The following is a 72089-nucleotide window of genomic DNA, read 5'->3' as shown; positions in this document are numbered from 1 at the left end:
TTCTAGTACCTAAACCTTTCAAAAACCGGTCGTTATGGCCGATAATTTAATCCTCATCCTTCAAGTTAGCAGGGCAAAACTTCGCCGAGAAGCTGGCGCTGTGTGTTCAACACTATAGAACTGGTTAAGGTCTTCCACGCAATAGGCCGATAAATGTGCTTAGAAGTATGGTCTATTGTTACTGCATGTTTTTCTATAATATTTATAAAGCAGTTATATTCCTTGAAAAACGTCATATGAGCACGTCAACAACTAATTACAAAGCTGTAATTTTGCAACAAGACGTTCGGATCTTCAAAAGCTATAAGCACTAATTTTTTTGCTCAAGAAATGAGAGACACATTGCAGCAGAGAACGCGTAGAGTATAGTGGGCGGCCGATATGCCAACATGGTTTTTAAAGTTGCAAATGGTGTTGCGACATATGTATGGCTTGGATGACAGTAGTATTTCTTATCTAAAACGTTGTGTTTACAAGAAAGATTGCGTATTATTTATAGTCAATACGTTTTCAAATAGTGACCCCAAAATACGTTTCACCAGCTATTGCGCAAAAAAGTGCATGCAACTTCTGATATTGCATTCAAGCTTTCATGCTACCTAAATAGAAATATTTTTCGATAAAGTGTTTTCAAATACCTGCTCCTATTTTAAAGACCATGTCTCGCGGCTTTGCTTCAGCCTAACAAGAATGTCTATATTTTAAAATGTTAATAAAGCAGCAGAACATTTCTTTGGCTAATGTGACGCCGATCTGCTCGAAAATTCGACACCCCTGAAAATTATTTCTTACCGGTCTGCCTTTCAATTTTGTTAACTACGTTGCCTAAAAGAACGTGTCTATAAACATGTAAGTTTTAAAAAAAGCTGTGGTTATTTCCTTTGGAGATTCAGAAATGCACTTTTAATACCTCGTTCAAGATAGCTCTTTAAATTACTATGCTAAAATGGTTGCTTCGAGTAGGTAAATAGTTCTGTTGACTAAAAAATACGACGGAGGATACTTGTTGCAGGCGGTTGCTCATATTTGTTCTTTCTGTATGTCCAAAATATTTTTTCGAATTGAAGTAGGAAGTATGATTGTTTACTTTTTCGAAATCAAGAACGGAAGCTTTCAGGGAATTGAAGTCTTACCGTATTTGACAAAAGAGGTGCGTGATCTGAAGACCCGATGCTGTTGTTTGAACGCGCAGAAGAGGGTTGGTCCTTTTAAATGCCACGGAAAGAATTCCGACTCATCAAGAAAACATGTTTTGATGGCAAAGAGGTTTCGCCAGAAAATTGAATTTTCGAAGTGGACAGGCTAAGCATTTGTATCACTTTTTGAGTTGATGATTAAAAGAATGCGCGTGTTTATTTTTTTCTACCCACGTGTGAGATGAGTGACGGGAAATATCAAACCCGATGAGGATAAAATAGTAGCGTGAAATGAACAGAAAAACAAAGTTAGCCTAGTTTTTCCACAGCGTGCCCATTTCTAGAAATTCCACGGTGAAATCTTTATCGCTGTTTTTTGTCAACTGTCGTAATCCACCTGCGAGGGTAATATAACTCATAGGCATGTGAATGACAACGCATCTAGTGAATATCACCCAATTACTGCGCGACACGACGTGCGACTCTGAAAGTTCACGGACAAATTTCGGGCACAACACCGTATGATATCTCACACGTCTAGCGATGTTGTAGGCCGCGGAAACAAAAAATGCTGCTGCGAACCTCACTTTGTCCTTCACATTTCAAACGAATGTGCGAAACAATGTTTTTACGGTGCCAAACTTAGTGAGATACATTACGAAAGCGCCACTTGGCATCGTGGTCTCGCCAGTGCCGTGTCATGATGTTATAGAAGATGAAGCTCTATGACAGCTAATACTCAACCAGGTCACGTATGCGCCTTCACTGAAGGGTTGGGTGTTCGTGTCCTGAATCAAAACACCTTGGAGCAGGTTAAATGACACTTTGTTGTTCAGTATGACACAGATTGAGAAGTGTAGTGTTGCCAATAACATTTTGCTCGCCTAAAACCGTGAAGGTGGCTACGTGAGGGCTAGTATGACGAATACTAGCGTCAGACCCAGGGGGGAGGAGGTTCAGTAGATTCGAAAAGTAGCCAGAGCTCATGCTAAAGTAGCCATGGTAGCCATGTCATTTCATTGCCTAATTTCTTGACAGAACGAACAGAAGTGCTATTATGTGTAAAGTATGTAGTACTGAAGAATGAATGAAAGTATTTTCACTATAGGGAAGGCCATACAAATAAAATGCTTTGCCATATTGATTGGTTTTCAAGGCACAATCTATTCGCACATGACAAAATAAATTGTGATATATTCAGTGCAGAATACATGTTGTTTCTGTAGAATACATATAAATATAACCAGACAGATAGTAATTTTAGAGAATTCCAGCAAAAATGCCCGTGCGAACGCTAAACGTTGATGCAGTTTTTTTTTTCTTGGAGTCGCACATCAAATTTGATCGGCCGAGCTTACACAGTACAAGTTTAGCTTGCTATAGTGTAATTCGAGTGAAATGAACGGTGAAGCATAGCTTTGTCGCGCATCTCTGTTTTTGTAAACTTCACAGAAGAACGCACACTGCGCAATAGATATAGAAAATGGCGTGCTATAGATACTCGTTTTTTAAGATGTATGGAACTTCCCGACTTCGTATTTGCATATAAACCATGCCTTGCGACAAACGCAGGCATTGTGCTTTTGTAGTGTCACTGTGTAGTGTCACTGTCAATTGTGCTCACTGTCGGTTGCCAGAAACGCTCGAACATATATTTTGCGACTGTCCAGCATGTGCAAACGAACGTCAGCAACTGATATATTCGATTGGCCGATATATTAGTCGACCATTAACCGATAAGGTTGTGTTAGGTCGTTGGCCTGACGCCGGCAGCACACATGCTACTGGAATGGATGCACGTCTGTAGAGTTACCCAGCCTAATAAGCACATATCATCTCTACATTCAAAGCCCTTGCATTTTGTCATCGCCGGCATGAAATTGAGGTAGCAGAAGATATCTGCGCTATGACCGTGGGCCAGACAGCGTACACAAGCTTACATACAGTGAATCATATCCCTCACTCACGGGACCCACGCATGAATCTACCGTTTACGTCACAGGAGCTCGATGCGGCGCTCGTCTTATGTATTAATTCGTCGTCAACTGGCCCGGATGACGTCTCATACAGGATGCTGTGCAACCTTGGTAAACGGGCACGAGAAGCAATCTTTAACATCTTCAACGATTCCTGGCAAGCTGTCGTCATTCCGCAAGATTGGAAAATTAGCCGCTTGGTACCGATTCTTAAGCCTGGCAAATCTCCCCTGGACATTGCCTCTTACCGACCGATCGCACTCTCAAGTTGCGTAGAAAAGGTAATGGAGAGAATGGTCTTGGCCAGGTTTGAATGGTACCTGGAATACCATGAGATTTATCCGAACGCTATGGCTGGTTTTCGCCGTCACCGATGTTCGATCGACAATGTTATAGATCTCGTCACATATGTCCAGCAACAAAAGGCAGGTAAACGACTATCTGCAGCCATCTTCCTTGACGTAAAAGGAGCAAACGACAACGTTCTACATGACGCCATCCTCGAAGCCGTTGAGTCAGTGGGCCTAGGCGGGCAACTGTATTGTTGGACACGCAGTTATTTACAAGGGCGGACCTTATTTGTGAACAGTGCAGATGGTCCAACCTCCCAACACCCAACGCATCGTGGAGTCCCGCAAGGTGGCGTCTTGAGTCCAACCCTCTTCAGCCTCGTTCTCATTGGTCTTGTAGAACGACTACCAAGTGTGGTCATGTTATTCATCTACGCTGACGACATCTGCGTCTGGACATCTGGCGTGACAAGACCTCAGGTACGCGCAAGACTTCAGAAAGCTGTGACGTCGGTATCAGTGTACCTCATGGACCAGGGTCTGAAAATCTTGCCAGCGAAATGCGCATTGATTGCTTTTAGTCGAAAGCCAATGAGACCGTGCGCTATATCAATCGATGGCCAAGTCATACCATATGTCAGGACGCACAGATTCCTAGGCGTATTCATATATAGAGACCTCTGCTGGGGCACACATGTGGCCCACTTGAAGAAGAGGCTGGCAAAAATTGCTAACCTATTCAAGTATTTCGGAGGAAAAACTTTGGGGACTTCAGTACATGCAATGATGCAATTGTACAAGACGCTTTTTCTTGGCTATTTGTGCTACAGTTTGCCTGTGTTGACCAACACCTGTAGAGCCAACATTCGGATTCTCGAAAGCATCCAGGCTATGGCTCTGCGAGTTTGTCTGGGGCTACCACGATGTTCATCAACAGCTCAGACAATCGAGATCGCTAATGACTACCCGCTAAAGACGCATATCATGATGGAAGTGCTCAGAGCACACGTGAGGCATCTTACTCGTGCCCCTGTCCATCATCTAGCTTCACTGCCAGAAGCCCGACCTCGTGCCTCATTTTGCCAGACAGTCTTGTCATATCGCACACGCATTCCTACAGATATACAACTCCATCGAGGATTTCGACTCCCCCATGGAGGAACTCATGGTTCCAGGCATAGGGTCAAAAGCCCGGCTCTCGTCTCCAGCGCTAAAGCAGCTTTCTCTTTTCTTCTTATATGAGAAATACAGTGAGCATACTTATCTATTTACTGACGCTTCAACTAAAGTTGATGGGTCTGCAGGGTCGGTGATCCTTCCTGCAACAGCGACAACGGTGAAGTTTCGTTTATCCCACCAGACATTATCGACAGCTGCGGAACTTGCTGCTCCACGTAGCGCGGTTCAAGTCATTAAACACCAAGAAGCCAAGAAATGGAGCGTGTTCACGGACTCTAAGGCCGCACTACAGTGTTTGATACTCGCCTTATGCCGGGGACCTCATGAACAACTAGTGCTGGAAATTAGAGAGCTGCTTCACCACCTCTTCGACAAAAGACACAGAATCACGTTTCAGTGGCTTCCAAGTCACTGCGGCATATTGGGCAACGAACATGCCGATGCAGCTGCCCGATCAGCACACGAAAATCTATAACATTTTCAAGGACCGATGCTGCAATGACCATCCGAAAAATCGCTAATGCAGAATTAAAATCCCTGTAGAACACCGAGTGCTTACGGCACACGCGAATGCGTAGACTGGACACGTCTCGTTGACTCCGGCCTCCGTCTGGACTCTTTCGACTCGAGACAACGGTGCTTTGCCGACTATGGCTTGGTGTCGCCTTCACCAAAGCTTTCGCCTTCCGAATCGGCATGGAAGACAGTACTGCTTGCGGTCATTGCGGCAACGATGAAACTATGGAGCAAATTCTCTGTCACTGCACTCGTTACTGCGTGCAAAGACGGCAACTAGCTGCTGCGTTAGCTCGGCTTGACGATAGACCTTTGTCTGAACAATCCGTGCTGGAAAGACGACATGATTTGTGTGCTCACAGAAAATCAGTGAAGGCCTTACTGAACTTTTTGCGTGGCAGCGGCCTATTGTATAAACTGTAGCACCCCACCTCCCCCCCCCCTTTTTTTTTTGCGCGCGTCTATTTCCCTCTTCGCTTTCTTTCCAATCTTTCTTTCCCATTCTCCCTTCCCCTAGTGCAGGGTAGCAAACCGGACGCTCTATTTTCTTGTTAACCTCCCTGCCTTTCTCTCATTTTATTCTCTCTATCTCTCTACCTTAACATCGTCATTCATCACTCTTTCACTACCCACTCACCCTTCCCCAGTGTAGAGTAGCAGGCCAGAGCAAACTATAGCTCAAGCCAACCTCTCTACCTTTCTGTAAACAAATTCTCTCTCTTGTAGTGTCGGAAAGACCGAACTTTCGACTAGCTTTATTACAATTTGCGTAGCTGTTTTCTCTCGTACGTTGTCTTAGAAGAATACTCGCAGCGACGCGTGGGCCTTTTGTAATCTGTGGCTGGCTCGAAACTACGAAGTCATTATGATGATCCCATGTTATCACGCCGGATGGCAATGTACGCTTGTGCCACGCAAAATTACTGCGCCTTTCGTCTCGTATTGGGAAGAGTGCTTACACGACGCGCGTGCGTGAAAATGAAGAGTTATTTGCACTATTTTCAAGTAAATGAAGTTATTCTAATTGAATTTCGAAGAAAGAAAAGTGGTTCTGCAGTAGAACACCTGCATGCCACGTAAACGGCGCGGGTTCGTGCCTCACTCGGGCCCGGAAATTTTCGTTAGTCGTCCTTCTCGATTGTTCAGTCGTGGTCAGAAAGATGGTTTTTCGCTCGTAACCAAAGACGCCGACAACTACAGCAACACCGACGCCAGGATTTAGGCTAAACGAGCTCTTTAACGCTATCCCGTTCATATGTTCACTTTAACCGGAGTTTCATTTACTGAGAAACGGAGGTGCTGTACAGAAGTATGGAAAGAATCTCATCAGAGCCCTTTGTTCTATTGAAGTTGCATTTTTAAAAAGAGATTTTCCTTTCCTGTGCATATGAGTATTTCATGCTGAAAAAATTTCGAACCCACTGCCAACACATAATGAAGCCAGTCGGCAATGTGTGTATTCACTGTAGGATTATGGCATTCGGATGCCTTTACTAAAATTTAGGGCGTTATACTGTAGCCTGCAGAATACTGAATAGCCTTGCAATGACATTGAAAGTCGTTATAGAAAGATGTAACTATTGGACCATGCTGTCTTATCGATTCCTTGTTGCAAAAAGTATCTGTAATCTTTAGAGCAGAAGTGTAGGTGTAGCGTAAAACGCACTCGTTCTTTTTATTTCACCACCTGCATGCTGGTCGCTACTTAAGGGTGAATGGCAACAGGGTCGTGTACCAACGAAGAGTTATGCCGGTGTACGTCCTGGCCTCAGCATATCCGCTTCTTTTTGCTTTGTTCGTTTTGCTGCTATTTCTAATGGAGATGTGTCAACACTTTGTGGAAGCTGTACTACCTACACAATGTGGCGTGCAACTTGTGATATCTTCCACCGTTGCTCCAACCAGCCACGTAACAGTGTGAACAAAAGCAAGAAGGTTTTGGTCACTTAAGACAAAGTTCGGTTCCACACTGCATCAAAAATATTTGGCTCGCATAATCACAGGACCCTTAACTACAAATTGTAGTCATTTTCTGATTGTCTGCTAAAGTGTTAAAAAGCTCCTTTAAAACTTGAAAACTGCAGCGAGATGAATTGACCATGAACATGTCAAATATTTCAAGACGCTATTGCCTTTCTCGAAATATAACTCTATTCCCCATTAACTTTTTTTTATTATTATGATATGTAAGTATATTTTGGCGCACAAGTAAGGCGTCGGCCACTCCTTAGCCTTTCAGTAAATATTGCACATAGTGGCTTTCATAAGCTTCATGTTGTAGTACCTGCGCTTTTAAAATTTGCCCAATAAAAAGCACTGCTGATATAACGAGCTTAATTGGTGCAGAAAACGACATTTCTTGGTTTTGTGTTGTGTGACTTTCAGATGTCAAGCCATCCAACATGCTTGTGAATTCTAGGGGGGGGGGGGGGAGATCTTTTTTTTTTACTTTGGTGTGAGTGGGCACATAATCGATTCCATTTCGAATACCGAATGCGGTGGCGGCATTTTCAATGGAGGCACACGTTCTGTCGGCTCATGTGCTCAGATTTGGTTGCACGTTAAAGAACTCCAGGTGGTCAACATTCTCGAAGCCCTCCACTACGGCATCTCTCATAATCATATGGCGGTTTTAGAATGTTACATACCACTTATCTAACTATTCTTTGAATCCATTGCAAACACGGTTTACTTGTCAGTGAATTTCACTCCTGCCCCATCTATAATATGCTCGCTTGAGCATAATAAAGTGGGCTAAACGGTCGGTTTGCCATTGAAACGAATGTGCGCGTGAAATTCATTAAAGTAGCTGTCATGGTAGTCTAGTTGATTAGAAGATATCCCACAGACTCGAAGGTTATCTATAGGATCATATTCCGGCCGTAGTGGCCGCATTTTCATCACAAGTAAAATTTCCTAAGGCTTGCGTACTCGGAATTATTTATTTCGCACACTCCACGTACTCAAAATTTCCGAATTGATTCATTTTGGCGTCTCTCAGAATATTGGGGTTTTGAGACGTTAAACCCCAACAATCGCTATATATTATTGTCACAACCAGTAGAGGCAGAGCTTCTTCATTCAAATTTAATGGGTGGGCTACCTGATTTCCCCGAGGGTGGCGTTACTGGCTGGCCGTTCATGTCACTCTCGAGTGCTTGCCCATTATGGCAGGTTTGTATGATTGTGTGCATCTGCTGTTGAGAAAAGTATACCGCGGTATTCTGAAGTTGCGCGTGACTATATAAAGCATTTTAATGAAAAAAAAATTGCTTGTGATGTCTTCTGTTGCAAAAAAATGGACTGATGCTGCTAAAAACCTTGCTATTGATCAACCAGTCAAAGCACTTCGAAAAACGTTTTTTTTATGTTTGAAAGTGCTCAGAATAATATAAAACACACAATTCACATATCATTGCCTTCACATTCAGTCGCTACTGATGTACTGCCCTATACTTGTGACAGCCTGAGAGACTCCAAGACACGCACTATACGGTACAATCGGGCATTCTGAGCCTGAGCCTGTCATTGGTGGAAATGGCACAGGGCCACTGCCCGATCCCACCAAATGATGGCCGAGAACTGACTGCCAACTATGGCAGCTAGTACATCGCTTACGCTGAGTGCTAACTTCTGCAGATAACTGGCCAGTTTTGCTTTTGTCTATCATGCCCTAGTTTTCTATAAGCTCTAAAAGCGCCTGGGCTGTTTGCAGAGTTCGCCTTCACAGTAATGTGGCCTAAATGCACGCTTTCTCTCATATGGTACCAACGATTTCATTCATTCTTTAAACAGCGGGAAGTTTTTTGTTTATGGTGGCCGTATTTTAGTGCATTATGAAAAGCTTACTTGATAGTATCCGATCATATTGTAGTAATAGACAAAATGCCAAGAATTCTTTTTTATTTTTCAGTAGACAAGTTATTTTCCATTTTGTAGGCCTTACTTTTTCCTCTAAAACATTAACCCTTTTTGTCTCAGAGATAGTCCACATAACCCTTTATATTTATAAAGTCGTTTGCGTACAAAAGCACTGAAACCCATTGCCATGAACTGGTGACGCCGCCCATGGCTTGTCAGGTGCCTGGCGTTCAGCTCAATGGTGCGAAGCCAGCAACGCAATTAAGCTTGACCTTCTTTGTAGTGATCAGTACCTTATATGATCAGTACCTCTCGTTCTCTGTCGTTAGCGAAGATGCAACATCTAAAATAGGCCACAGAAAACTGCTCTGTGCAGATATGAGATGTGTGCGCACATAGTACAACAGTTAGAAACATGACTAATGGTATGACGCATCCTATCTTTATAACATCTTAAAATTTTGCGACTGATGTAGTTAATTTGAATTACATAATCACAACTATTTTTGTGAGCATACTCGTTTAAAACTCTTACAACTTGAACTATCACCTATGTTCGCTTGATTGGTATGTGGGGTTTAACGTCCCCAAATCGCCATATGATTATGAGAGACGCCTTAATGGAGGGATCGGGAAATTTCGACCACCTGGGGTTCTTTAACGTGCACCCAAATCTGAGCACACGGGCCCACAGCATTTTCACCTTCATCGAAAATGCAGCCGCCACATCCGGAATTCGATCCCGCGACCTGCGGGTCAGCAACTGAGTACCTTAGCCACTAGACCACCACCGTGGGGCAAATCTATAGAGAATAAAGAGTCATTCCCTGCGCGCTCACAATATATTTATCGTCCTTCCATGACGTGTCGCTCAATAAAAAAAATGCTCACGGTCACCTTCCCTCCCCATGCTTCGTATACCGTCGATTCCCAGGTACGTGGTATCTAGTGAATTTTTCGCCACCTGTTTGCGTATATTTTGCAACGTGTAACACATGATGAGAATATGTCAGTGGAGCCGTGGTGTACCCCGGCGTAAAACACTTACGTGTTAAAAAATAACCAATTTGTTGCGGTAACGAATGTTTTTGATATATTTATTGTGTTCTACACCAGTTTGTTGCTTCGTTTAATTTGTTGAATTTTGTAAGGCTTTGCACTCTCTTGCACTGCAGGATGACCACATGGTTATACGTTGACGAACACCTTACTCCTCGGACTTTTCCTCGTTCCTTCCAAAAAAGTTTCCAAGCGCCTCTGCTGCAGCTTCGATTACGCCCGGAGGAACCGCTTCAGCGCTGTAGGGGGCAATGATCAGCGCGACTGAAAAAAATAAAAGAAAAAACAGAAAGTACACTTGGAACAAGCATATAAATACGGAGCATTTGTACCGTATCTATATCTTTATATGCAAATTCATATAAAAAAATATACTTGTACCTCGGTATGGCCAATTAACTGTACGATCTATTGATTGCACGAATACACTGAAACTAAGCTTTATTTTCATAAAGATTGTATAACTCTGTGAAAACTTTCCGAAACGCGTTTATTTTCTCAATGTTAGTGTGTGTATACTAACTACATGCATTTATGCACAGTGATCAGAATGTCACACTCCCGTTCACGTTTTGCGTAAACGTGTTCCTGTAAATGTTTTAGTGCTTCGAGCAAGAAATTCGAAACTGGAACGGAAATTGTCGGCAAGGTGCCGGACTACTAGCGTAGTAAGACACTTGTGCTATAATACCCCAGCTCTGTAGCCTTTGCTCCAGTGCCAAGATAAGTTGCCGCCAACAATAGTACCGTGAACTGGAATAAATTTTAACATTACTTCACCATCAGTGGAAGCCACTGACAGGTTGCTTTGGTACGTATTTGTTACGTAGGCTTAATCCTTGCGTACTAACATGAGCTCAGTTTGAAAGCGTTAAGCCACCATGTTCTATGAGGTGAATGTGGCATGTCCGAATGAGTAGCCAAAGCCTCGATTGGCATCCAACTGATGTATCGGTGATTTGGTACTCAGTGCGGGGGCTATTTCGCGTCTATATGCATCAGCGTTTTTATGAATTTGTGGCATATTTTCTCACGGTGCGAGAAACCTTAACGTGAGGTCTCGCTGTGGCGCTCACAAAGCACCCGCTTGCTCATATAAAGCTTCAATAGGAGATCCTTGAAGGCTGGTTAGTTGACTGTTAGAGTGACGTTAAATTGCGTAAAAAAAAACTATGGCAGACTGAAGCAACGAGCAAGTGAGATGGGCCGGTGGTGTTTAGCCGTACTTTTAGCCTCTTCTCTTTGTTCGCGCAGCTTTAACCTTACTGAAAGTATGTCAAGCGAAAAGTTTACTTAGGTAAGATCGCTTATACGTACCGAGTGCACTAGCAAGCCCCATAGCGAGGTGCTTGGCAAGGAAGCCGTCCATGTCTCACAACTGCGAAGATGAAAGATCAAACGAGTTACGCAGGGGAAAAGTACATATGCGTGCAAAATCGTGTGCGCTAGACCGCAGTGAGCCAAGAAGTTACCACTGTCTCGGTCTTTTGGCATTGGAGATGAATGAAGAAATTGAGGACTAAATACAATATTTAAGCATTCCTGCCAGCTTGCTTTTCATTTTTTTATATGTTAAGTAGATCACAGGTCCTGACAAACCGTAACCGAATACATAACATATGCGGTAATAATGCAGACACTATCGCAATAAGTAGGCTGAAGTCGTGATATGTCTGATAGATGTTGGATTATCACGTGGAATGTTCTGTGCCCAAGTAGTCGATGAAAAAATTCTAATCGCATAAAGAACTCGTGCACTTGCCCATACAAGCATTTGCAAACTATGCGTAAGGTCGCTATAAAAATCTTCAAATTTTAAACGTTTCTCCTCAACACCGTGTTTCGAGACACCGTGTTTCGAGTGACCTTTTTTTCCACAAAAGGTCGTTGAATCTCGCTGTTTCAAGCCTCTCGTGGCTTACTGCAAACTTCACCTGTTTTTAAATAGGGAAACTAGAGACGTGGCAGCGTTCGGTAATATTGAAAAATCCAATGATTTTATATGGGTCTCCTTTCAAAATGGACCGATTGATCCCTTCGAATATCTTTATAATCACGCCGACTGCAGACGTACACGAAGAACTGTTACAGGCAATCTTCAAAATTCTTCTCGGTGGCTTTTTCCGAAGTTATATTGAAATGCGTAGTAAGTAGAAATTGCGTTCATGTGAGAAATGTGCCAGAATGTGTATTCTTAATAGAGGCACTAAATTTTGAAAATAATTGGCTTACCTTTGAATTAAGCTACCAGAAAGCTGTGCAGCTTCAGAGTCCCGGTGAGGTTGTGAAGCAGGAGATTCACACTGCGGCTTTTAAAGGCCACAGAAGGAGTTTTCACGCACGAAAAAAATATTTCTATGTGAAACACAGTGGACAGAAAACTGATTTGTCAAAGTGGATGGAGTTACGACGTCACTTCGTTGTAGGGATCATCATTGCACCCCTGTACAAAAAAGTTTGCCCCGACAGCTCCGAACCGCAAGGTCACAACTGTAGATGAAACCCAGAAACAAATTGGGTCACACTAGATTCCATTTGTATCGTGTGTCCTCTACAAAGATCCTTATGATTTCAACGTGAAATTACGCTGTGACAAGCCACGGATGATAACTCATAATTCAAGCCACACAAGCCGTGGGGATGATGAACTTATCAAGAACGATCCAAATATGACTGCGACAAATCGGAAAATTGTTAAGGTTGACGTACAAATGCTCTGCACACTGTTTGACTGCAGGTTCAACGCTCAGGCGCCGTGATTGAAGCAGATATTGTAGAATATGCTTATGCTAAAATAAATTAGTCACTGGTAGTTGAAAGCTATTTATCAAAGATTGTTTTCCTTAGGGCACAAAATTGCGACGAAATACAGCAAAATAACACGAACCGATTGATGCAGTTTCTTGCCCGCTTGTAGGCTCATCTAACAGCACGATATTGGCAGAATAAAATTGAATTTCTGCTGAATATACAGTCAGCTAGGATCTCTTGGTACATAAAAGTTTTTCTTCTGAACAGCCTCCAAGCACTGGTTTAAAAGTTTATTAGTAATACATTGCTTTGGAGGGATGATAAGGACATCGGCAATACTCTGAAAATGCTTTTAAGAAGAACATCGCGAAAGCAAGAAAACCATTATTGGGCTCTTGTCGCTTCAGAAGTTGCTAATTAGGTTTTGTTCACCTAAAATTGGGGAACGGCTGTTCTACAGTGAACTTTAGGGCAACTTTGATGACCGTGATATCAAGCCATTTATTTTATTAAGCGCTGTCGCTGTTGCTTGTAGTCATGAGGGGCCGCAGTATTGGCTATCCGCTTTTGCCAACGTAAAAAAAAAAGATAACGCACTTGCCTCGATATAATTTATATAACTGTGTTGCTTCGCTCCAGCCAATATCAACAAAGGGGTATGAAAAGGGGCAAAATTTTGTTACACTAACGCATACTCCTCTCCAGCGTTCCCACGATGGTTATTAATTTCACAATAGCCTTTATTGAACTGCTTAAGTAAATCTTGCGATTTCATGCAATGCATATTCGCCATATGGTTGCAGGAATACAAGCAAATCCCCCATTGATTTCAACGTGTTTCTGAAGGTCTCCAGCAGTACCTGTTATACATGGAGGAAGAGCGTCGGCCCTGCAGGGAGCAATGATCAGCGTCACGGAGAAGCAGAAAAGCAGGCCCCGCCGTGGTGGTCTAGTGGCTAAGGTACTCGGCTGCTGACCCGCAGGTTGCGCGTTCGAATCCCGGCTGCGGCGGCTGCATTTCCGATGGAGGCGGAAATGTTGTAGGCCCGTGTGCTCAGATTTGGGTGCACGTTAAAGAACCCCAGGTGGTCGAAATTTCCGGAGCCCTCCACTACGGCGTCTCTCATAATCATATGGTGGTTTTGGGACGTTAAACCCCACAAATCAATCATCATCAAGCAGAAAAGCCGAGATTATGTTTTAATCTCACCATGCACATCTACAGAAAAGAAAAAAAAACTATATGTAGTGTGATGACTCGCAATTTAGTATTAACGCACCAGTCTAAAAAGATTATACATGAAATTCCCACCCGTTACCGGATGGGTGATTTAAATCGGGCGAGTTTATACAAAAGGAAGCACGTTGTACAGGCTAAACGAAGGAGGGCAAGGAAGGTGAGGCAATGAGGTGTGGTACAGCAGGCGCGTATGAGTCGAAGACAGACGTGGGTTGATAAAACAATCATTTCTGTTCGACTTAAATAGCTACCCTGTATAGGTGCGCAAAGAAGCGTGAGCGTATCTCACTAAATGGCGGTAGTGCTGTTCCTTGCTTGATAATTACTTTATAACCTAGCGGTGTACCACTTTCACCACCTCAATGCCATGCAACATCGCACTGACGTTTGGCTCCTTGAACTCCGTCGAACACATATATACCATTGCGACTTACAGGGCACGTAATTACAAGGACTCCGCCAATCGTGACCTTCTCACCTTATCCTGTCTGGTGGAGGGGAGGCCGATTAATTCCATATTTGCAATTTGGTGCCGCGTTACTCGACTTCCAGGGTACGTAATTACAAGAACTCCGCCAATCGTGACCTTCTCACCTTATCCTGTCTGGTGCAAGAGAGGCCGATTAATTCCATATTTGCAATTTGGTGCCGCGTTACTCGAACATGGGCTCATTGTTCAAAGTTTGATCGGTGGTGGAGTTTGAGAGACGGATTTCGTGTACCAGCGTTCGCTTCATTCCGAAGGGTAGCATAATAAATTTGAACGTCTGCAGCAACTGCCTGAGCCGGAAGTATCGTAGCCTCTCCTCGTGAAAACTTTATCAAGAATAGTTATAAACAATAGAAATTATAGTTGCCAACTTACTCCACGATGTTCCCTTGCCGACTTAAGTCAACTACACCCTAAAGTTGCCAACTGCAGTAACAATCGATATGAATAAATAATGAAGAACTATAAAGAAACGATATGAAGAACAGCAGCCTGCTTCTATTTTTGAGGAGGCACGTGGGATGTTTCGTTAATGGGCACGTTTCATTGCAGTCAATTGTGTAGTTTATCGATTCTCTCCTTCCCCGTGAGCAGCGCAGTGTTGCCACATCTGCTTATTTATCAGTAGATCTGTTGAATTTTTAGTTTTGCTGCCGATTGAATTATCAGGTGTCCGAACCTACGAACTTTCTGTGTTTTCTACGGAAACAATGGCAAAAGCAGATACTTTTTTTAGCGTCGAGTTTGATTTAACGTACGTGCGGTGACGGACAAAAGAAGATGGAACGCCATCAGCTTTCTCGAAGGACACAGCAAAATAATTGCTGGGATTGATTTGATTGATATGTGGGGTTTAGCGTCCCGAAAACCTCCATATGATTATGAGAGACGCCGTAGTGGAGGGCTCCGGAAATTTAGGCCACCTGGGGTTCTTTAACGTGCACCCAAATCTGAGCACACGGGCCTACAACATTTCCGCCTCCATCGGAAATGCAGCCGCCGCAGCCGGGATTCGAACCTGCGGCTGGCGGGTCAGCAGCCAAGTACCTTAGCCACTAAACCACCGCGGCGGGGCGATTGCTGGGAAAGTGAGAGCGAGTGTATTTTCCAAACGATGATTTATTGATTCATTGATTGATTGATTGATCGATTGATTGATTGGTTGGTTGATTGATTAATATGTGGAATTTAACGTCCCAAAACCACCATATGATCCAGAGAAACGCCGCAGTGGAGGGCTCTGAAAATTTCGACCACCTGGGGTTCTTTAAGGTGCACCCAAATCTGGGCACACGGGCTTATAGCATTTTCGCCTATTTTCCCAACAAACAGCTTGGTTCAGAATAGCAGAAAAAAACATTTTTTTTCAACACCCCATGTTCCTGGCTTTCTTTTTTGTCATTTGTCCTTTTGTATGCCTTCGCTGGAATGTGTAGTGCTGAAGGAGCCCTAAAAAAGCTTACTGCTCCAAACGAGCCTGTTAACCAGTGTTTGCCTGGGTTCTTGCAGGAAAGCCACTGGCAGATTATTGGGTTCTCATTGACATTTCACAAAAGCTTTACATGTGCTATTACTGTACACGTGCTATCCTTAAACCACAGTTAGACTATTGGAACAAATCTTTTTTTTTTCATGCTACACTGCCTTGGTTTTTTCCCTACCACTTCTCTTTTTCTGAGTATGGCTCCGACAAGTTTACCTGGAAGGTCGAGCAGTGAACGCGCGGGGGGGGGGGGGGGGGGGGGAGAAAATTATACTATGCTAACTATGCATGAAAGTTTTCAACGGAACAACATTGAAACACGATGGGGACTTACGCTACATGGTACAAACTTGCAAGGGAAATTTACCTCCGGGGTTGTTTAACGTGCATCTAAATCGAAACACCAGTAGTGTAAAACACTATTCTTGCTGCAGACCGAGAAAGTGGGTAAACATGTGCAGAACCACCTTGTCCCTGCTTAATTTGTGTTGCTTACTTCCAAGGAGATCTGTCAGGGACTCCCGATGCTCACCATGCATTTCCCGTGAGCTGAACTCTTCTTGGGAAAACTCCTGTGCCCGCGCCTACTGACAAATGACAATGCAAAGCTCTCAGTCCACCCGTCTTAATCAGAAGGTGACTCATCGAGTCTGTTTTCACGCCTGAAACGCAAAAGCTTTTATGTTCCGAGTGCCATCAGAAACTCTTGTATATTTATTCACACTTTTGAACTACGCTAGGCCGATGCCTTCGAAACTCCTGTAATATCGGAGTTACTTTCTTTGCTACTTCTTGAAGGCTGTAACACTCTACAGTAGATCACTAACATAAGCGCTGAATTTGGAATGCAAAAACTAAGCGCAAAGCTTAAAGTTTAATGTCTACTTATTTCTACAGATATTCCATGGAACCAGCTGCTACCATATTTATATGTGTCGTGGAAACAGTCGAGTGGCGTAGCAAGTCTGTGATCGAATGTTTCCAACGTTACCAATCACAGAGCCACAGTTATTAGTGATTAGTGATCCACAGACGAAGTGTTTACTTAAAGCCCAGGCTGTGCGGGTGCTTTCATAGCATATAAAATAGTGACCAGTCCGTGACAAATCATGTGTTTCAACTTCTCGTCATGTTTTCTTTAGTCTTTGTGATGATGGCACTCAAATGGCTAGATGTATCTAGACTGTAATAGAAAAAAAAATGACGCCCTATCTACGAAGTGAATGATGATGACGTAGCTTGCTCCGGAGGTTGAATCTGGTAAACCGTGAATCCTGCGTACATCCACTCAACCGTCATACAAAGACATGCCCTATCAGGGGCAGTGAAGGTGAAATCCCATCAAATGTTATTAATTTAGCGATCGTTCGATGCAGCGACTGCCCCTCCTATTCTGAGAAAGTCGGCGGATTCGACCAGAAGTCGCGATATTGAACAAATTCAATTTCAAGAGCTCTGCACGACATTACTTTTTTTTATAATATCATTATCACGATCGGTCACTTTTCGTTTACAGTTTTTCCTCAATGATAACTGCTTTTGACGATATATATATATATATATATATATATATATATATATATATATATATATATATATATATATATATATATATATATATATATATATCTTAGGCAAAGTTGCATTTGGTGTACGTCTAAAAAGTTTAAAAATTCGCACACTGAATAGACATCTTGCTCGTCATAGCAGGGTTCTAATTTGTCATTGAGGGCGTAAGGTCCCGTTCAAATATTTAGAGCTTCTTGTTCTTGGGTTCGACAAAATAAACGGTGTTATCAAGACTCATAATGATATTGGACACATAAATTAACATGTAGACTACGCCAAAGCAAATAGAACCGATAATCGAATTTTTCACATTTTCAGTGGGCAAGCATAGTAATTCGACCTCGAAAAAGTTTTTTTGGCCAAGTTGAAATCAGTTCCTCTCTATAGCACTAAAGCGAATGACACGTGGAGAAAAAAAGTAACATGTCTAGAACCGCAGGTATTAGACGTGCATGTGCACTCTGAAGGCTTGGATGACTCTCTCTTTTACTCCCCTCTCCCCCTCCCCATGTGTAGGATAGCAAACTGGACGCATAGTCTAGTTAACCTCCCTACCTTTCCTACATTCCCTCTCTCTGAAAGGCATTGCAAATTATGTCGAGAAAATTTGTTTTCAATTGTATGGACAGCTGCCTTCATACATCACGCATACAACAGAAAATAAGAAGTGGACGCCGTCATGTGCTGAAAATGACCAAAATCCGACTTTGCAATGACGTGGAAAATTGTAAGATGGATCATGCTAGACGTATGAAATATCTGCACAACTTCAACCCATAGTGGCAATCAGGGAAACTTAAATTGCAGAAGTACCTGCCAGAAAGCACTGTTAGTCGTCAAAGCTTGAAACGGTGTCAGCAAAGTATTGCTTCATGTGGCATTAATTTGCAAAAAAAAACTGAGGTTGACGGTCGTGTCTAGGCTCATCTCGCTGTATTGTGCTACAAAAAAAAAAGTATTTTTATACTTCCCGAGTGAATAATCAGCCTGCCTTGCTATCTGGTATGAAAAATGTATTGTTCTGAAGTGAAGATGTATATCACAAACCGAGCACTGTTTTGAAACTTTAACAGCAAATCTTTGTTACTTACATTTACATTTTCTTCATCAGGGTACCCAGGAGTGGCTTACTGAGGAATGGCTTACCGACAGTAAAATTTCGAACTACTTTGACGACTTGCGTCAAGCTTATAATATATGGAGCACTATAACTTATTTTATCAGTCTACAGATGCCGTAGAAATGATGATGCACTTTTTGATGCATTATAAATAATTTTGCCTACTTAACAAAAAGGAGGCTTCGGTTCAGTGAAACAAGTTTTTTTTTTTTCAATGTCAGCAAACGTTGAGAATATCCCCGTGACAAATGGTAATTGTCTCAAGAAGACGGGGATCATTAAGCACATTGTTAGACGGGTGATGGCATGGTCAGCGAGTGTTAGACCAGACAGTTTTTGTGATAATTGCAGTGGTATTTGCCACGTGACTGTTGTCAATAGTGGGGTGAGATATGGAGTCATCAAATTCTGTTTTCGTAAATGTAGCAGCTTTTGTTATCTAGATGGAAACATGGCCTCAAACTGTAGATACCAGCAGCAATTATGGTGTATAGAGGTGGTGTATTAGAGCTAGACAAATACATCGGAGCTCAAATGTAGTGAGGCAAGTCGATGTGTCGATGTAAGATGGAGAAGTATACGCCCAGCAAAAATGTCGATCTTGGTCTTGTATAACAGTTTTGGCTCTACAAAACTTACCTCCCCCTTCACAGGATGTTCGTTCTTTTGGTTTCTTGGCTCAAATGAGATATCTATCCATCTATAAATCAATCTATTCTCTATCGCTCCTATATGTATATACACACCAAGGAGTCCTGAAGATTCCTGGCTTTGTCACGTTTTTCTCAGAATTTAGGCATAAACATAGAACGTAAGGAACCTTGCTGAGTTGAGTAACTGTGAATATTTTAGATACGGTGGATTTTCCAAAACTAGTGTCAATTATGGACAAAACGTGAGATGGCAGAGGCAAAAGCAGGTTTTCTGTTTAGGGACGTTAACTGTGAATATTTTAGATACGATGGATTTTCCAAAACTAGGGTCAATTATGGACAAAACGTGAGATGGAGAGGCAAAAGCAAGTTTTCTGTTTAGGGACGTTTGCGGGTGGCATTAAGCTTCTGCTTTTCCAGGAAAAAAAGTCTACAAAGGATATCCAGGACTAAAGGTCGACAACACTGGGAGGAAAGTGTCCATTGGGTGAGGATGAACTAGTTAGCTAGTTGGTTGAACATTTTCAATTAGGATACAGCACTTAGTTCCTTGCTTCGTCTTTGGTTTTACCGTGCTGCTTCCTGACATGATAGTTATTTCATGGCCTGCTTAAAAAATGGTTCTCTCATTACAAGACATGACATTTTATTATTGATTATAAACGGCACTGTCGCCACCCAACAACCTCGAGGAATCTGGTAACGAGCTAAGCAGTCTGCATGCAATTTTTTTTTTCATGAGAGGCGAATATACCTCTCAAAAAGATAACACAGGTGTTTGGAAGCAGCTGTGAGCATGCTGCTTTTATTGGCTATAATATCGTAGAAATATGCAATCTTTCAACCAGCAGGGGCCCGATATGTTCGAGCAGGAAACAACGAGCATTCGCGCGCGTCCATAGTTTTGGCTGCCAAGTTGTAGACCCTGGGTTTCCGATTAAACCACTTTCGTTCCTATGGGCTTCACCGGAATTTTACAGACATCCATTAATCTTTCTTCTCCCCTTTCCCTTCCCCCAGTGTAGAGTAGCAGGCTAGAGCAAGCTATCGCTCAGGCCGACCTCTCTGCCTTTCTGTAAATAAACTTACCTCCTCCTCCTTACAGATAGCACCTGTACCTGTTCCTTAATTGAAAAAAAAAACTTGAACGTGGTAGACGCTGCTGAAGATTCATTTTGATCTGTCACGTGCTCTTTTTACTGCACTAAAAAAAGATGAAACTATAACGTAGGAAGGGCATCTGGGTTAGAGAGAATTACTTTGAAGATATTTTTCGTAGTCGAGCTGTCAACATACGCGAGCGAGCATGTATGCTTGTGTGTGTGTTTGGGGGGGGGGGGGGGGGCTCTTTAGCCTGCCTACAGCGGCATATACAGCTTAAAGGGGGGAGGGGGAACTGAAGGGTTGAAACTATTCGATAGTTTAAAATTTTTTAAAAACTCGCTTTTACGAAAAAACTCTGGCTGCATCTCATTCACTTCCCCCCGACCTTCAATTCGAATTCCAGCAAGAAGTGCCATTCGTACTGACGTGCGCTGCTGCATCTGTTTACTGGCGCCTTATCTCGCATTAGGTCACCCACTTGTTTATCTGTCTTCACCAAGGTTGTCTCGCGTGATATATCACACTCCACTTCTCGTCTGGAGGCCACAACAATATCAATCGCCAGACCAAACAATCCACGTCATTGCGACGCGACATGTATATATCATATATGTCTTCAGGCACACGCCGGATTTCGTCACTGCTCCATTACGAAAATATTAGACAAGGATTTTTTTTCTCATCCAAAGAGCAATATACTTTCAAAATATGCAGCAATACACTTTCAACATACGTTGGCACTCATCAATATGGCTTAAATGAACAAAAAAGAGAGACAGTAATAAAGCTGATAAATTTTTCTTTGAATACTCTCCACTCGGTAGTTTACCAGCAGAGGCTTATCATGTGCAGAGAAACTGAAGGACAAAGATTACTTCATAAACTTTAACGCTGGAATTTCTGGGCAGCAATACAAGGTGACGTCATGGATATCAACCGTTTCACTTTTGTTTTCGTATTTCGGCCACATACTCACAACAAGTTTCTCTGAACTTCAGTACGTTTTTGTTTTCTTTTTCATGTTACTGGCCATGTTACTCGGGAAGTCACTGGCCATGTCACTGGCCAAGTTACTCGATAAGGTTAAATTCTAGATTACTACAAAGTAATCGATAAAAGTTGACAGTGGCGTGTGTCAGTGAAGCTTTCGCTACATTCTATGCTATGACTCGCATGCTTTAAACTACGAGCAATTATGCGCATGAAACGCTTTCTAGCTTGCTATGTTCCCACAACGGGGTCGTAAGGGGATACGTGCAGTCAAATGAAATTGGTGCCTTGCACTAAACCACGAAGGCGTTATGATAATCGCATGTTTTGATGCCCGAGGGCAATGTAGGCTTGTACTACTCAATGTTGCTGCTACACTACATGTTCTATTGTAAATTTTAGAGCGTGAAAGTTATTTTCACTGCCTTTCCCAGTAGAGGAAGTTTTTTTTTCTTGTTTACTTAAACAGACGCGGGGCTGTGTGGTAAAACATCTGCTTGCCACGGAAACGGTGCGAGTTGTATCCCCACTCACGCGTGGAAGAGTGTAATTATTAATAAAGACGATAGTCTTTCTTGCGGACCTTCGACGCGAAAATTTCGGCCTGTCTGTGTGTACATTTGTCTGTTTGTCTGCTTTTAATGGTATTTTAAACAACATCAGCCGATACCCCAAACGGCCGACCCTATCTGCAGCGCCCACCAATATGGCTCAAGGTTCAGCGTTCATACTTGTGCGATTGTCATTTAAAAACAATTGTTGCGCATGTCTGAGGCACCATAACAACACGTCCATATTCTGTATGTGTGTCTTCTACTAGAAAAGGCATACATAAGTAATTCTAAAGACCATAGCGTTTATCGCGCTGCGCTGACCATGCTTGCACGAAAAGGCAAGTGTTTCCAACGCTTTGCTAAGACGACACGGTGGTGACACCTACCCATCACGCTGCGTTCTACACCTGATCACCTCCGAGACAAGCGGGCATGCCGCGCGCTTTGTTTTCCAAGATAACAACCAGATAGCGCTATTGACTTGATGCGCTCGTTCGCCTCCGCTGCACGCTCGAGGCACTCTAACGCAGCGCCTCCACAATACCATTCGCCGATCTTCTTGCGCAGAACATCAAATAAACGTTTTGTTCACTCTCTACAGACGCAAGACTATCGTCTTTCGACGAGAGTTGCAGTGTAACATGCAGATACGGGGCCATTTTTTTATTTGCATCTCTCACAATCTTTTGGCGATGCTCGAGATTATTTTTGCACACAACCAACAACGCCCAAGCCGACGCCAGAATTTCTGGGAAAAGAGAACTTTAACGCTCTCTGCCATATGCTTGCAGAATGTTGGATCATTTGAGGTGTTAACAACTAAAATAGAGCATCGTTTTGTTGAAATCGCTATAATTCCACATTTATAAATTCATCCTCACACTACGAGATCTGTGTGCACTGAACTCTGAGTTATGTAAAAATTATGCTCTGTTTTTGTTTTCTCTTTGATTTGCACAGATGACGACTTTGTCGCATAAAACGCTGTGCTGCAGCGCGATAACTACGCTTTTGTTACTCTGTTGCGAAATCGACCTACGTACCCTTGTTTACCTTCTGTATGGGCCTGCTTTGGTGTCACAAACGAGCGCTCAGAAAGGGAGCGCTGGTGGCGGTGACGGTGCCGGGCGCCGGATGGGTGCCTCAAGGTCAACGCTAAAGAAGAAAACAAGCATCCAAAGACTCACTGGGCGCGCCATCTTTCCCCCTCGGAAGCGTAGTTTTGCCGACCAACCTCCTCACATCGGCCACCGAGCAAGCACTGGAAAGATCTGGAAGGAAAGGGGCGGTGTGATGTAGAGTTGCGTCACGAGTCGCGGACGGTCCTCGAAACATCTCACTCTTTCCCCAGCCTTGACTGTGCATCACGCCAACAAAACGATCAGAACTTTCTGGAATCTAGCGCGAAAGGTATTTAAGCGAGCAGCGGAGAAGGCAGATCAGGAGGAGAAGGGAGTTTACACCCGTGTGCGTAGGCAGGAGATGAAGAAAGTTTTGCGCAAGTGTGCGTAGGGTAACCCGGCCGTGTCGGCGAAGGCTTTTGTCGTCAGTGACAAAGCAGGTGAAGGGGGTTTCCACCTGAAGGGTGAAGGCTGGTTCTACCAGCCGAAGAATAGTATGAGTCTACCTGAGAGCGAAGACGCGTCCTGCAATCGCAACACGTGGGAAACCGACGTGCTACCGGCGAAGAAGTTTGGTGCTCGGAGGGTGGCCAATTAAAGGCGTGAGGTTTCCTGGAAGAGAAACTTCGGGGGCAGCGGAACGACAACAGCGCTGAACTTTGAGTGAGTGGTACTTGGAAGAGTATCATTCAGACTTTGTTCCAAGGACTTTGGACTGAATAAGTTTTTCAACTCTTCTTTAGTCTTTAAGTGTCGTGGTTGTTCGGTGCATGTGATTGCATCGTAGCGAGTATTGTTGTTTGTGTCTGTGTTTTCGAGTGTGGCTGATTGTATAGTGTAGAACGTTGTTTGATTGGTGACATATTGTATTCAACTATTGTAGAGTGTGCATATTTGTGTATCGTTGCATCTGCCATATTTGAGAATATAATTTTGTTTTGTTTATCAACTCTCGGCTCTGACTCGTTCTTTGGATCACAGCCGGCGTCTGCTGGCGCGCCAAATAGGACCACTTCTAAATTGTTCGCGCTTTCGTGCTGCTGTTCGGGGGGGGGGGGGCGATACTTCGGCCCTTGGTATTAGCTCGGCGATCGCCTCGCGATTTAACGGGACCTGTAAAATTTGGCTCACAGTATTTAACAAATTAAAAGAAAACGCTCATAAGTGAAGGGCGCAGGGTAGGCCCTATACGTTCCATGCATGTTTAGTCATTTTGATGTGCCGTTTTCTCGGTGACTAAGAATGACATTCACATAATTCATACATCACTTTATTTCAAAATTTACTCTCTTTTTGCTGAAGCACGTTTATCAAAATCTAATTGGTATTACAGTTTTCGCGAATATTTAACCATGAGGACCTGAATGTTCAGTTATTTGGCATCTATGAAAATTTGTAACACAAGGCTTTAAAGCGCATAATTTCAATTTTGCTTTAGTAGCTGGAGGCATTCATACAGAATTCAAGAAAAAATAATTCACTGGTGTTTTGGAATTCATGGGAAAAATCGGTGCCTAGTATTGGAAACGTTAGTTAAAGATAATCAAGTTCAAAGTTAGGAAACGGCTGAAAAGCGAGCGCACTTTGTCGCAAGCACTTTCAATGTTAATGTTTTTTTTTTCATTTGGAACCTCTCGTGACGTTTACCTTGCTTCTTTTGCGAACTGTCATGCAGGTCCATCCGCAGTGTATCGTCGAGCGGGGTCAACGTTTTCCTGGAAATTGACTGTAGTTTGGCCAGGCTTGTGTCCGAGCTATTTCATAAGCTAGGCTCGTGTGATACTGTACCATCAATAAATGCATTAGCAATATCTAATAGCGCGATTCTTAATACTTTGAACCTAAACAAAGACAACAAAGACTCTGTGTTGCCATTCCCATTGGGTGAACAGCTGCGCCGGGCAGCTGGCCTGCGCTATTTTGGCCTAACTACATCACATTATAAAAGTTATGTCCACTAGAGCATACCCATTGTCAACCTGCACGTGATTCACCTCAAAGGACCCTGAAAATGCCGCAAAGGAATGGCTTGTTGTTTGAGCGTTCGGCGCCTCCGTACGTCACTGACATTTTTTTCCACTTACAAAAAAACTGTATGGATTGCCGCGAAATTCACACTTGCTGAAGACCATCTTTACCTTCAGCATCTAATGTTATTGACAAGCACGACAAACTTAAGATGTAATGAAGCTAAGAGCTCAAATTGTTCGAGGCGACGCGCTTCAGATTAAGTGCGAATGTAGAGGGGCCCAGTGTCTTCGGACTGTCTTATAAAAGTAACCTGACAATTTTATCCTTCCCATAGCTGACTATGGCAAATGTGGCCAATATATTGGACATTGTTGCCCAGTGCACCACCGCTTCCAAAGCGCTTTCCTGTTCCCGGGAAGTGTTTTGCGCGGCTGCTTGTGGGACTCGTGCTGGCATCTCGTGAATACGGTCAAAGTCAGTGCACTTGCCGCCTCACAGGAGCACTCTAAGTGGCGGCGCTGAGCTTGAATGACTTTCACGGCTGCCGCCGAAGAATCGAATTTATATTCATTCCTGGATGTGTGAAAGGGTACTTAAGCATGGATTCTTCTTGGTACGAGGTTGAAACACACAAGTTCACTCATATATGAGCAGAAAATGCGGTAGTTTTTTTTGCATGCGCTGCAAACAAAAACATGAACAAAAAATGGTCGCAATGATTGCAAATACACGACAGTATGCTCTTGCGCTCTTGCGGCACTCTACGAAGAGTATTACGTTTTTCGCTGCAGTTCTTTTCTTATTACATAAAAAAAAACATTACGTATTTTCTTGTGTAGGCAACAGGCCTTGTGTGCGTCATTCCACAGCTGACAAAAAATTGCGGACGCATAATCTCTGCCTTTTCGAGTTGAACGTGATAGCAATATCCTGTCCTCAGTGCATTCTCTGCAATGAGTAACGTGACTTAAACCACGAGTAGTTACGCACGTGAAATGTTTTCGAAGTTGCTATAAACCGTCTAATTGGTGTAAAGGAAATACGCGCTGTAAAGTGTGCGCCTTTTGTAGTGGGTGGCTGACTTTAAACCAGGAGGTAGTTATAATCACCCGTGCTGACGACAGGTGGCAATCTACGCTTGCACCATGCATTGTTATTGTCATTTTACTCGTAGTATTGTGAAGCTAGTGTACAGTACGTGAGTGTTTGTAAAGAATGAACGTTATTTTCACTGCATTTTCAAGTATAGAAAGTTTCTTTCACTGTATTTCTAAGCAAACGCTTCGTGTGTTGTAGAACACCTGTTTGGTACTCTTTAAAATGCTCTTTTAAAAAAGCACAAATGTGAAAAATATGCTCGAATCAGTATGAATGACGCATGAATGACGCGCGAATGTAAAAAAAAAAAGAAGCTTCTCAAATTGCAAAGAAAAAAATGATATTTTTTTCGAAGTTCACCTTTAGTATACCCTGTGTCCTTGGGGGTAGCAAAGTGGTCTTGCACACAATCCGACAATTTGAGGTCAGTCCTAAGGTTAATTGTCTTAAACCGAAAATGAAAATGAAGAGCGCGCAGACATGGCAAGACTGAGACGGTAATAAACAGGCTCCATCAGCTGAAGGACCCATACACGAAGTTTAGTATCGATCGCATCGCAAGGGCGCAACTAAACACAGCACACAGGAAGAAACAGACGAGGACAGTCCTGTTCTCCTCTGTTTCTTCCTGTGTGTAGTGTTTAGTTGAACCCTCACCAACTCACCCAACAGACTCTTTTGCAGCATCGATGCTTTGTGGACATTTCATCTCGCTTTGCACATAGCTATGCTGTACGCGTATGTAATGTTTTTCCTTTTCATTAACATACCTCGAGAGTTTGAGCACTCGAGATTACGACGTGCAGATCAAGGCCGGCGTCGGCACAATGCGTGACAGCTGTTCCGGGAGTATTTGTCAAAGTGTCGTTCGCCCGCGTGCTCACACCTAAGTACACCTGAGAAATTTCACGAGTGGCGATATTTGAGAGCGGCGATACGACATTGCGCCAAGTGCTAGAAAGATCCCTCGGGTACGCGATCATCGCTTGCTGCGGCGATAAAACTTCGCCGATCACTTCTCTGTGTTTGTTTTGAAAGAGTGATAAGCTGTTAACTTGGCGAAGTTCCGGCAGCGAGCTTTTCGATATTCAAGTCTCAGGCCATTCGACAGTTAGTGGAGCAGGAGCTATAGTCATTCAAGTAAAAAGCAACATGAACGAGTTTTTTTACAGCGAACTCGTTAATGGTATAGTGCCATGAGCACTCAGTCTGAACACGGGAAAGTGCACAGCAGGGACATATTAGCTACGCAGACCTAGACAAACAAGAATATCGCGCATGCACAATGCGTTAGAGGCGATGCTTTGCCATCGCGCGTACGGAGTCATGTGATCGCCCCTTCATCGAAGGTGCTCACTGAAGAGGTGATGCGCTCTATCGTGAGATGACCACGCCGCAAACAAACTGCGCATCATCCCAGGTTTTCTTTATACACCCCTGATATCGCCCCACCGCACAAGTACCCATGTTCACTCAATTTCGTACTCTAAAGCGTACCTTCACTAAACGCTACCCCTTGACTTGAGAAAGTCGATGGAAGCGCCACCTCTAGGCCGAGCGAGTCACTGCATGCCAGCGATAGTCGGCATCGATTCTAAAAAAACGCAGCGTCATTTTCAGTTGAGCAGTGGCGCAGCGCTCAGCTCTGTCAAGTGGAGAACTAAAATGAAGTCGAGGAGCGTTTGTGGATACGGGGGTAAACGTGCTCGTGAACGAATTTACTACATTGGTCTCAGATTTGCGAGTACTCGTTGTCGGGCGCCAACGGTGTCGCTATTTCCATGCGCAGTCGAGCACGTGCCCATAAACAGGACGAAAGACAGACCACATCAAGAAGTGTACCAGAGAACGAGAATAAATGGTGCGCAGCGTCATAACGCAAACCTGGAAGAGCATGCGAAATTTATACTTTATTTGTTCATCATCATCATCAGCCTGGCTACGTCCACTGCAGGACAAAGGCATCTCCCAAGTTCCGCCAGTTAACCCGGTCCTGCGCTTGCTGCTGCCAATTTATACCCGCAAACTTCTTAATTTCATCTGCCCACCTAACATTCTGTCTCCCCCTAACCCGCTTTCCTTCTCTGGGAATCCAGTTAATTCCTCTTAATGACCAGCGGTTATCCTGTCTACGCGCTAAATGCCCGGCCCATGTCCATTTCCTCTTCTTTATTTCAACTATGATATCCTTAACCCCCGTTTGTCCCCTAATCCACTCCGCTCTCTTCTTGTCTCTCAAGGTTACACCTACCATTTTTCTTTCCATTGCTCGCTGCGTCGTCCTCAATTTAAGCTGAACCCTCTTTGTGAGTCTCCAGGTTTCTGCTCCGTAGCTAAGTACCGGCAAGATACAGCTGTTATATACCTTCCTCTTAAGGGATAATGGCAATCTCTCTGTCATAGTTTGAGAGTGCTTGTCGAATGTGCTCCACCCCATTCTTATTCTTCTACTTACTTCAATCTCGTGGTTAGGCTCCGCGGTTATTACCTGCCCTAAGTAGACATAGTATTTTACAACTTCAAGTGCACTATTACCTATCTCGAAGCGCTGTTCCTTTCCGAGGTTGTTGTACATTACTTTCGTTTTCTGCAGATTAATTTTAAGACCCACCTTTCTGCTCTCCCTGTGAAACTCCATAATCATGAGTTGCAATTTGTCCCCTGAGTTACTCAGCAATGCATTGTCATCGGCGAAGCGCAGGTTACTAAGGTATTCTCCATTAACTCTTATCCCTAACTGTCCCCATTCTAGGCTTCTGAAAACCTCCTGTAAGCACGCGGTAAATAGCATTGGGGAGATTGTGTACCCCTGCCTTACACCCTTCTTGATTGGTATTCTGTTGCTTTCTTTATGAAGCACTATAGTAGCAGTTGATCCCCTGTAGATTTCTTCCAGAATGTTTACATATACTTCATCTACGCCCTGATTCCGCAGTGTCTGCATGACGGCGGATATTTCTACTGAATCAAACGCCTTCTCGTAATCTATGAAGGCTATGTATAGTGGATGGTTATACTCTGAGCATTTCTCTATTACCTGATTGATAGTATGAATGTGGTCAATTGTTGAGTAGCCTGTTCGAAATCCTGCTTGTTCCTTTGGTTGATTGAATTCTAATGTTTTCTTTACTCTGTTAGCAATTACCTTTGTAAGTAGCTTGTACACTACAGAGAGTAAGCTGATCGGCCTGTAATTCTTCAAGTCCTTGTCATCTCCTTTCTTATGTATTAAGATAATGTTAGCGTTCTTCCAAGACTCTGGTACCCTTCCCGTGAGACACCTCGTAAACAGGGTGGCTAGTTTTTCTAACACAATATGTCCTCCATCTTTCAGCAGATCTGATGTTACCTGATCCTCACCAGCAGCTTTGCCTCTTTGCATGCTCTCCAAAGCTTTTCTGACTTCTTCTATTATTACTGGTGGGGTGTCGTCTGGGTTACTGCTAGTTCTTATAGTATTAAAGTCGTGGTTGTCTCGGCTACTGTACAGATCTCTGTAAAACTCCTCCGCTATTTTAACTATCCTATCTCTATTGGCAGTTATTTTGCCTTCTTTGTCCCTCAGTGCATACATCCTACTTTTGCCTATCCCAAGTTTTCTCTTCACTGCTTTGAAGCTTCCTCCGTTTCTCAGAGCGTGTTCAATTCTCTCCATGTTATACCTTCTTACATCGCATACTTTACGTCTATTAATAAACTTCGAAAGCTCTGCCAGTTCTATTTCGTCTGTTGTACTTGACACTTTCATGGTTTGACGCTTCTTAATTAGGTTCTTCGTTTCCTGGGAAAGCTTGCCAGTGTCCTGTCTAACTACCCTGCCTCCAACTTCCACTGCACACTCCGTAATGATACTCGTCAGATTATCATTCATTGTATCTACGCTAAGGTTGGTTTCCTCACCAAGAGCCGAGTACCTGTTCTGCAGCGACACTCTGAATTCCTGTACTTTCTTTCTCAGTGCTAGCTCATTGATTGGCTTCTTGCGTATCAGTTTCTGTCGTTCCTTCTTCAAGTCTAGGTGAATTCGAAACCGTATCATTCTATGGTCACTGCATCGTACCTTGCCAACCACTTCCACATTCTGCACGATTCCTGGGTGTGCGGTTATTATAAAGTCTATTTCGTTCTTATTTTCGCCATTAGGGCTCCTCCATGTCCACTGGCGGTTTTCTTGTTTTCGGTAGAAGGTATTCAAAATCCGCAAATTATTGCGTTCTGCGAATTCTAGTAGTAGCTCTCCTCTGGCGTTTCTAGTGCCGATGCCATAATCTCCTACTGCCTGGTCTCCAGCCTGCTTCTTCCCTACCTTTGCATTAAAGTCGCCCATCACTATAGTATACTGTGTTTTTACCTTACTCATTGCCGATTCCACGTCTTCATAGAAGCTTTCAACTGAAGCGTCATCATGGCTGGATGTAGGCGCGTAAGCCCGAACTACCTTCATCTTGTATCTTTTATTCAGTTTATTTACAATACCTAGCACCCTTTCATTAATGCTATAATATTCCTCTATATTGCCAGCTATGTTTCTGTGAATTAGGAACCCCACTCCCAGTTCTCTTTTGTCTGCCAAGCCCCGATAGCAAAGGACGTGCCCATTCTGTAGCACCGTATAGGCCTCATATGTCCTCCTAACCTCACTGAGCCCTATTATATCCCATTTAACACCCTCTAGCTCTTCGAATAGTACAGCTTATTTGTTAACGCAGCCCCAAATACGGCGACAAGAGCAGAAGAGCGACACTGTCCTGCGTCGTGCTTCTCGCGCTGCCATTTTCTTGTCCTGCTTTTGCTATGAACGCAAACGTCTTAGCGATGACTCTTTTCTTAATTGACTGGTTCACGCATTGAGACGACGAATGGTACTCGAATGATACCTGTTTTCCGCGGTTGGCTGCAGTGGCTAGAGCGAGGGTCGGTCCACTTGGTCAACACGAGCAGCCAGCCACGCGTGGTAGATAGCATAGCGTCAAGCCTAGGACAACGCTCCGTGATAGCAGCTCTAAGTGGTCATCATCACAACCTTATTTTTGGAGTTGAGCGTTCGATGCACTTGCTCGTTCGGTTTCTGGCTGGCAAAAGGCGCAATCTCAAGCAGAAAGCTCAGTGTCAGGCTTGGACGTTCGTTTCTTGGGTGCTGACTCTCGGAATGATGCGGCTTTATTATAGGACACTAACTAGCTAGCGCGTGCCCCACCGTGGTGGTCAAGTGGCTAAGGTACTCCCAGGTCGCGGGATCGAAACCCGGAGGCGGCGGCTGCATTTCCGACGGAAGCGGAAATGTGTAGGCCCATGTTCTCAGATTTGGGTGTATGGTAAAGAACGCCAGGGGGGTCGAAATTTCCGGAGCCCTCCACTACGGCGTCTCTCATAATCATAAGGTGGTTTTGGGACGTTAAACCCCACATATCAATCAATCGCTCAATCAATCAAGCTAGCTAGCGTGCAGCACGTTTTTTTTTTAGCATCCTGCGCAAGATCGGGAAACACCGAGTTGCTTGAGCAACAGGAGTGAGGCGTCATTGGAGCAGCCAAACACGCGCCGGTTTTTACGATTTGCTTGCACGCAGCTGTAGCGGATAACAACGCTGTGTGTGCTGGTGTAATCCTTTACCGCGATTTGTCAGTGACCAGCACGACGCTCCGCTTGCGTCGAGATCAGCGGACGATAAGAACGGCACAGAACGGAGAGCAAGAAGTGACCGCAGTATCCTGGCCCAGATAGGCGAAGCGTTGTCTTACTAGTGGCAGCTTTGGAACGCACTCGGCATGCACAGTGATACTTCAGTGTGATATACATAGGCAGAACCTGGAAACACTTGCATCGGTATATCAGCGCTGGCCAGAGGGCATCGTGAAGGCACAAAGTATTCTACCAGGTATGAATAATAATGATAATAATAATTGTTACGGCTTTACGTCCCGGTGAGCATATATCACCAGGTGTTCTCTAACGTGCACCCAAATCTAAGCGCATGAACATCTAGCATATTGCCTCGTCCGAAACGTGATTAACGCGGCCGGGATTCGCTCCCACAGCCTTTGCGGTTATCAGTCGAGCATTATAACCATTAGACCACCACGGTGGGTTCGCAAGGAAGGATGCCCCCTTCCCCTAACTTGGCTATTGACCCGATGTTGCTGTCAGAAGGCTGGTGAATCCGGAGCCCATAAATTCCTCCGCTGCAGCACGTTTGTGCCGTGCATTGGTACATGTGGCACCGCTCGAAACAAGCTATCAAAGAGCGTAACATTAAAATTAGGCTAAATTCTGTGCTTTGACTCGTGAAACCCATAAGAGGGAACCTTACCTGCGCCATCCAGCGTAGCAGCGCAACACCTCAGTTGCTGTAGGCGACCTTGGTGGCTTTGTGAACTGTGGCCGTGCATTTTAAGAAGGCATTTTGAAACTGTATATTTAGAGCCCTACGAAAAGAGACGAAGCATATAAATTCATGCGAGCTGTACAACCCTATCTGTTTTGCAAGTGCTTAGGAAATTTGAAATTTATATCGCCCAGTTAACGCAGCCCAGCCGAAACAAGCAGCTTTTCTTTTCCACCCCGGGCTTGGAAAACATGACGGCTTCCTTATGTAAAAGGGCCTTGATATGTTGTCTTGTCGTGGTACGTGCACTTATCATGTGACACGTGCAATTCATATCGACAGCCTGCACAAGGGGCGTAGCCAGGGGGTGGCACGCCGGGTCCGTGCCCCCCCCCCCCCCGAATTGTTTTTGTTGTTTTTCGCTGTGACACAGAGACTGAAATATTGAATTGAATCGAATTGACTTTATTTCTTCTGTTTATAACAGAAAGGAAGCAGAGGCTAAAGGGCATGTGGCCTGATAAAGGCATCTGCTCTTACGACAGTTTGGCACGCAGGCCGTACATAGCACAAGTCAATACAAAGTATACTGTACAGACATATTCCACTGAATAGTCCCGAAATTAAAAGTACATGTGTACAAAACAGGGGAAGAGCGAGAATAAACACGTTACGTCTGCAAAGAAACAACAAAAAATGTTACATAATACACTGATAGGTCATTTTTTTTTCAAGTCAACAACTAAAATTTGCAATTAGGGCACAGAAATTGAAAATACATACAGCAGCTTTGTCAGACAAACTCAATATTTTGGGAAATGAGCAATGTTTTAAAAAATTCACTTGACGCTCCCATAACTTCGTCGTGAAATTCATGTATTCTATTGAGTACTGAAGGCGCTTGACCATATAAAGCGCACTCCGCCTCCTGAAGTCAAAAAGATACCCCCCTCCTGAAAAAAAACAAACAAATTTCTGGCTACGCCTCTGGCCTGCACGTGACGTAATGAACGCAAAACATGGCTACAGCATGGCGCCGTACATCCATGAAGACAGCATAATCAAGCGGCGATCAAATTGCTTCAGTGTGAGAGCGACGTCTCTGGAACATTACTGGGTGTCTGTGCATAAGTAGTGAAGGAAGCAGCGTGTGATATACTGATAGCGCTAATGTGACGTCACAAAGTTCGCGTGCCGACGTATTTGTGTTCTAACGTGGCTGTTTTGGTGGCGTCAGTGCAAGCCGTGTACATGTGCGCCATTCGACCGGCGTGAATTTGTACCAGTCATTCTAGCATATGCAGAAGTTTTGACCGTCTGTGCATTTAATATTCGTAGGTGTGAGCCCCTTAAGACCACACAATGCCTGTACACCACCGTCCGGCATCTACTGAAGATATAGCGCAGGTGCGTGTGAACGAACCGGAACATACGTCAACATCAAAAGGCTGCTATCCAGAACGAAATAAAAGAGCACAACACCCCAAAAACACCATAATATAACGACCCATCAATAAAGGCATGCGACAGCACAAAAGGGTAAGAACAAAAAAAAAGAGGCTCTTAATCAGAACGAAATAAAAAGTCACGATTCATGATTAGATGCACGCTGCTTCGCCCCATCATCACAGCATTTACTTCTTTAATATGGGAGGGGGGGGGATCTCTTTTACTTTAAATGATTTGGAATGCTTTTAACTTTATTCAACATGAAAGCAATGGCAATTAATTAAAGTTTTCAAGCGACCCCAATCCTTGATGCATGTGTCTTGTAGTGGTTCACGCGTGTTGGCGTTCAAATGCATTGGTTTGTTTCATGGAGAACATTGTGTTTGGTCGCGCTAAAGAAGCGGATGTCGGGGGGCTCGTAAGAAGAAGCTCATGGTTTAGATCTGTTGTGACAGGTGCCGCCACGATCCCGGCTATTCCCAATTTTCAGTAAGCTCAATCGGCTAATTTTCATTACGTATCGTTCCAGTTGTTAGAACATTATCTTAATATAAATTCGTTTTCCTACAACATATGCATCCAATATAACTCTTAATACGAACCACAACCATTGATGTCTATTGTTGGCTTATTCTAGATATTCAGACGGTACGCCACGGTGGAGCAGTGCTAAAAGTAAGGTGCTCGGCTGCTGGTCCGAAGGTTTGAGCCCGGCCGTGGCGGTCGCATTTCGATGGAAACGAAGTGGTAGAGGCTGGTGAGGTGTCGGCGTACGTTGAAGAACACCACATGGTTGAAATTCGCGAGTCGCTCACTACAGCGTCTCTCAAATTCATAACGTGATTTCGGGGAATAAAACTGCAGATATTATTCAATTATTTGGATATTCAGACAACTGGATGTGAGCATTCGACCGAAAGTGATGGGCGTAGAAACGATAGTGTCGCATGGTGTTCGTTCTACTAGATATAGCACCAGTCTTTCGGCTGGTAAAATTAGTGCTTGTGGTACTACATCCCTGAACCCGAGTGCGGTAATTGAGGTCCCCATGATGCGGGAGCGGCATTGCGTCTCATTATCGAGTCGTGGTTTGGGGCTTGGAACACAACAATTTATGCATTGAATTACCCACCACTGTGGCCTAGTCACGGGGCTCGACTACTGAAGTGAAGCTCGTGGGTTCGAATCCCTGGTAGTTGTGGCCAGATCTCGATGGACGCAAAATGCCAGAGACTGTGGCGTGCTTAAATTGAGGCGCAGATTAAAGGGGTCGTGAAACGGTCGCTTTATAACGACAATGCGGCACCATCGGCAGCCACATGCGCTAACTGTATCAATAGCCCGAGTGAACCTACATAGAAGCTTTGCCTATCGAGGGACGTGGAACTCTGTGACATATCGAGCACGCGCAAGAGGCGCTCATCGGCGTCTGCCATACGCGATCCGCGTTCCACAAGGACGCTGCTTAATATGACGTCAGAGTTCAAGTTAGCGCTGATTGCGTATGACAACGACGCTGACGAGTGTCCCAGTTGCACGAACGCAAGCACCGAAAAGTTCCGCGTTCCTCAATAGGCGAAGAATTACTTATGATGACGTCACCTAGTTAGTGCGTGTGGACGCCGGTGGCTTCGCATTGTCGCTTTAGAGCGAGCGTTTCACGACCCCTTTAAAGAGCCCCGGCTGGTCGAAATTTCCAAAGCTCTTCTATACGGTGTCTCTAGTAATCATATCGTGGTTTCGGAACGTAAGCCCCCACAAAATATTTTTATTTACTTTAGTTTTTCATAATTGAACTGTGCTGCTCGACCTGCTGCTACTACATAATTGAGCAACCAGGTACGATGTCCCATGACCTAATTTTGCCATGGCTACGTATTAACTAAAGTACTTCCGAAGACCGATAGATAAGGACCGTACGATCCTGGAGGGCGTGTCGTGAGAGCCCTGCTCTCTTCGAGCGTGTCGTACGAAGAGCGAGTTGCCAAGTGGGCATCCACATCGACTGCTTGGTAACAAGGGCAGGACGGGATAACGTGCCACGCGCCGACGACACCGTATCTCGAAGCGCCAGAGCCTCGCTCCATCTCTGTCAACGGGAATACTTGTCGCCTCTAGTAATCTCCAAAGGCTGCCGCCTCCGATTTTGCCGGCAACTACGGCTTCGTTGACCTTTGCGGATGAAAACTAGGGCGGCAAACAAACAAAGATGCATAAAAATGAGCTCACAATATCTGCGCCTCACTTGAAGACGTGAGAAAGGAAAAAAGTGAAAAACACCTGAGCGATTTCACCTGTATCCTCATGGAATAGATGTACACGGCTTCGATGCTTCGACGTAAAGTGACGAATCGCTGATTTTCTGGGCGAGCTATCAGAAAAATTGCGCACAGCTGAGCAGCCATCCGTCACGTGAGCATAACTTGGGTCACAATGTGTGAGGATCGCTACGTGTTTCGTTTTTTGTAATGAGAATATAAATAACAAAAAGCACAACAGAAATGCACGTGGGAAAGGAACGCACCAAATACGGGTTCTTAGGGAAAGAACAACCTACCTAGCTTTCACTTCTGATGTGTGAAGAGCCATTTAAGCTGAAACCAGACACTCTTGTGCAAATATTGCTTCAAGTAAATGAAGTTACCGGAGTATCATTTGTTACAGGTAGTTTCTTGCCATCAGTGTAATTACCAAAGACAACTACGCGAGAGTCTCGACCATTGATTTATGAACGTTGATCAAGCTTCATGTCAGTGTCCTGTGCTTTAGTAAAACAGAGAAGTAGAGGGCTGGCTGGTCGTCTGTAAGATTAGAGAACCGGCAATGATTGTCCATAAATGGCTTGCAATAACGTCACTGTAACAGCCGTGTTACAGTTCAGAAGCAGCCCAGGACTGCTTCTGGACACTATCACCTGGGCTGCTTATTCACGCGAAACTGCCCACACGCTCGGATTCTGGCCTCTCAAGAGAACCAATGGCGTTTATACTATCGACGACACCAAGACGTGCACGTTTCGCCCGGCCCTTTGGCACTGCTGTGGTCTCAGAGCAGTCAAGTTGGCAAAACTGCTTTCTCGATACACAGGTCCGTACCGATTCTCTCACGTGGTTACTTCTGTAACTTAAGAAATCAATCCTGTCGTCTTGTCGCCTTCATCTGCCCTGCAGGTCAGTGATATATAACGCGTGGCACGCTTGAAGCCCTACCCCTCTTCCGGTGACATTGAAACCTGGATGCGCCCAGACGCTGCTTCTGCCACCTGGGATCATGCTACATGCATGTTGCAAATCTCTAGGATCATGCTGGTGTGTGCCGGCGAGGAGGATGAAGAGCTCAACTTATCAGCGCTGCAACCACTGCTTTAAATACGCATTATCTACAACCTCGTGGAACAGGCATCTCTTCTTTCACGTAGCAATATAAATAACAAAGCAATGACTGAAGCCTGATACGGGAAGAAAACTGGATGCTTAGTGTTACAAGCGTGTACTTCAAACAATCATATCACGACTTACGCTGTTACTTACGTTGTCTCTCGAAGAAGATACTATAGAAATGGCGTGTACAGTACGTCACTCCAGTGATAACACCCGTCCAGCTGTTGCTTGATAGGACCAATGCGCAGCGCTAGAACACGGACACTGCTGACAGTGTCCATGTTCGATCAAAATACGCTTGAAGCATTCGTTTTTTAGGGGCAAAGCTTCTTACGCCCTGGGTCGTATGTCCCGCGTCGTCGTAGTCGTCGTAGTAGCCAGTTGCATTACATTGCATGTCAATAAAAAGGCGCCACAGCATATCTACGGAGTGAATGATGATGAGTGGGGCAAAGCGTCCATCAGTCCGTCCCTGCGTCCATCCGCCCAGCGGCCGTCCATGCGTCCCTCCGTGTGTCCATCCGTCCGTCCGTATATGCGCCCGTCCGTGTGTCCGTCCGCCAGTGCGTCTGTCCAACCGTCCGTCAATGTGTCCATTCGCCCATCCGCTTCGACCCACTCATCATAATTCACCTTGTGGATATGCTGGGATTTTTTTTATGTTTAGTTTGAAACTGTGTCGTTCTACCATTATAATTTTTTTATTAGGAGGCACACCTCCCAAATAGAGCAGTTGCTAAAAATGTAGACGAGACGATGATGCGTGTATGTATAGGTGTATGAATATTAGGGAAACTAAAGGAACGAAGGAAATTTGCTGGAACCATATATATATATATATATATATATATATATATATATATATATATATATATATATATATATATATATATATAGGGCATGCCACGAGAAATTCGGCGTGAAATCTGACATGCTATCCACTGAGGCGTACCTGTAGCTCAGGACTGGAAGACATTTGCGAATTTCCCCATCGAATTGTGGCCGCTAGAGAAGATGTGTTTTCCTTTAAAACAGAGAGAGACAACTATATACCACCTGATTCGGATATGCACCGGGCTTGCAATCGGAACGTTCCCGTCTCGAGCGTACTTCCGCTACATTACTACGACCGGATATGACGTAGAATTGTAACGGTTTGGGCTATGGGTACTGCCTGATCTTTGGCGCTATAGCACGGGAAAACGACAAAAGGCGGATATGAGGATTTGATAAACGACAAATAATCCCTAGGAGCACTGCTTTCCTTTATACACAACATCGGTATGCAGCAATAATAATAATAATAACAATAGTAATAATAACAATATTATTTGTTGGGGTTTAACATCCGAAACCAACTATATGATTTAGAGAAGCGCTGTAGTGGAGGGCTCCGGAAGTTCCGACCTTCTGGAATTTTTTACGTGGACCTAAATGTAACTACACAGTCTGGCATTCTCACAACCAACGAAAATTCAACCGCCGCGGCCGTGATTCGAACCCGCTCTGCGGGTCAGAATAGTTAGCACTTCAACCACTAGACCACCATGACTGGTAACACTGCAGCACAAATATAAAAGACAGACAGACAAAACATTATGTTTTCAAAGCAAATTTGCATGCGAATGACAGGGAAAAAAATAATTGAATTCAGGATCTCAGCAGGGCGTCCCCTATACGCACTATATGAGAGGCTGGCAGTGTTTATGAAATAAATATATACTATACAACATGCGTTAAATTCTGATTCCTTGTTACGTTTTTTTTACAAGAAATAATTTAAAGAGTAAGCTAGATCTATATACACAGCAATGGGTATAATTGGTAGTGCTGCCCATGCGCCACAAGGAGATAAGAATCGCTCATTTAGTCAGTCAAGCAAGCAGGCGAGCAATCATTACACCATTTCACTGAAAGTACCACATCAAGGACTGCACGTACATTCGCGTGGCTGCTTCTCTCTACTGAAAATGGTCTGTCTTCGACCAAATCTGCATGCTTCTTCGTCAATGTCTACGCAGGACGCTCTTGAGCCGTCCAAAAGTTATTGCGCCATCTTGCTGCGTCTTTGGTTTGTTGATATGACGACGGCTGACGCGATGCCCATGGCGCAACGTGTTTGGTTTGAGTTCTGCCAACCCCTATGATCGCCCAATGCCGCTTATCTCTCTCCTACTTCGCCTATTCTTCGAATTCTGCTATCTAGAAATCACGCTGTGTGCTCAAGAGGCATGACTGAGGTTCAACGCGAGAGCGTGAAAGGAGAAAGGGTGGACTGGGTCGTCCTCGTTACACATTACGGCGTTGGGGCTGTTATCTTGTCGAGTAGCACGTGTGATCCCCCCCGTGAAAACCTCTGCAGTTTGGGAAGCGCTGCTTCGGCGTGGCTTTCAAAGCACCCTTTGGAAGAGACTTACAAGATATAGTTAATGACTTTATTTAAAAAATTAGCTCCGTGTCTGCGTTCTGTTAAAGCACCCTGTGGAATGCAAGAGATTTACGAGAGATTCACAAGATATAATTAATGACTAATAAAACAAGTTGGCTGCGCGTGTGCGTGCTTTGCTGCAAATGCCGTAAAAAGACGATAGTCTTCTGCAGGTCGTGCTACACGTGTACTGCTCTTATCCGCGCCCACCCGTGATGCTGTTATCTTACTATTTTAGTTCTGCCAGGTGGCAAGAGAAAGTCGTCGTCTGGGGGTTTTTTCGTTCATAGCGTTGCATTTTCAGCGCAGCGTAGGAAACACAAGGGTCTTTAGAATTGCGTATCTATGTATTTTTCAGTAACTGAACACACCACCTAATATTTACGCATTGATGCTGCGCCTCAGATATGTGTAATATTTGCTTTTTGATCAACAAAGTTCACAAGTACTAACGCAGCCACCAGTTCAAGAGGGCTGTGCGTTCAGCAAGTGGTTAGACGTTTGCCAGGTGGCTGAATCGTGTGACAGACAGTGACAGACAGATAGACCAAATTTCTGCGTTCAAGTATCCCAAAGACTATCGTTTTAAAAGAAAAACTGACACCATTCCCACCCTGATTGTGTGCCACCAGCTGAACTGCGCAGCGCACTCGCATCTCTGCTCTGGTTGCCGTTTTTCTCAAGCGCGCTGCTCCTCGGCCGTGGGGCAGCCAGCCCATGCTTGCTACGGACAACCATATGAAGACCGCCCCCTTATGCATGCCCCAGATGCGACTGGAAAGCGAAACCAATCTTATACTACTTTTGCTTTTAGGGTCGAAACTTTTTATAGCGGCACCCGTTCGTCCCTCGTAGCCGTCGTAGTGTGTAACAAGTATAACATTTTGGCCTCCAAAGTGGTGGCGGTGAGAGATTTCTTCTGTTCGTTGTTGAACAATAAAAGATAGTGCTCAATGTACATGCCAATGGCTGCTAAGGGGGAACGAGAGACAGGAGCATTCGGCTTTTAGTTAGCACACACGCTGCAATCCCCATTAGCAGCCAGCCATTGGCATGTACATTGAGCACTATCTGACAAGAAAGGGTTGCTACGTTATACTCGCTGGGTGTAACCTCCTTAGTTTTAGAAAGGTTTAGCGAGCGTTGAGCCGCAGTGCCATGAATACAAAGAACTCGAGGTGGTTAAACTTTGGGAAGTAGATACGAAGCGCAAGCCGTAAGAAAGTAAAAGCCCAATTCTCCTGTCTCCCATTTCCCATTAGCAGCCATTGGCATGTACATTGAGCACTATCTGACAGGAAAAGGTTGCTACGTTATACTCGCTGGGCGCAACCTCCTTGGTTTTAGAAAGGTTTAGCGAGCGTTGGGCCGCAGTGCTATGAATATAGTGAACAAGTATATACCATGAACTCGAGGTGGTTAAAGATGGGAACTAGACCCGAAACGCAAGCCGTAAGAAAGTGTGCGTGTGCCACCTCTCGTTTAGTCCTTGGAATGTCCGCTGGATGGCGGTTCTTCTATATGCGGAATATATGATGAATGATGCGAGATGGTGGTACTTGGAGTGTTGACTAGATGGACGAACGGACACACAGACAGATGCATGGACGGACGCACGGACGGGCGCACGGATGTACGTGTGGACGCACGAACAGACGCTCGCCCGGACGGGCGGATGGACTCATGAACGGTCACACTGACGGACGCATGGACGGACGGAAGCAAGAACGAATGGACGGACGAAAACTTCGCCCCACTCTCCATCATTCACTCCGTGGATATGCTGCCAATTTTTTATTCTTCTTCTCAGTAGATTGCATTGATTCGCCTTTTCCCCGTCATAGTGACGTCACGATGACCTTATAATTACGTCACACCTATTGTTGACAAATGACTTCACGATGACGTACCCACAGGAAGATCTTTCGCATCACTCAGCTAAATTCGTATTGGCACCGATGTCATTTGTCATGTTCGATGAAGCATCTAAGATGTTTACCTAAAAATGCGAATCTTTTTCGCGAAGTCGATATGGCATAAAGTGTTATAAAATGGAATAACTTTTCTGGCTCGTGCATCTTCAATATATTTTTCGAAAACATGTGGCAAGGCAGTGTAATGTCAAACGTCATGCGAGGTCTTTTAATGTGGCGAGCTGGGATGGGGGGCACTCGTTGTACGCCTCAGTAACAGAAGACTGTGAGCGAAATGCATGAGCACTTCCTTCAGCCTCACGTCACGCGTCTTTTGCTCGTGAGCTATTACGTCACGCTGATTACGAAACCAAACCTCACTAGCGTCAACACTCACACCCCAATGTCACTGTGTAATCTGCTGCTCCGAACTACTGGTTTTTCAATCGCGACGTCTACACGGTCCACGCCCGGCCAATGACGACGTGGGCAAGGCTGAAAACTAAGCACGCGACAGACGCCGCGGAGACGAGCGACGCCTGGGTGTCTGGCATTCGCGGAAGACCCAGATTAGATTTCCTCCAACTTTATCCTCAACTCGAGCAACGGGCCTGCACTAACACGCGCCCTTCTCCGCATTACGCGCCTCTATCGCAATAAAACGGTAAGCGCCGACACGTGACGCGAAAGAAGCCGACGTCAGCGTCACGGAGCAACCCTTTCCGTCTCACAAGGCGCGGCTCGTGCATGCGTTGTTCCCACCAGCGATAGACTCGCGTAACCGTCGTCGCCATAACCCAAAAGAAAAAACCGAGCACTAAAGCAGAGGACGTCGATGTATACTTGATACGAATTCGGCGAGTCTTGATATCAGTAAAGTGCCCGGGCGGCCGGAAAGACGCCGGAACGGCAAAGCAAAGCGTGCCGTCTTGTCTCAATTTGATTGCAGTGGACCCAGCGGCACGTGGATAGTGAGAAGACGGAAGTCCCAGGAGAGGGCAACCTCAGAGAGCGAAGGGTCCATCCACAAGGAAGTGAGAAGACCTCAGGGCTTCTAACCTCCGCTCGCTTTCTGGCGTACTCGTGATTTATCAAATCGCGTTCATGACGACAAGCCGTGGCGAACCACTAGAGTCGACGCCGGTGCTGGCCGGTTCCATTTCCCAATGTAAGAACCTCTCCTCCGCATCTTGATAAACCACTCAAAACAGTACCTCTCGGTATCAAGGCATTCACCCACCGCGTGTCTGTACACGAGCGAAAGGATCGGTTGCCGCGGCATGCAGTCTCGCCTGTTTTTCAATAAAGGTTTGTTTGTTTGTTTGTTCATTCTTTCTGGGTGTAGCCTCGTTATCTTGGGAAGCCCGTTGCTGACGTCACTGTAGGGCCGTGTCATGTGACGAGCCCCTCGCCCACCCACAACAATGTCGTCATGCGGTTCCCAACAGCAACCGCAGCTGCTGAGCGAGCCGCTTGAAAACGTCCGCTGAACCGTCGCAGTCTCAGACGAAACCACGGGTCTCACTGGAGATTTCGATACGGGTGCCGAATTGTGCAGCGTCCGAGCAGTGCGCCGAGCTATCATCAAACTTTCGGTGAGCCTTCCACGCGATCGTAACGGGAAAGTTACGTTTCTTCTGTTCCCGCGCTTAACATGAATTCAGCGTTGCTTAGTTACATCAGGAAAGCAAGGGTCGAAACGTTTCACATAGTTCTTTTACATTGATCACGTTTGTTTCAATAATCTGTTGCACTGTTAGCATTTCCGTGCCTCATACTTACCTGAAGGAGGAGCAAAAACGGGGAGCTAGCCTGCCAACCTGAATATTATGGTAATGTTCCAAAGACTAGCTCCAGAACATACACGTAAGACGAAAGAATGGGGGTACCAGTCCTGTAGTCGAATTTCATTAGTCATCGTCTTGTGTTCCATTTAATGATTGTTGGGGTTTTCCGTCCCAAAAGTACGATGTGATTTTCAGGGGCGCTGTAATGGAGGGCTTCCGTAATTTCGACCACCTCGGGTTCTTTAGGGTGCCCCTAAGCCTAAGTACATCTTTCATAAGGCCGAATTCCGCCACCACATGAATGAGATTAAGCCCCCAATGCCTGGATTCGATCCGGCGACATTCGTATCTGCAGTGGAGCACCACATCCGCTGTGCCACCGCAGTGGGTTCCCGATGAATTTCTTCCAAATATATAGCTAAGCCAGACATGCCACGAAATCATGCTGGCAATGGGCACTTGAGTGTAAAGTATTAATTACGTAATTTCTGCAAGCAGTCGACTCGACACATCATTGGTCAAATGTGGGGCTAATTAGAACACAGCACATTGACTTTGTAATCGCATTCTGTTGACGCGCATTCAAATCGACTCTCGAAAGTTATTTACTCGTCACTTGCTCACAACCGGTAGAATGCTGGTTTAGTCTGACAGAAAGCTCAGCGCATATTGGAGTACAAGTAGAATGCATCTTTATCTTCCTTACAGAATATGATTGATTATGTGGGGTTTAACATCCCGAGACCACCATATGATTATGAGAGACACCGTAGTGGAGGAATCCGGAAATTTTGACCACCTGGGGTTCTTTAACGTGCACCGAAATCTGAGCACACGGGACTACAATATTTCCGCCTCCATCGGAAATGCAGCCGCCGCAGCCGGGATTCAATCTCGCGACCTGCGAGTCAGTAGCCTTAGCCACTTGAATACCGCGGCGGCGTTCCTTACAGAATACTGTTTTCCTCGATACGCATGACCGTCAGCGCAAAAAAGGACACTACAGCGCTTGTGCCGTGTTCTTTCTTGTTATCTTTTTTGTTTTCGCGGCACTTTTAGCACTGACCATCATGAGTATGTTCCAACTAGCCCGATTTGCTATATCACTTCCTGAGTAACTCCCAATCTCTGAATGAATTAACGCCAAGAAAATTCCCTCCTTTCCAATTTCAGTCCGAAACATTTCCGTCTGAAAAACAAAAAAAAAACCAAGAAAATCATTTCTCAAAGCGTACATGGCATCAAAAAACACCGCAACAGCATGACGCCTTAATATTTCCCCCTTATGAGCATTGAAATGGGCTGTTCAAACCACCATCGTTCTGTGCATGTTGCTTTACGACATCCTTTTTTTGTCGTGATCTTTTTCAGTGCAGGTTTAAGAACGGAAGTCAAGGGCACCAAGAATGATTATCCTGGACCCTTCCGAGCTCTACCGTCCAGAGCACAAGAAAATGGAAGATTTCAGGACGTACACAACAAACAAGGTGCGTTACAGGCACAGACCCCGGTCGAGAGCGCGGGGCGTTCATCTCTGCATGGGCTGAATTGCTGAAACATTGCTCTAATGATGCATGTGGCATATTCAGCGCGTTTGAAATGCGAAGCATTTCTTTGCGAATTGTAAGGGCTTCTAGTGTCTATCTATCTATCTATCTATCTATCTATCTATCTATCTATCTATCTATCTATCTATCTATCTATCTATTCATCCCTTTATCTATTTATCTATATATCTGCCTACGTGATCTCATGCTCTCATGATCACCCCCTAAACTTGGGGTACACCAAAAATAGTACGGGAGCGTAAGATTATAGATTGTTTGTCGAATATGACTTGGTAGTCATTACATCTATAATGTCACAATCTCGTCGCGTAAGTCGTCAAACACTTTCCAAGAAACAGTGACAAATACCCGGGGGCGGGTATGTGCCACTGCCACAAAACGCAAAGCATAAGTGGTCTGTTAGGGTATTCGGGATAACTTGCCGTTTTCGGTCCGTATTCTACTAAGACGCGCCTTTTTTTTCAAGGGTCCTCACGCGTGCTTCCGATCTGACGTAACACATCTGCTTAATGTCCTCTACGACTTACGCGCTCAGTTGCGGTGTGCTCAGATCGGGGCGGTGAATTCAGCGGACTATTATCCCACATTACGAGAGCGTGTATATATATATATATATATATATATATATATATATATATATATATATATATATATATATATATATATATATATATATATATATAGTGGGAGTAATAATTCAATGGGCCAGTTAGTCTTCGTGAAGGTATGGGATATGGCACAACGGGAGCGTTGTCAACAAGGATCAATATATTTATTTCCCAACAGTTTCGGGAGGGGACCTCCCTTCATCAGGGGATGAGTTATATATATATATATATATATATATATATATATATATATATATATATATATATATATATAGGCAGGCATGGTGGTTGAGTGGCCGTACCGTTGCATATAGTCAAGTAGATCCTCCGTGAGTGGTGACAACGTGGTTTATTTCGACATTTCGGCCTAGAGTCTGGCCTTCATCAAGATCGATGAAGGTCGGACTCTAGGCCGAAACGTCGAAATAAACCACGTTGTGACCGCTCAAGGATGATCTACTTGAATATATATATATATATATATATATATATATATATATATATATATATATATATATATATATATATATATATATATATATATACAATTGCTCCCACGTTCAAATTCACATATAAACCCTATAAAGTGGCTGGAGGAATAGCCGCCGTGATATCTCGGTGGCTAGAGAATCAAACGCGTTATTCGAAGGTCGCAGGTTCGATTCCTGCTCACGGCAAGTTCTTTTCACCCACTTTACATCCTTACATTTACCTTACAATTCAGTCTAATAACCTCCCCTATACTTTCGTTAGCATTATTGTCTGTTAGATTTCATCAATATTGTGTCATAACACGGAAAAACGAGTCCTTAAGTATCCAGTTCTTTCCCTTATTCATTAACGAGGATCTTATACTGGCAGACTTGGTGCCTTAGTTTGTATATACGAGAAACTATTGGTCAGCTGCCAGCTCGTAATAAGTTCACGTGCTATGTGACGCCACACAGGCTCATATAAGAGTGTGCCACACTCGCCTCCATGGCTTCAGATGGCGCTGAATGACACTTTCACGTTTAAATTCACATATATACCCAATAAAGTGGCTGGGAAGATAGCCGCCGTGGTAGCTCAGTGGTAAAGCATCGAACGCGTTATTCGAAGGTTGCAGGCTCGGTTTCTGCTCATGGCAAGTTATCTTTTCACCCACTTTTCTTCCTTATATTTACCTTACAATTTGGTCTAATAACCTCTCCCACACTTTCCTTGGCTATATTCTCTGTTAGATTTCATTATTATTGTGTCAAAACATGGAAAAACGAGCCCTTAAGTATCCCGTTCTTTCCCTTATTCATTAACGAGAATCTCCTACTGGCAGACTTGGTGCCTTAGTTTGTATATACGAGGGACTATTGGTCAGCTGCCCGCTTGTAATAAGTTCACGTGCTACGTGACGCCACACAGGCTCATAAGAGAGTGTGCCCCACTCCCCGCCATGGCTACAGATGGCGCTGACTGACACTCCCACGTCTAAATTCACATATATACTCAATGAAGTGTCTGGGAGGATAGCCGCTGTGGTAGCTCAGTGGTAGAGCATCAAGCACGTTATTCGAAGGTTGCATGTTTGGTTCCTGCCCATGGCAAATTATCTTTTCATCCACTTTTCTTTCTTCACATTTATTTTAAAATTTGTCTGATTATCTAATAACCACGTCAAAACACGGAAAAACGAGCCCTTAAGTATCCATTTCTTTCTTATATATATATATATATATATATATATATATATATATATATATATATATATATATATATATATATATATATATATATCACAAGTGGTCCCGTCTTTACAATTCGTCCATGCAAAACAATGACCCTCAAGTTAATAAGGAAAAAGCCACATAATAAATTTTTGTTAGTTCTATATTTGAAGGTGAATTTTGAGACGCCAATGTCTCCTCCTACGTGTAGAGCTCGTTTGCGAAGGCGACGGGACCTGGATGTCATAGCATTTTTATAAAAAGAAAACTGTGTTGTCTAAGAAAACAACCTTTATAAAAACCACGTAAACGCCAAACTAGAGGTCCACAAATCCAGCCCTCATGCCGTCGAAGGTGCCAATGGTAAGAAGTGTACATCGTCGTGCATAGGAAAACAAGATAAGAATGCAGAAGGTGAATGAAAAAGTTTGCCTATCTCTTCATACCCGAAAGGATTAGATCTTTGACCAGATCGTCATTAGGGTTATACCAGCACTGCACACGTGTATCAGGACTGGGTAAGTTTGTTGCTATGCGAAATATGGGCACTTGACTTACACTACAATCAAGAAACAATGCAGATGCTTTATGAACAGGCTTCGGTATCACGCGTACTATAACGCTACTGAGATTTCCTAGGGCTAGTGTTTTTAGTGAACAACTACTTTAAGGATATATGTAGACCTCTACAGCAACGTGACACATAACTGCCGAGTGTTCGTGCGAAAGTTGAGGGACCCGAATGTTTGAGGGACGCGAATGTGGCGAGTTCACATTGCTGTGTCCTGCCAAGCAAAGACATAAAGAGGTGCCACTCACTCTCACGTGAGCACAAGAAAAGCATGCGCGTTTCGCAGCGAACACGCCGAGTGAAAATCGTTTATGGGATACGGAATACGCTAGAGGCACAATGTTTCTAACTTCCAAGCTTGGCGCCTGCTTAATTATGCATTCTTATACTCTATCGAATTCTATATGCACAATTAATTCTAAGGAAACATTCAACGAAACCCTCACGGGCAGCTATATAAAAAAAGGTAACTTTTAACGGCAAGATGTAATAATAGTCAAGTGGCCTTCAATAATTTATTATTTTGTCCTCATACAAAATGAGCTGAGAACGCCAAGCTTGCTGCAGAAAAGGAAGCATGAACGCAGGGAAGCAGCTCGAGAGCTGTATCACTGATTACACAGGTCGGCGTGATTGAACGAGTTGCCAACCGCGTCAGTGGCTGTTATGATAATTTAAGCAGGAATTAAGCTTCGAAGGCCCCGCGTTACATAAGGAACAAAGAAAAGTTGTCTTATCTGTTTGCAGATGAATCAGAGAGGGAATGCGACACGAAATAAATGTGAGGTCATACGTGAAGTCTATCGCCTGACGGGGTCACAAAGTTGTTCAACTCTGCAGCAAGACCGCATACGTGCCGAAAAAAAAAAGGGGGGGGGGGGGGTATCGGGCTAGGGAAAGAGATAACACTTTACCCGAAGGAGGCTGGCTTGACCGCTCGTGTATCCATGTTCTCAGTGTGAGTGAATGCTATCGCGCCGCGAGGGTCGTGGTATCGCTGTTAAGCCGGTGATGGCCAGATATATCAGCGAAATGGGGTTGTCCCGGTTTCCGCATCGCGATGAGCACTCGTGTGAGGTTTACACACGTGCCTTCAAGAGCGTGCACTCGTCTTCTGGGACAGTCTCTGTGCTTTCTGAATCTTCTCGTGCGAATCTCAATGTTTTTTATATTAACCGTATAACTTAACAGCCGTTATGAATTTAAGCGAAACTTTTGTAGCTCGCACATTTTGGTGGCAACGTCGTACGCGAGAAATCAGGTTCCAGCGATGGTGCAGGTATGTGGCCCTCACTGTTGCGACAATCACGTGCGCAGTTAAAGGGACACTAAAGGCAACTATTAGGCCGGCGTTGATAGTTGAAATAGCGGTCCAGAAACCACGTAGTGTTACTTTTGTGCCAAGGAAGGGCCTATTTTGAAGTAAAATAGCGCTTTGGTGGTCTGCATCCTGTTAGCACACTTCAAATTACCCGCCTCAACAAACAGACCGACCGGACCGATTCACGTCACTGTTGCCGTGCACAACGTTGCCCGGCTTTACTGCGCTAGTAGCAGCAGTACGAAAGCAGCGGGAGCCCCAGCAGCAACAATGGCCGTTGGTCAATTTCCCGCCATTGGCTTCGAGCTAACTCTATGGCTTCGAGATTGCAGACGTTTCTTGTTCCAACTGCGCCCCACTAGATGGCACTGCCTGTTCTGTGTAACCACGTGAAAATTGAATTTTTGAACCACTCGCGTCATTTCCCATAGTAACGTCCAGCGTTTCTTTTTTCCATGAATCAAACAGAAACGAACAAGCAGCATTTTATTGCATCTCCTATAGTACGGAAGGTTCTTTATTCAGTGCAGTTAGATCGATTACTAGTGAATATTTGTAGGCGGATCTTCTGATGTCATCGGGATCATTATAAAAATGCGCCACTGCGGCGCTTGTATTCTTGTGCATTCACTTTAATTTCTCGGTAAGTAGGGCACTTTTGTTGATAATATTGTCATTTTAGATGTCATACAGTGAGCTTTCACTCTGACGTAAATTGTTATTTGACTTTAGTGTCCTTTTAAACTAAATTTATGCTCTCTTGGTCATGGGCTTCACCACGTTCAGCTGTTTCTGATTTGGCAATCAAATCTTTCATCGAGGCGACTTGTCATTTCACGCATAGAGTTTCCTAAAGTTAACTAGAGGGGACTCTGGCGCTGTGATCGTTCAGCGACCATGAGAATGATGTGTAGTACACGGATTTGCCTACTATTTGTACTTGCGGGTGGCGAATTACACTAGTGACTTCGTTTAATGCTCTGTTTCGGTATTGGTTCGAATGAAAGAGCGAACCCTTTTGAACCTTGCGACCCGATTTGAAACAGTAACCCTAAACGAATGAGGAGGGAAAGCGCGGACGCTTAGCATATGCCGATTTTCGTTTTGTGAGAAAACAGCTCCAAGCCACAAGAACACACACGGAGGCAGAAGTACAAAAATTAGACAAATCCGTGTATTGCCCGTCATTCCCATGCTCGCTAAGTGCCGTCCGTTGCAGCTGTCATAGACACTGGCGCCAGAGTTCCCTCTAGTGTATATTGAGGAAACTCTATGATTTCAAGGCACTGAATTTCATTGTTCTTCACTATGAATGCCTGAGCACCATTGTTGTCGGTAGCAACGTAAGTATTGCACCATTGTTGTCGGTAGCACCGTAAGTATAGCGTTTTTGAGCACGTGGATGAAGGCCCCATTTCCGGTTTGGAAGTAGGGAAGGAAACAGTGAGGAGGGAGCACAGCGTGACTTTGTAGAAAAGAAAGAAAGAAAGAAGGAAAGAAGGAAAGAAAGAGGGACATAATAAGCGCTTTAGCACTTTCGATGTACTTTAAGGAGGCTTTACCGTATTTTGTACTATTCACGTGGAGACGATTATCAAAAGAGTGTTATACATTCCTGCAATGTCCCACTGTCAGTGCATTTACGTAATCATAACTGGCCTTTTCACGTCATCTTTCTACACCACTTCTAAGTCACACAATGGCAAATTGCGGTTTGGAAATGCAACTCCACTCTCCGAGTTGTCCCTCAGCGTTGGCTATGTGAGGAATTACCGAAGTCCTGATTCTATGCCCCTATCTAAATAGTGCATGAATACTGAATCAGACCTGGTCAAGTCAGCGTTCTTCAAAACAAGGTGTGGCCTTTCACATTCCGCTATTGGGAATAAATGTTTGTTTTATAAGGTTTTATAAGAACCCCAGGTGGTCTGAATTTCCGGAGCCCTCCACTACAGCGTCTCTCATAATCATATAGTGGTTTTGGGACGTTAAACCCCACATATGAATCAACGGAGTAGCTCTCATAGTAAAGCTAGTTATCGTTACATTTGTTCGTACTTCAAACACTTGAGCGATTGAACAACGACACGTGGTGGTACAAAGCGTGCAAACAGAAAATATGGCTTTCGGAATGATTCCAGTCGTGTATGTAACGTTTATCAACGGCTACAGGCGCAGCAGAAAGAGAGGATTATCGCAACTTGCGCACGAGGAAGAATGTATAGATTTGTTCACACCACAAATATTTCACTCTCCGGGACGTTTTTTTTTTTTTGGATTTTCTGGGGTTTAACATCTCAAAACCACTATTTGATTGTGAGAGACGCCGTAGTGGAGGGCTCCGGAAATTTTGACCACCTGGGGTTCTTTAACGTGCACCCAAATCTGAGTACACGGGCCTACAACATGTCCGCCTCCATCGGAAATGCAGCCGCCACAGCCGGGATTTGATCCCGCGACCTGCGGGTCAGCAGCCGAGTACCTTAGCCACTAGACCACCGTGGTGGGGCACTCTGCGGGACCTCTCCGAACTGCAGACTTGATCTTATCTGTTTGCAGATTTATCATCGAGAGGCGCTGCCCCTGAATGCGGGTTTGTTTTGATGAGCGAAGTGTGCCTTTCCCAAGGTTCCATGCTCGAGGCATCGATATTGTGCAATGAGAGTTAGTTTTGCAGGGGCAACTGATAACACTGTAAGGTATAGCTTCTTCCTGAGTAATAGAAACAGCCAAACTTTCGCATAAATGCTCATCCGAACTTTTTCGCTAAAAACGACGGCGTTTTTCAAGACACCTCGCTACCATTAGTGTGTATACTGCCGTTGCCCAAGTGCAAACACCAGCAGGTGACTTGGACGTATTTTGAAGCCATAGAATTATGGCATGAGTCTTTTCTCTTGGTGCATATAGGACCAAACTCCCGTCTTCACCTAGCATTTGTACGGGTGTACGTGAGGAAAGAACCCCTACTTCTCTTCAGAATTCTATAACAGCCCATTGTGAATCATTACTATATTGCATTAAGTCATCTAATGGTCAACGTCGCAGTATACTTATAGGCAATGAGAAAGCAGGTCTGGCACTCCCACCCTTTAACATTCTTACTAACATGAGAAGGGCTAAGATGAAAAGCATGGGAACTGGTTTCGACATACCGGATAGCGCTGCCGTGAATAGTTGTCAACGTCGTTATGAACGGCACCGCTATCAAGCTCCAATCTACTCACGCAAAGACGTCGTTATCAGCAGAACTCGAACAGCTTCGCCTTACATTGCATTACATTGAAAATTGGACGATATCTTCTGCACTGAATTGCTAACCGCGCAGAACACTAATCACTCATGTTTTAAGTTGCCATCTTCCTGCCATCTAAGTGTATGGGTTCACTGAAACACATGCAGTTTGATGAAAGGGGCATTTCGAAACATATCTGACTTCACTTTAACTCTGAAGCAGCATGAAAAATTGCTCACATCAAGTTCAGGGCTAGTCCGGAAGTTGCTGGTCCTGTCAGCCTGTGAATATGGTTCCCATCGAAATGCGTACTGCCACTATCACTTCGGGCAGACAAACTAAACTCGCTGCCACAGACGAGTTGTGGTGACACTTGCTCCGTTAAAGCATCGCACGTTTTCGTCGTCGCAACAGTGTACACTTCACCAGGCACCTTGCGAACTGACATCAAGAACTTGTTGCTGCACAACTTCCGTACGGTGTGTATACAGGACGCGATTGTGGTAGTCACTGGAGAGTTCAACGTTAATGTGCTTCGACATAAAAACCAGTGGCTTGTCGCGTTTCTCGATGCCGAACTTGGACTTCGCCTCCTGTCGAACGTCACGCAGTCATCTGATCTCAACACCTGTTTAAGTATTGTGGTCACCGCAATACGCTCAGTGCAACCACAATTGGCCGTGTTCGCTATGTTTCGTATGGTTCTTGAATCTCCTAGCCTTACTTCGTATAACAGCCCGTTGTGTTGCTATCGCATTCATTGATTCGGCCTTGTGCCGAAACTTTCACTTTTTCTCGCTCTCTCTCTTTCCCTCTTCGCATATACAAAAAACTTGACGCATAAGCTGAACTTCGGTCACGGGATCGAATTCCGTTAGCAGCGGCTGCATTTTCTATTATAAAGCTTGCTTCTTGCAACTGTTTTGCTCCATTTTTTGTCAACGCAGGATGACCCGCTGCAAGCCAGGGTAGCGAAGACTTACAAAGACATGCACACTTTCCAGACTGTGGAGTTTGTCCAGAACCGGGTGGGTGCATCCTGACTTTCTAATGTCAATGCAGAATAGATCAGAACGGGCGCTGTAAGCCAGTCCCATCAACAGCACAATTTTTTTTTCTTCCTATCCTGAATTGGTGTCCTGATCATGACCTTAAAGCTGGTATCTACAAGATTCCGCAATGTCACTTTCGGAAATTGTTCCCTAATTGGGCGTTTTGTGCAGGAACCCGCTGTGGTTGGGTATCTGCCTTCTTGAATTTTTTTTTATGCGAAGCATTTCTTAGAGAAATTCGGCGCCTTTGAGCGTATATATACCTATCTATCTAGCCGCTTTCGTTTAGGTGCTCTCGTGGTCTCCCCCTTAACTTGGCGCGCGAAATCAAATGAGCATGGTAGGGTAAGATGGTTTGACGAATATAACGCGCTGGTCAAGACGTGAATAATGTCACACTCCCGTCGCGTACGTCGTCAAACGCATCTCGCGAGACAGTGGCATATACCCAAGGGCTGCTGTGTGCCGCTGGTATGTGGGTATGGGCCACGGGTGATTGACACTTAGTATCTACGCAGGAACGATTAGAACACACATGGGCAATTTTAACGTGCGAGCGTTAAGAAATACCGGACATCGGCAGCGTCGACCTGACGAATGCAAAGAATAAATGTCATGGTCCCATCTGGAATCAAACCCAAGCATTCTGCGTGGCAATAAAGCACTTTGTCACAGAGCTACGCCAGGCCTCGGAATCACTTATCAAATAGGCGCTAACCTCGTGAAACATCAGTAGTGGTTGCAGTGCCACGTACCCAATTTTATAAACATTGCATATGTACTCCTTCAATACAGTCGACACGTCGGGTTATCTCAATTGTGGTTAGTAGCCATGCGCTGAAGTTGATTTATGTGGTAGTGTCCAGGGCCAGCATATTCGCGAGCATGAGCACTTCATGTCAGCTTCTGGTGTTGCCAATACGCATGTTCCAGCTGGCATCGTTGCGCAAGTGCAAACGACTAGTTATATAAACATCTGCAACGCTTCAACATACGTTTCTGCGTACAATCTTTGTACATATATTTAGCGGCGTTTCATGACTTGTCGCTCATTAAGAAAATTTCAACATGGTAACCTTCCCTCCGTATGCGGTGATGACTGTGCAGTTTTATAAACATTGCGTATGTACTGCTATGATAGAGCCGTCACGTCAGGTTAACGTCAATTGTAGTTAGGTGCCATGAGGTGAAGTTGATCGCTGTAGCAATATCCAGGGCTACCAGCGCAAGTGCAATGAACTGGTTATGTAATCATCTGGAACTGTTCAACATATGTCTGTGCGTGAAACATTTATACATACATTTAGAGTCATTTCATGACTCTAAATGACTCCAGGTTTCATGACTCCAGGTGCTTTCGGACTTCTAGAGGGCCGACCACATTGCAGTAGAGTCAAGATTCATCCATTTACAGCGTGATTCGTTGATATTACAAATCGCTGATTACTGTAGTAGTATCTTAGACGGATGGCATGGGTTTTTTGACGCTATGCCAACTTTGCCTCGTTCAGTGGGCCTTTCGTGGGGCCCGAATTGAAAGCTCTTACGACCACTTCAAAGGTGACAAAGGTTCCAATCGCGTGTCTGTGGCGATAAGTAAGCGTGTCCGGCTAGTTTGTATTTATAAAAAGGTGTAACTTAATCGAAGCTAGCTGATGACGTTAGCCCCACAATAAACATGAGAGGAGGGATAAGGACGAACACCAGTGTTGAGCACACTGTTGGCTTGATCTCGTAATCAGGTTGCTTTTCCCACAGACCCCGACGATTGCAATCGGCCCGATCCATGAACAAAATAAGCCGAGAGGAAAACCAGGTGGAGCGTTTCCCCTTTTGGCCTCCGTCATTTACGTAGTACACTAATTAGTCATCACCACTAGGACATGTTACAGCTACATTAAAGCGCTACATATTTTGTTAAGTTAGCTTCGTGTAATAGTCATTTATTTTTCTCTAAGGACTCTAGGCCATCACTTGGGCTGTGGTGCTTGTAGCCCTACCCCAATTAATATCGCCGGTCATACTTAGTAAAGCTTTTACTAATTAACTTCGAAACAACTAATTTTCCTTGTGCGTGCGGACATGTGCAGATGGCTGAGTGGGGCAAGTTCAACAAGGCGCGCATGCCCATCATGGAGGCCTTGGAGAAACTCAACGACCTGGTGGACGAAAGCGACCCCGACGTGGACATCCCCAACATCGTGCACGCCTTCCAGACTGCGGAGAAAATTCGTGCCGCGCACCCACAGCAGGACTGGTTCCACCTCACGGGCCTCATACACGACTTGGGGAAGGTGTGACGTTTTCTTATTCATACGATGAGGACTACTTTGCTGTTCTTATTGACCTGAATGGAATGGCTTTGCATCTCTTGCCTGAATGACTGTGCTTTTAGATGTGAAACATCTCTTGCTCGGGTCTATGTCTAGCGGGTCTATGTCACTCACACTACACATGCGCCACTTCTTTCCTCTCCTGCGCTTCCCCCTCTGGCCTCTGCTAAGATGGGAGCGTCTGCTAACCTACACTCGCTCCCTTCTCTTCTAGGCATTCCTACCCATGGCACTTACACCGCCATTGCGCATGCGCGTCCTCTCCCCCTCTTTCTACTTTCCGACCCTCCCCCTCTCGCCTCAACACCGTCGCATGCAGCGTCTGCTAGCGAGTTTCTTGATTGAAAAACCCGACTGCCTGCGCTGCACAACCGTTCACTGGCCACCCCGTATTATAGGCACTGGATCTTGACTTTTAAGGGAGTGCCGGTGGGAGATTTCTCCTGTGCATTGTTGAACGATAACACTTCGCAGCGTGCGCGTTAACAAAAAAGCGGACTGCGGGTCTCTGTGTCCAATCGGAGTCTTCTGTCGCTCACTGCTCATCAGCAGCGATTGGCATACCGTATTCTAGTAGGAAACACGGCTCCATTACGGCGTGCTTTGCGCCTCCCCGTGTTTCTCACCTGAGCAACGCCGCGATGAGCGCCAGCGCCAACGCCGCCACCAGTGTAAGCGTTAGCGTCAGCTGCTTCGCATCTACACATGGTTTCCTTTAGCAGGAGGTGGTGTCATTTTTGCTGCCCTTGTCATATCTTGTGGAACCCCATTTTTTTCATACCTTTTCACACTTTTACAGCTGGGCAAGTGATTGTTGCAGTTAAAACAAAACGCTAGCATTAACCACCACCACATAGTGCCGCAACTCATGGTGTACCTCAGCTGAAAACAATGTCATCGATAAAAACGCTCAACGGCAGTCGCATTCACATGTGAAGGAAGTGACAAAAAATAAGAGGTCCGTTTACTTGTATCAATTCTGAGTCTATTTACCACAGTTTTGCATAGCTTCATTTTGAATGTGCCATTTCTGCACATTTACTACAGTGTATTTCTCAACTCTGAAGATGAGTCCGTGTGTTAAATCCACTAATAATACATTCCATGTATTAAAAATGAATTGTGAACTGTGCGCACGTAGCAGGGGCGTAGCCAGAAACTTTTTTCGGTGGGAGTGGTCAAAGGGTTTCAACCACCCTTTTTTTATAGTTTTGTGTATGTGTTTTTATGCGACAAACAAGATACACAATGTGGAAAATTGCAAAGTTTCGAAACAGAGGGGGCTGAACCCTCCCCCAGCACCCCGACCTCTGGCTACACCAGTGCTTCATTGAAGAAGTTTGAACAGTGGATACTGTACATGATACCTGTATTGACAATGTTACCTACTAAATTGTCTGCACAGGTGATGGCGTTCTACGGTGAACCCCAGTGGGCAGTGGTGGGCGACACGTTTCCAGTTGGCTGCGCGTACCAGGACTCTATCGTGTACCGAGACACGAGCTTCGTAGACAACCCAGACCTCACAGACAACCGTTACAACAGTCGCCTGGGCATCTATGCCAAGCACTGCGGACTCGAAAAGGCATGCACATGCCTTTTTTTTAATGAAAACCCTCGGGCGTAAGCCCCATTGCATTAGGCTTCTTTTTTGCTCTTCCTTTAGGTGGCATATCTAAGCAATGTCTCCAGTACTGCAACTGTCCTCCAGGAAACAAAAAGACTGTCAGAACAGCTTCTTGATTCGCACGAGTTTCGAACTTCACTAAGGTGGTCAATATCTATTTGTCGTGGAACGCGTAAAGCTGAGTGAGATACCAGTATGAAAGCTATAGGACAGGACGCAGTGAAGAGTTTTACAGAATTCTAACTCCTTTGGACACTTACACAGACATTCTACAGCACTACAGACTATAGGCCGTCTCCGCTATCCTCCAGCTCACAAAAACCTCCCTCGACGTGATGCCGTCCTGTGGCGCAAGCTTGAGACAAGTGACTTTCCCAACCCCTGGCTTTATAGCAAGGTATACCCACACCTCGTGACACCAAACTGTAAATACTGCTCGCAATTGGCCACCCTCATACACATGGCATGGACGTGCCCACAGTACGCTGACGCTTCTCACACAGAATATACATGGGAGTCCCTTCTGCATATCACTGACTCGGCACAGCAACGCCGGGTAATCTCACGCACATTGGAGGCCGCGGTGTCCCAAGGGATCCCCGCTGACCTCCTCTAAACAGCGTAACCAACCTCTCGGCCGGTCCCCTCCCTCTTTTGGGAGTAATAAAGTTTTGATCATCATCATCATCTCTTCTGTATGGAGAGATCCCCACACGTGTGTTAATTCTTTATGCTATTGCTGCCAAGATTAGCTTCATTCCAAACTCCGATAAGGATATTGGCTCTTGAGCACAGTGAGATCATTTTGATCATAGTTAGGGACGTTACTTTTCGAAGAATAACTGCATGCTATTGTTTTCATTCCATTCATAATACAACAGAAACTTTTTGGGCCATTTGCACCGTGCAGGCTACAAAGAGGTTTGGAAAAACACAGTAGTGCACACTGACCTCTTTTTTAATTTTTCAACAATATTGCTCAGATTTGTTGTGCCTGTCTGGAAGTTCATCAAGATGATAAAACATTAAAGACATGACATATCCTGCCTGTTGCTCGAACCAGCCATGTATTGAGAACAAAGGGGGGAAAAAGAGAGGCGTGTAGACCTGTACAGGCTGCCACTTTAGAAATAAATATTTTCTTACGCAAAGACTACCCTGTCGAAACACTGAAACAACCCGTCCATCTTGTGTTTTCTCTGAACAAACAACACGGTTGGTCTACACTTTGCTCTTTCTTTCTTTTTTTTTTTTTTGCTCACTCCCTTCATGTGGTGAGCTGTCACAGAGCCTACTGAGAACGGCGGTTCGGGAACTTCTCAGAACCAGCCATTATGAATACTTCACCTAATGAAGTTTGCTTACTTCGTCGCTCACCCACATTCCGATCCACCCCTACTTCAAACCTGCCTCTGGCAGGAACGCGCTTAACTATTCGGATACTTTCATGCCTTCAGGCGACCTAATTTCACTTTGGCTGCAGGAGTTTGCCAGTACATTGGATAATAGAGGGTAAGCTCATGAAAAGGTTTGCGTAAGCGTCGAAAGTCGGGGTTTTGACGTGATTTTATCATGTATAACTGCATACTATGGCCATAATATGCAATTACCCATACCGCATGTATGGTCATTTTTTTACACTGAGTCATGATGGTCTCAAATTTTTGTCATCCATTTTTAATTATTGCTCACAAAAGTGTTTCGAGTGTACTCTAAAAATGACATCTTATTGCATTCATAATCTAAACGTAAACGTCGGTCGCAACAGTTCTCTTTTCATCGCCATGATCTTTGACTGCTTATTATAACAATAATTAGTACTATGGAAACGCCTCCGCGTGCAGGTTTTGATGTCATGGGGCCATGACGAGTACATGTACCAGGTCCTGAAGAACCACGGAGCAACGCTTCCCGATGAGGGCTTGTACATGATACGGTTCCACTCCTTCTACCCTTGGCACACTGGAGGCGACTACATGGATCTCTGCAACGACAAGGACATGCGCATGTTGCCTTGGGTCAGGGAGTTCAAGTAGGTGACCTCATGTAATCACAGTTCGGTGCTAGTCGCGACAGTTAGCTTGCCTTTACTGTCAGTGTGGAAGAGGCTGTGAGAGTGTCTGTTAACTGTAGTCACCCGACTGGGAAGCCTGGTTCGGCAGATAAGTGGTATGACCACCCAAAGATATTGTCTCGAGGTCTCGCTTACTTCAAAGGGCATTTTGGGGCGCTGTTGCTATTGTGCGTTGAAGGCGAGTTTGCGCACGTGTCGCAGAACGTGAGCAATGCTTCGAACACTGGCACTTTGTTAAACCAACATTTTAAAGGGCAGTGAGATGGCGTTCACCCAAAACTAGAAAAAGAATAGCCTCAGCAAGACCACAATAATAATTTGGAACGAGAGTTTATCTTTGCGAGTGTCCCATCAGGCGTGCAGCTTCTACAAAAAAATTTTAAAAAGCTATGGCACACAGAACAAGAAATCTTTCATGAAATTTTGAACGGTTGACAAGGCAAGTAACTGCAAAGGTTTTCTCTTCTAAACTTTCTAAATCCGTATGATTGGCGTTTATTGAAATATAATCACACTTTTTTACAGTCTATAGGATTGCATCGACTGACTGGCTGTTTTTATTCAAGTGTTGTTACAGTCATGAAAAGTTACATATCATGTTCACATTTATTTTGAACTTTCATGAACAATTGGTGTGAAATGGTCAGATAATATTTGTGATGTAAACTAGCAGTGTACGCTCCATCTTAATAGGCATGCAAATTTTTTGTGTTTAGACGAGCTCCTACTAACCACTGTATTACGTATTAAGACAAGGCGCAAGTTCAGGCAAAAATAGAGGTTGAACTGACGAGAAATTGATGAGCTGGCCATGTCACAAAAGCCAGTGTTTAGGCAAGTGGAAACTTCTTCTTCGGGGCAGTAATAGTTGCTTATCTCACGAAAGCAAGCTCTCTTGCCGAAACGTTGTCTTAGGCGTGATGCCCTGCTCAGCGATCTCTGCTACCTATTCATACATGAATTTATGCTTCGTTTTCTTGGGCAACGAATGGCATCACCGTGCTGTCACTCCATTTTTTTTAATATGTAGGAATTTCAAGCTCCCGATTTGTGTTTAAGTAGGAGACGTGGGACAGAATGTACTATAGAATGGGGAGAGGGGAGATTGTTGTCATGAGCTAGTGTGTTTTGTCTTTCAGTAAATTTGACCTCTACTCAAAATGCGAGGATGTTCCTGACCTTGAGGCGCTGACGCCTTACTACCAGTCTCTGATTGACAAGTACGTTCCCGGAATTGTCTGCTGGTGATGCCAGGAGATACCGGGAGACTCCACCCGCGGCTGAGGCTGCCCTAAGGGGCTCGACTTCTTAACCACCGTTTTAGCTCTATGCTCGTGCATAGGCCAGGCCCTTCATCGAAAGTCTGCGATCGCATGCTATTGAATACTAGAGTCGCGGCTGTTAGTGTACAATAATTTTAGCAGCCAGCGCTACATGCAAGTAGACACATTTAAGCATTGTTCTTGCCCTACGTGAGTTGTGCATTGATCTCAGGGTCGCGACGTCGCTGTTGCGTAACATTTTACTCTTATCAACGTTCAAGGTGCGTACACAAGTGCTCGGTAAACGACGCTTTGATTTGAGGGTGCACAAACGAACGTGCATATATACTTATAATTGGACACTTCTTTCCCCTTGGGTTCAGTGTTTAAGAGCGCCGTGTCGTTTTCGTTCTAGAAAGCTGTGCGTAGCGCTGTTTATTAAATCACATTTGCGACTTCCAGGCACACGATACTTTCACGCACATACATGTCCCACAAAATTTGACACTTGTGACACTTCGGGTGCAGAGCTTAAAAGATTATTAAGGGGCCTCATGTAGTTTTCGTTTTAGAAAGTTATGCGCAGCGCTGTGTCCTAAAACAAATCACGAGTGCTTTTCAGCATCGGGACGTGTAGCAAGAATAACTTCTGTGAAGTTGGGCGGCACATGTATGACCAGGGCGAAAAGTCAGTTTCATTTTCATGCCCATCATCAAAGACTGCCGGAGGTAGTTTCATAAGTCAAGTTTTTTTTTGGGGGGGGGGGGCATAAATTGGTGCATGATTCACAGTGTGTGACATAAAAAATATTTCAAACCACAACAAGACTGTGAACTCTTTCATCAGACCTTTTTCAGCAGTCTCAACAATGTCGAGTAAAGCTCATGGCTTAGTTGGTCGGATATTGAACGCTTTGATTGGGATGGGACAGCCCTGGAATCTCTTTCTTCTCAGAAGCAAGTTACGTGACCTTGCACATTGATGTTCATTTAACGCAAACACTTGCATTATGTGTGTAACTCCTTCGAAGCTTACTCTCTTTTGTGAGCTTGGATGTTTGTCAGTCTGAGTAAATGCCTAACCCACTACGTGCATAAATGTGATGAGGCATCACGCTTATGCATGTATACGTGTTTCTCTGAAACAGTAAGTGAAATAACCATCACCGAGGGCTTGTTCATAGCCATCATACTGAAAGAACAAGCGTCAATTGACAATTCACTTGAATATTACAATACTCAAACAAAACCAATCATATTTGTTTTTGCATTTACTGTTTGTGGAAGGGATGGGAAAGTAATCGCTAAAATTCTTGATCACACTCATCATTAGCAAGTTATCTGAACTCTCCGGTTTCACTTGTGCTTTCAAGATATGAATTGTCTCACATGAGAGGCCTGAGCCTGGTCGTGAACATCCGGAACCATAAAAAGTTAGATTATCTCCCACTAAAGGGAATCATGTGTAGATGCGGCGCAGCGGGCGCTAACGTTTTCACTCGTGGCAACATTGACGCTGGCGTTAATGGAGCGAAAGCTAAGTAAAGACGCCCTTGACGGAATTCCGAACGTGCGATCCAGTGCCTACATATACGGAATGACCAGTGAACGGTTGTGCAGAGCGAGCAATCGGTTTTTACTAGCAGACGGCCTTGCGAGGCGAGAGAGGAGAAGTGCAGGGACAGTTTTGCGGGTGTCACAAGCGGCGAGCGACGACAGGCTAGGGAGAAAGTCACGTCAACGCGTGCGCACTGCCAGAGAAGGCATGACCTACTTGGCACCACCCCAACACCTGTGGCCAGAGGAGTGAGGTGTGGACAGAGGGACAGCGTTACACATGCTAGTAAAAGAGCTGCTTCACATGTAGTAAAAATTTTCCCGCCCGTTTATATCACTTGACATTACACAATACATAGATGCACAAATAAGAACACGCAACAAAAAGAACAGAAATAAAAAATGCAAACACACCTCACACTTCTCCGATAGCGCAAATCTTCTTGGGTGTTTTGCTGCTGGTCAATGCTCTTTGTAATCAAGCGACAATCACACACATCCAAAACATGAGGCAAAATTTCACTCTCAAACGAAGGGTCCCGGAACTAGGACAGGAAGCTGACGACATTTGAGACTAAGAAAACATGTATATTTCTTGCCAAACCACGCACGAGATTCACAAATATCTTCATACTGCCGGTACTTGCAAAAATAAAGCCCTTGGCATAGACATCACTCTGAACATAACAAGGCATGGAGCGCATGACTGGAAAACGATAGTAGCATAACTTAGAGAAGAAAACACGACTGTGTTTGCGAGACACACCAAATATATCATCTGTCCTAATATCGGGTCTGTCCCGCAACCACCAACAGCCACTTGCACATATATGTGCGCGGGCATAGGCAGGACGCTATCATGACCAAATTTACTTCAATCTCTACAGCACGCAGCGTTGACGCGTGGATGAAACGAAGTGTTTTTAAATATGCTATGACTATCAAGCAATGACTTCCAGGGGTTGATGCAGAATCACGCGTATCAAATGCATCCGCAGTGGGAGGCTATCCTTGTGTTTTTAGTCACATGCTTCACTACACTTTTATTGCTCGGAGCTTATGAGCTACACAGAAATGGCTGCGATGAACCATCACGCTTACACTGGAAAAGGAGCTATTTATTCGGGAAGGTGCGTGTTTTTTTTTTTCAATGTTCTTGTCATACAGTTACGATTACACTCATGCAAGGACTTCAAGTCTTGGTCATCAACACGTGAAATGCGGTTGCTGTCTGATGAGCCATTTACGTGTGGCATCAGACAATCTATAGGTTGGTGTGTTCTTTCACTTGTCACCGAAGAAAACTTCAGGTGCGCGGATAGCTCCTCCGAGACAAAAATAAAAGTGCGCAAGTAACGTTAACACAGGCCTTGGTGTTAGCTAAAAAGTTACTAGAGAAGCGGCCTGTGCTACACGGGTCCAATGCTTGCTTCCAACATGTGTACTGACTTTTTACTGCGCGTTACTACACATCATCATCAGCTTGTATTCCAATACTGTGACAAAAAACGATTTCGAGCTGGCTTGTGCATGTCACTATTGTCTCTTCAGACGAGTGTGTCTGGAAATTTGTTCAGTTTATCTCTTCTCCTGCAACGCCATAGAAGTTGTCGGGGCTATCGTAGAGGTGCTGAAGCAATACTTTTATTTTGTTGCGAATGCGTGCTTCGAACGTCTATGTTTGATTACAAGAGTTGTTCCAAAAAGTATGCGTTAGAAACATGTTGACAGCAAGCGCCAAGGGGAGCACCACGAAACATGAAACATTTCGTATCATGGATTAACCTCGCCCCTATGAGGCATGCACAATCTCTCGTTAAATAAGGCTATTAACTGCAGACAAATTAAAAAGTGGGGCGGTTTTGTAAGGTGTAGGTTACATTTATCGAGGTCGATCCTATTGAAAAGCGAATAATGCAGTCTTATAAAGAACGAACATAGCTAATGTATCCGTTCTCAAGGTGAAACCTTAAGTTACTCATCAGACGCTGGCCTTCCGGCACAAAGAATCACGTTACCTTAGCGAGCTTCATTAAAATCGCGGCTTGAGCCTGAACCACAATCAGGCATTCTGCCTAGCAGTGAATAATTCTGCTACAAAAGTGGTCATACCAGTGCTTATTCTTATGTGTAATCATAGGAAGCGAAATAACCAAAGCTACCTATACAGGCGAATAACGCTGCATAGAACAAATTTCAATGTCGAAACCCGGCTGGGGCGGCTGCGTTTCTCATGGAGGCGGAAATGAAATGTTGTAGGCCCGAGTGCTCAGATTGTGGTGCACGTTAAAGAACCCCAGGTGGTCGAAATTTCGGGAGCCCTCCACTACGGCATCTCTAATAATCATATGGTGGTTTCGGGACGTTAAACCTCACATGTAAATCAACAAAGTTCAATAGAGGCTTCTTGAAAGGGGTCTTGAAGCGGCACAATTAAGTACTTGAAACCGCTTTGTAGAAAGACCAGTATATTCATGCCTCTTCAACAGAGTTGGTGTTGCTTGGCAGAAGCGCAGAACTGCACCTGGCGTATGCGAATCACACAACGTGGAAGTAGTTTCACGTTGTCCATATCTATTACGAAGGGCTCCACCACAATTCATCACCATCATCGGCAGCAATAACAGTACGAGCCACAGCATCAACAAAGAGTGCAGGTACTCACTCAACCTCTAAGACACGCCCCACCGCGGTGGTCTAGTGGCTATAAGGTACTCGGCTGCTGACCCGCAGGCGGCCGTATCGAATCCCGGCTTCGGCGGCTGCATTTCCTATAGAGGCGGTAATGTTGTAGGCCCCTGTGCTCAGATTTGGGTGCATGTTAAAAGAACCCCAGGTGGTTGAAATTTCGGGAGCCCTCCACTACAGCGTCTCTCATAATCATATGGTGGTTTTGGGGCGTTAAACCCCACATATCAATCAAACCTGTAAAGCACAGTTGACGATTGTTTCAAAATGGGCTCACCAAGTGGCTTTCGACTTTGAGTCGTATTGTGTGAATACAGAAGGACTCCCATGGATGTTTTGCTTTTAGGGACGAAGCTCCTTGTAGCATCACCTGGTCAATCTTCGATCGGCGTGACTTCATTCGGCGTTCCACTCCAGTAGCATCTCTCTTGTCATTAAATAAATGGACTTGTGCAAGAGAGCACGATGATGAAAAACTTTATATCACATATACTGAGGAATGGGTGGAGTTCCTAGTCCGGGACCCCATTTGCTTGCGACCCAGTCTTTGCGCGGGCCACTATAGGGCCTTTTGGACCCCTTGGTTCAGACTGGACAGGGCTGCCTCCCTCCCATCTCTACTGAAATCCTTAAAAAGATCTGTTTCAGATGTGTTTCTTTGACACTTCCACGCTATATGATAGAGTGTAGCTAAATAAGTGTTACATAACCTACATTTGGCTAAAAGGTACTTGCCAGGGTCGATTTTGAAGAGTATACGTGTGGGTTGGGATATGATAACGTTTGTAAGCGGCGCCATGCTATCTGTGCGGCTTTACTGAGTTGAGGATGCGGTGCCGGATATATTCTTCGAGCAAGCCTTTGGTTTTCTAATACTTCAGTGTATGTGGTCAGGTGGGCAGTCTGATCTGGAGGGGCTGGAGTCCCTGCACTAAAGTTAGAGTCCCGGAGTAAGAGAGCTCGGGCGGAGGCATGAGCTAGCTCGCTGCATCTGACTCCACTGGGACCAGGTATTCATATAACTTGTTTCCACTCTGCCTCAGGACGGCCGATGGCTGCTTGTGAAAGTATTGTGCAAGCTATTTAGAGGACTGACTTTGCCTTTAAGGTAGTCGGATAGGCTGCCATTGCGTCCGCAAGGACGAAGGTGGACGCTTGGTTTCTGTGTGCGAGGAAGATAGCGACCTCCTCCATGCTTGTGACATCATCCTGTATAGTATATATACAGTCGACACATTGCCCCGGTTTACTACTGCCACCGTGCATTTTCATGTATGTGACAAGGCGGCGTCCACGAAAAAAGGTATTTTCATCATCGGAGTATAATTGACTTTGGCTCTGGCTTCACGCTTGTCTGCATGTAATGTGGTGTTCATATTCCAGTTTCATGCAAACTGCATGCAGTTGGGTTACTATATACTAGATAGAGCTGTAGACATTCTCTGTCGTCATCACCATTTCTCGTCTAGTTTCCTAGGTGTCGCTGTCCCATAGAGATACATAGAGTTACTGTATATGCTACCTTTAGGTAGCAGAGCAGCGCACTCGCTTTACAACGCCACTAGTAGCCATGCACTGCGGAGAAGCTGGTACACAGGCCGCACCGCTGAAAGTGCTCGCCCTCCACCTGGAATCTATTAAGTGACCGTCGTGCACTCTGTAGGTCGTTAGCTACGAACATACGCTTTTATTTGCTTTAGATAAATGTCCTTAAGCTTCGACACAAAATTATTTGTGTGGCTTTTGCACTATGTTCGAGAAATATACTGAAATAATCAATGCTGTAGGCTTAGTTGGGCGCTCCTTGAATCTTGAAAGACCTGTATTTTGTGTTTCTTAACGCGCCTGCTACACGCGTTTAATTTTTCTTAGCCTCTGTATTTCTCATATTCATTTACAAATACTTCAAATAAACAAGAATAGTCCCTGAAGACCAGATGGCAACGGCAATTCCTTATTGATTTCATCGACAGCTCTACATAGATGGAACACCAAAAGCCAAGGGCACATTTAATACGAAACAAAAATGCCGAGTCTCAGCGAGAGTAACCCGAAAATTACCCGGTGATTCCGTTTTTCTGACAGTCACGTCAAGGCTGTCTGACAAAGTGAATAAAACGGCAGTATCAATGTGACCACTTGGCAGGCCTGATATGTATGTGGTCATCCCAATGCCGCAGTATTTGATATAACCTTCAGCAGTCTGAGAGAAGGTTTTCGGTATACATACATACATACATACATACATACATACATACATACATACATACATACATACATACATACATACATACATACATACATACATACATACATACATACATACATACATACATACATACATACATACATACATACATACATACATACATACATACATACATACATACATACATACATACATACATACATACATACATACATACATACATACATACATACATACATACATACATACATCGTCCTGAATAATGTTAGAGTTAGTAGAGAATACACAATGCAGACGAAAGCACCACGCAAGCGAATAATAGCTATTCTATCATTCGAAAGATATTTTGCTTATCCTACTACTTACATACATGTCCATTAACTGTACAATCTCAGCAGTATTTTGGCTGTCATCAACACCTACAACGCAGTCAGTGTTATTGTCTATGGCTTTCCTTAGCAACCAATCAGAAGCGCGTGAAATATCCATGGTAACTTTTATAACACGATGTCGAGGTCCCACGTTTGATTCCGCGTGCTGGAGTCTTCTTTCTGATTTTTTTTCTTTCTTTTGTTTTCATATATATAGATATGGATACATACATGGTGCATGACATCGACGCTGACGTCCACGTCGATGCCCGCGCCGATTCCGGCGGTGATATCCAGCCGAGAGTGTGTATATAATTGATATCGCAATAATAGGAATGCTTGCATGAAAATCAGTAATAACAGGCAATCACGAGAGAACATGCTACAAGATGTGTGTCGAAATATTTCCTCCACGTATGTACTTTTCCGGTTATAATTTTACTTAAATACTTCTCCCTCTGGGATTTTACTGTCAGCGCGAGCCATGTTTGCAATATTTCCGCGCATTTGTGTCACTCCATTAAGGTTGTCGATAGTTTTTAGTCACGGACATCTAGCGCGGCACGTGACACAGCCGTCTGAGACCCCACTGTACCCTGCAGAGAATGAACGCTCCAAGATAACCAACAGGGCCCCTGTAGTCACCTATCCGCCATACTGCAGAAGGACTTCACTACTTGGATTACAGCTCTATCTCGCCGAGTGCCACTTCAAAGGTGTGCTACTAAGCAGCTCCACACGACAGTTATCGTTTTCGTTCCGTTTTTTTTTTAGGGCAAATAGGCTATTTGGGCAAATAGGCTCTCAAGAGCAAATAGGCTATGTAGTGTAAATAAAGATACTATGAACAAATATTACAGTAAACACTTTAACCTTATTTGTGCCGCCTGGTCTGTTCAACGCCGCTAAGAAGTTGTAAGACGAAAGGCACTTGGCAATTTGCGTTCTCGTAACTTTTTCCCAAGCGTACTGTGCAGTCTATATTAGACCTTTGTCAGCAGTCTGTAGACGTACGATCCTTACAAAAAATGCCTGACAGAGTGAAACTTCAAAGGCCTGGATAGCGCTTGCCAAACTTTTGCAAGGCCATAATGTCGGCACAGATTCTGTCGTGCGCGAATCAGCTTCGCGCACAACTCTTTGAACTCGTTGAAGTCCTGTCTTTACGTACCCTTGTACATACTGTATCCGGTAAACTCACTCTACGAGTGGAGGAAAGCAGTGCAAATTCAGGTACTCGTTTTCTGTGTTAGACACAATATTAATGATAACAGAAAATGATGCCAATGAAGGTATGCGGGATTTTATTAAAGCGGTTGTAAATGTGACAAAAAAAAAGTGGACCAAAAGACAACTTGCCACCGCCATGGACTGCCAATTATCTTTGGTGGCATCGTCTCTTAGTTCTCTATAAACCCACTCACTCACTCACTCTCGAACTCAATCCACTCTCATGCATAGCATCGGCAATCTTAGACACGCCAGGCTATTAATTCAATCAGTGCCGTAACGGGATGCGAGGACGAAAGCGGGGCTTCGACTTTCAAATTGTAACTGGCAGTTACAGTGTTAACAACCATAATCACGCTTCTCGACAAGACGCCCGGACTCTCGGAGCGTTGAATGCATTATATCTGCTCCGATAAACATCTCCTCCAGTCACGGAGTCAAGCGTAAAACTTGACAGATTGCCCCTGCCGTGGAAACGAAAGCCGCCACGGCGAGAAAAGGCCTATACGCCCGTTCAACGATTAAAAGCGCAATAAAAAAAATGGCAGCATATCCACGGAGTGAATGATGGAGAGTAGGGCGAAGCATTCGTCCGTCCATGCGTCCGTCTGTGTGACCGTCCATGCGTCTGTTTGTGTGCCCGTCCCTGCGTTCTTTCATGCATCCGCCCCTGCGTCCGTTCATGCGTCCATCCATGCATCTGTTTGTGTGTCCGTTCGTTCATCTATTCAACACTCCAAGTCCCACCATCTCGCATCTTTTTATCATATATTCCCCATATATAAGCACCGCCATCCAGCGGACATTCCAAGGACTAAACGAGAGGTGGCACACGCACACTTTCTTACGGCCTGCGCTTTGGGTCCACTTCCCACCTTTAACCACCTCGAGTTCATGGTATATTCTAGTTCACTGTATTCATGGCACTGCGACCAAACGCTCGCTAAACCTTTCGAAAACCAAGGAGGTTACGCCCAGCGAGTATAACGTAGCAACCTTTCCCTGTCAGATAGGGCTCAATTTACATGCCAATGGCTGCTAATGAGAAATGAGAGACAGGAGAATTCGGCTTTTACTTTCTTACGGCTTGCGCTTCGTATCTACTTCTCATTTTTAATCACCTTTAGTTCATTCATGGTATATACAAGTTCATTGTATTCATGGCACTGCGGCTCAACGCTCGCTAAACCTTTTTAAAGCTAAGGAGGTTACACCCAGCGAGTATAATGTAGCATCCCTTTCTTGTCCGATAGTGCTCAATGTACATGCCAATGGCTGCTAATGGGGATCGCAGCGTGCGCGTTGACTAAAAGCCAAATGCTCATGTCTCTCATTCCCCATTAGCAGCCATTGACATGTACATTGAGCACTATTTTTTTATTGTTAAACAACGCACAGAAGAAATCTCTCACTGGCACCACCTTGGAGGTCAAGTGTTATACCTATTTCGGGTATGTGCCACTGGTGGTTACATACGAGGGACGCCCAAGCCACGCCATAAGGAGCTTCGCCCCTAATAGACGGGATTATAGCGCAGCAGTTTCAGGGTCGCTAATTTTTTTTTTTTATTGTTTGCCTCAACTGCAATGAAGGTATAAAAAGGTTAATGCGCTCTTCAACGACATTTTGAGGCCTTCGAAAATAATTCGGCAGAACGCACGTACCTATGAATCGACGTTATGCGAAGCATGTGGAGGCAACTGTATTGCAATTTTTTTATTGAGTGACAGGTCATGAAATGATGCTCAATAAATTTACAAATGTTGCACGTACAGACACATCTTGAAGAGTTGCAGATGTTTATATAAGCAGTCGTTTGCACTTGCGCAACGATGCCAGCTGGAACATACGTATTGGCAACACCAGAAGCTGATATGAAGCGCTGACGCTCGCGATGATGCTGGTCCTAGACACTGCGACATAAATCAATTTCAGCACATGACAACAGTAACCACAATTGACATTAACCCGACGTGATGGCTGTATTAAATGAGTACCTATGTAATGTTCATAGAAATGGCTAGTCAGCACTGCAACCACTATTGGCGTTTTACGAAGTATAACGTCTATTTGAAAAGTACTTCCGAAGCCTGGCGTAGCTCTGTGGTAAAGTGCTTCATTGTCACGCACCCCGCCGCGGTGGTCTAGTGGCTAAGGCACTCGGCTGCTGACCCGCCGGTCGCGGGTTCGAACCCCGGCTGCGGCGGCTGCATTTCCAATGGAGGCGGAAATGTTGTAGGCCCGTGTGCTCAGATTTCGGAGCACGTTAAAGAACCCCAGGTGGTCGAAATTTCCGGAGCCCTCCACTACGACGTCTCTCATAATCTTATGGTGGTTTTGGGGCGTTAAACCCCACATATCAATCAATCATTGCCACGCAGAATGCTTGGGTTCGATTCCAGCTGGGACCCTTACATTTATTCTTTGCATTCTTAAGGTCGACGCTACCAATGTCGGGTATTTGTTAACGTTCGCGCGTTAAAATTGTCCATGTGTGTTCTCGTCGTTCCTGGGTAGGTACTAAGTGTCAATCGACTGTGGCACATACCCGCATACCAGCAGCACATACCCGCCCGTGTGTATGTGCCACTGCCTGGCGGGAAGTGTTTGACGACGTGCGCGACGGGATTGTGGCATCATTCATGTCTTGAACAGCACGTCATATTTGTCAAACCATCTTACCCTCCCATGCTAATTTTGGTCCACGCCAAGTTTAGGGGGTGAGCACCAGAGCAACCAAACGTAAGCGGCTAGATAGATAGATAGATAGATAGATAGATAGATAGATAGATAGATAGATAGATAGATAGATAGATAGATAGATAGATAGATAGATAGATAGATGGATGGATGGATGGATGGATGGATGGATGGATGGATGGATGGATGGATAGATAGATAGATAGATGGATGGATGGATGGATGGATAGATAGATAGATAGATAGATAGATAGATAGATAGATAGATAGATAGATAGATAGATAGATAGATAGATAGATGAAAAGGTGAAAAGACTAATCACGTTGCAAATAGTTTCTACCCTGCCCTCGGAAAGGGTTAAAAGCTAGTAGGAAGAGGAAGAAAACAAGAAATAATGAGTAATTCGTGCGCACACCTGCAGCATTGCTACGTGTGCAAATAGGCGCGGAAATTACGTTGCCTTATTCTCTCAGAAGAAAGGGAGCTTACGATAAGCGGAAAATTAACGTTGTTCGAGTGCACGTGTTAGTATTCT

At 44.6% G+C, this 72089-nt stretch overlaps 1 protein-coding gene across 8 annotated transcripts; it reads left to right on the top strand.

Moving 5' to 3' along the window:
* The first annotated feature begins 31884 nt into the window (after positions 1–31884).
* Positions 31885–66974, top strand: Miox (Myo-inositol oxygenase). 8 transcript variants are annotated; one of them, XM_037425353.2, is made up of 7 exons: positions 31885–32040; positions 44821–44931; positions 53398–53478; positions 55593–55796; positions 57241–57420; positions 59307–59494; positions 60676–66974. In XM_037425353.2, the coding sequence occupies exons 2-7, from the start codon at positions 44851–44853 to the stop codon at positions 60782–60784; spliced, it is 843 nt and encodes a 280-aa protein (XP_037281250.2). In that variant the 5' UTR covers positions 31885–32040; positions 44821–44850; the 3' UTR covers positions 60785–66974. The 8 variants fall into 8 exon arrangements, with proteins under 8 accessions (XP_037281250.2, XP_037281249.2, XP_037281251.2 ...); XM_037425352.2 differs by having other exon boundaries at positions 31887–32040; positions 44816–44931; XM_037425354.2 differs by lacking the exon at positions 31885–32040 and adding an exon at positions 42935–42965.
* The last annotated feature ends 5115 nt before the right edge of the window (positions 66975–72089 follow it).

The sequence above is a fragment of the Rhipicephalus microplus genome, chromosome 5, assembly GCF_043290135.1.
Source record: "Rhipicephalus microplus isolate Deutch F79 chromosome 5, USDA_Rmic, whole genome shotgun sequence".
Lineage (NCBI taxonomy): Eukaryota > Metazoa > Arthropoda > Arachnida > Ixodida > Ixodidae > Rhipicephalus > Rhipicephalus microplus.
Note: the sequence above shows the minus strand (reverse complement) of the source record. Positions and strands in the feature narration are given on the sequence as shown.

What these genes read in the sequence shown, in the direction of transcription:
- Miox (XM_037425353.2), top strand. Translation starts at nt 44,851, where the DNA reads ATGATTATCCTGGACCCTTCCGAGCTCTACCGTCCAGAGCACAAGAAA. An exon ending in GGACGTACACAACAAACAAG is followed by an intron (nt 44,932 to 53,397) that starts GTGCGTTACAGG and finishes TTGTCAACGCAG; the next exon opens with GATGACCCGCTGCAAGCCAG. An exon ending in AGCACTGCGGACTCGAAAAG is followed by an intron (nt 57,421 to 59,306) that starts GCATGCACATGC and finishes CTCCGCGTGCAG; the next exon opens with GTTTTGATGTCATGGGGCCA.